Consider the following 72089-nt stretch of genomic DNA (forward strand, 5'->3'; position numbering starts at 1 on the left):
ATGGAGCCCTGCCTTCCTGGGGATGGCTGAACGCCTGCCTGGCCATGTGAAGTGGTGAATGAATTCCTAGTTTCTATTTGTCTGTACATGGCTTCTGCTTTACCTTAAATTTACCTATGGAATTGTGTTCATCTCAACCCATGACTTTTCTCACTCTTGCCTTTCTGATTCTCTCTGCTGCTGGTGGGGAAGTGAGTGGCTGCATGTGGCTTATTTACCAGCTGAGGTTAAACTACAACAGTAGTGGAAAGAACAAGAGTTCCAAATTATATATGACTGTTTTCTGTTCTTTTGTTCCTTACAGTCTATGACTTTAACGTCTGTCAAATGGCTCATTTTTGCTTGATTACCTCCTTGTTCTTTGTTCTCATAAAGTAAATGAAATTTCAGTAACAGAAAGGCACCAGTATCAGTGAGTTAATATCTTTTGCACTCCTTCTTGAAGAGGAACTATACAAGGCAAGAGAGAAATGAGGAGGGGAAATACAAGTGATAAAGAAAAGAAAAAAATATAGTGAGGACAAATCTTTGCAAAGGGCAAGTACAACAGTGATTGATGAGGTAGTTGTCCAAAATGGAAATGTCCTGGAAAACATAAGACGAAGAAACAGAGTTTCTGCATTAGAAATAATGAAAAAACCCCAATCCACAAAAACATACTGAGTTTTTCTTTAGACAGTTTCAAGAACTATGAAATTATAAAAAAGAATAAAAAAGTAGAAGGCAAAATTTTGTAGGGTGAATATGCAAGTGATCTATAATTCTTTAGTTTTTGATGACTATGGGATTACTGTAGACATGATGCACTTTTATATGGTGTTTGTAAGCCTGTGTACAAAAAGTCCACTTCAAATCTACATAAGTTATTACATCTAGAGGCTTCAACAGTTCCTCCAGCTGTACTGCTGAATATTTAGAGCACAGGAAAAATGTGAGAGGGATGAGATATAACTTTGGGAAAATGGGCTTTAGACCTACTTTATAAAATTTATTCCCATATTACATCACCAATAGACAATATTTTTTTTGCAGCAAACTCATAGGAAGTTCCATAACAAAGTAGGGCCTGTTCAGGAATGGGAAAAAGAACTTGAGGAGAAAAAAATCAAATTGGCAGGAACCAATAGGCTACTCAAAGCCCCATCCATCCTGGCCTTGAACGCCTTCAGGGATGGCGCATCCACAGTATCTCTCTGCAACTGGTTCCAGTGCCCCACCACACTTACAGTAAAGAATTTCTTCCTATTATTTAAGCTAAACCTAGACCTCTTCAACTTAAAGTCCTTGTCCTATCTACTATAGGCCTTTATGAAAAGTCCCTCTCCAGCTCTCTTTTAGGACCCTTTTAGGTATTGGAAGGTGCTCTAAGGTCTTCCTGGAGCCTTCTCTTCTCCAGGTTGAATAAACCCTAAATCTCTCAACCTGTCTTCATAGAAGTACTCCAAACCTGTGATCAAATTAGTGACTTTCCACTGGACTCATTCCAACAGGCAAATGTCCTTTTGTTTTGGGGACCCCAAACCTCAGCCAAGTACTCCAGGTGGAGTCTCACAAGTGCAGAGTCGAGAGACAGAATTACCTTCCTTGACCTGCTGTTCACACTTCTTTTGATACAGCCCAGGATGCAGTTGGTTTTCAGACAGAAACCACACATTGTCGAGTCACGTTGCGTTGAGGTTTTCTTCCACAAACTCCCCCAAGTCGCTCTCCCCAGGGCTAGTCTCCAGCTATTCTCTGCCCAGCCTGTACTTGTGCTTGGGATTGCTTCAACTCAGGTGCAGGAAGTTTTACTTGGCCTTGTTGACATTCACGAGGTTTGCAGAGGCCCACCTCTCAAGCCTGTCAGGGTCAACATCTTATCCTTGGTTACAAAGAATAAAGAACTGGAGTCTAGCGCACAAGGAAAGTCACTCCTTTTCCTCTTACTCCTGGATGAGAACAGTTTCCTCCACACAGTGAGGATTACAATCCACAGGGCTATAGCAAGAATCTACAATATCTATACAGAGACAAGAATCTGACATGAGTCAGAGAAGATCCAAAAGGTAAAGACAACAGGATATAGAACGTATGTGAAAATGATATTATTGTTATTATTGTTATTATTATTTTTGTTATTATTATTATCTGGAAAAACATTCTTGTGGCACAGTTCAGAATTTGATAGAGCTCCCCAGTTCAACTCCAGCCAAAAAAGTTTCAGGTAACAGCCTTTATGTAAGGAATTTTAAATTGTGCACAAGAGTCAGATTTTGACAGGTACAAAGATTCCTATACTACATGACATAAACAAAGTGAGCTTTTAATGTCCCTTTCACATATTGTTGACCATTCACTTATAGTCAAACAGAAAATAAAAATTCAGTAAAATAAAAATCAGAGTAGAAAAATCACAGAGATAAAAGAAAGTATCGTGAGCAGAAAGACACAAAACACATGGAGTCTAAAATCAGGCTTTCTGCTGTGTTTGCTCTGCAACTTCACAGATTCCCTAGCAGTCTTATCCCCAGTTCTGCAGATTCATGGCTTCTACATATGTGGAAATTCTAAAGTTCATTGCACTTCCTTCTAATACACTTTTGCATTATTTATGTAACCCATTTTTAATCTAATATTAGCATCTATTATTAATAGACCCAATTACATATCTAGGAGTCAATATACATCTAGTACTGTCATTTATTTTGTTGTAAATCAATGGCCTGCATACTTCTATTATTTATACATGCATTTTCTATTTTGTACTAGGAATCCCTTTAAAGAATTTTTGGATTCAGTGAACAGTCCACTTACTGAAAATTCAAGGAGAATACAGAAAGAGTAAAAAGCATCCTTAGAAATAATAATACTAGTCAGAAATCAACAGCCCCATGGATAGTGAAAAAAAAAGTATTTTATGTTGGGGTTCCTCCCCCCTGCCATGTGGTCCTGGGAGAGGGGCCCTGGTGGGGAGGCACGGGGTTTCCCTGCCCCTGGTCAGCCTCGTTCCCCATTGGTTGTTTTGTGTTCCCCTGCTGTGAAGGACCCTCTGGTCCCGTGATTGCCTCAGTTCCTCTGCAGATCCTCAGCCAGGCGGCTGGAGAAATAAACATCTCTCTGAAAATACCTACCAAGAATCGGTCCATATATTCTTTTCCACCAGCCTCGTTGTCTGATACACATGTTGCAACAATCCCCACTGTAACAATTTAATATAATCTATTAATGTAAATGTATGGTAGATAGAACACAAAAATGACAAATCTGTCTTACTCTATTATGAAATTTAGGAACATTTTTATGTTACATTAGAAAAGAAAATAAAAACTGCTGATTGGTAATTGTACATATTTCCAAAACTAATATCCATCTGGGGTTACACTGCAGTTACCTGCTTTGAGCTTGATCTTGCTTATTTTCACACAGACAGGAGTGAAAGTACCAGAAAATCAGTCAGATTGATCTGGGTTTAGTAACTAAATATTTTGGATTCTTTTGCATTAAAATGCAGTCAGTAGTCTGAAGAAAAATTTTGTATTTTCTTATGAGTCTTTAAAATATTATTTCAAAGTAATTTTCTGGAGGAAAAGGAACACACATCTTTTCTATGCTTATGTTTTTTGAATGTTGCTCTTTGGCTTTAGAACTGTTAATCCTACCTGTCAAAGGAGATGTGAACTCTGTTTTGTTAATTGAAATTTGGATTTTGAATAATTATTGATGTTGACTAATTTTAGGACAATCTTCCAAACACCTGTTATATCCCAAATAGTTGACTTGCTTCCATTCCAGACTGACATTCCTTACATTAAAAGGAAAAAATAGTGACAAAAATTAGATATACAATCCATTTATTTATGCACATATATGCATTAATATTCCCAAAATTAAAATTTCCCAAGTAGTATATGAATAAAAGAAATTAAAGAATTTTCTTGATAATCCCAGTTTCGAATTTTTTTTTTTTTTATGTCAAAATTCTGTACAAACAGCTTATCTGGGGCATTTTATATCTTGTTAATTTTGTGATGCTAAACAGCATGGATGCTAGTGGCCCAGTGCTTGAATGCCTTCTCTAATCCTATTTTATTTACAGATGTCCAGTTAAACTAAAAAAAAAAAAAAAGAATATTCAATTCTTCAGTAATTGTATACACTTCAAAAGAATCACTCTGCCTATCTGAAGTCTTGCTTCAGCCTCATCTTGAAGGTTAGTAATCCTTAAAATGCCTATTCTTAAGCAAAAGCTATAATGTCCGCCAGCCTTGTCCATATTTAACAATATATTCTTGGGCCAGGACTCCTACTAATAAAAACACAAGCTGGATCTGTGTGGAATATGAACCAAGGCAATTAATTAATAGGCGGTTAATCATAAGTTTAGCATTTGTGCCCAACAAAGTCTAAAACTGTGTAAGAGAAATCCAAGACACACTTTAAATACCATTTGGAAAGGTCAACTTGGTATTTGTGTGATAGCACAAATACGTCTCCTAAATGCCATGGAAATGGCAATAATATGGTATATGTGTTACAGGAAAAGGGTTGAATGATCAGTCATTTACCCAAATTTAATAGAGAAAGATGCAGAACTGTTTTATACCATCTGTATTACCCATGAAAATAATTACTGATAAATATAAAACTTCATCTTTTTTTGAGTAGGTAGTGGTATGTGATATAGCAGCCACACTAATACTAGAGGTATTATAAGCCCTCTGGAGTTTGCTATGGTGATATCATAGCGATAATTTGATATTCTCATTTACTCTTTGGAAAAGTCTAATATGGATAGATTAAGAAAGTTCTAAAACAGTCTCACTCCAGCTCCTTCATGTGCTTTCCATTGAATTAGTCACTCGCATTTACTGAAGTAGTTTGTTATTTTTCTAGTTTCTTTGCCAGATCCTTATTACTGGTTATTTGGGAAAGCAAAGATTATCGTGGTACTACAGACTGTGTGTGTCTCTTTAAGGTGAAAAGCACAGTATTTCATTCTACTCCAACAAAGGGGGAAAAAAACCACATGGGAATTTAATAGACAATTCATACTTCAAAACCTTTTCGGTTCACTGACTTTGGTAGTCAATATTATTAATCAAACTCTGTGTGACCAGAAGAGTTTGAAACAAAACCCAAGGCCTCAGAAAGACCATAGAAGGGATAACATCTCTAATTCATATGTGAAACTGATCATGTGTGTAAGACTAAGAGTGTGTGATAGACTCTGGTAATGTAGATCCCCTCATTGTGCATTGGTATCTGAAAAAAAGCAAACTCGGCACAGAGACACTACACAAATTACTTTACCTTAGGTATTGCTGTTTAGTTTGAATTATGAATTTTAATATCTACAGTCAATAGATAAAATATAGCAAATAAATTTGAAAACTAAAAATTATTTAGGAAGTCAAGAAAAATATCAAGATGGTACCATAGGCAATAAAAAAAAAAGATGAATCTCTGATTGTTAATTTTGTGAAAACATTCACTCTTGAAACATATATAATTCTAAAATATTTTTTTAAATTATTTTGGTGCCACAATCATCTTGGGATGGTTATAACTATCATCCAAATCTTACAGAGAAAAAATTGAAGAAATAGGCTGTATCAACGACACAGAGCTATTCAAGATTTTGAATCCCTCACAAGAATTACAATTCACTAAATAAAAAACCCCCAAAACCTACATAGCAATCAAGTATATTACTTAATGTTTTGATGCTTCCAGCAACTTGATTCTTTTCAGAGGAACTTCACCCTCTCTTCTTTTAATCTTGAAAAGCGAAGATTTTGTTTCCCTTTCTTGTTTTTCAGAATGATGGGTTGTCAATCTGCTGTGATGATTGAGAGACTACTGGACATGCCTATCATAGATACACTATGTGATATCTGAATCAACAATTGAAATCTGACAGACATGAATCAAAAAGATAAAATTTTATTTAGCATGAACAGTACAATTAGCCTCGAGTCAGGGGAGGTTAATCTTCAACTACCGCTATTCTGATTTTCACAGTAGTCACGTGTCAGATCTGAAAGCTCTACTGCTGTCTCATCAAATGTAATTTCCTTCCAAGAAATCCTCTGAGAAGAAAATAAATATTATAATGGAATTAAAAATAGTTTTTTAGTTCATAGCATCTTGAGTCAAAAAGAGTAAAGCTTTTTAGTGACAGGATCTTGGTCAGTGTATGTGCTTTGGCCTTCTTAACAAACTCCCAAAAATTTAAAATAATTTTTTTTATATTATTAATTAGAAATGTTAAATTTTAACATAGACAAAATTCAAAGGGTCGTTCTGGAAATGGAAATTATTTTAAATCAAACTTTCTTCTGCCTGCTAAATTCTTCTTGGTGAATCATCCCTTCTGCTCAATTCAATGACCTTCATTTAGTGTATGTTGCTGCACATCCATGCTGTGGCTGCCTCCTCTCTGTTCCTCTGCAGCCTCTTACATGCTCTCCTCCTTAAGAAGCCCAAGAGATGCCCAAGAGAGATCACGTTCTCCTTCCTGTTTCCAGAAGGGTCAAACTTACCTATTGCTTCACTTGTTCATAGAAGCTCAGAACAAACCTAAATACTGTCAGTCAAATGCAGTAAAAAGCTCTAAGACTACTTCAAGAATAGATCTGCACTCTTAATACTGAACAGCTAGGGGCTGCTTAAGTTAATTGCTTAGCATAATGATTTAATAGATCATTGAAAGAGGAAATTAACTTTAAAAAATTATTACTATCAAAATAAAGGCACAAGAACTCTCAGACAGTCCTCGTGATCTATTTAGTGACATATTAGATAAAAATTAAGTACTCTACTTATGACAACAAATTTAGAGATGTGCATTTTTTTTTTGCGTTTAATTTGACACCTGTAATAATATGTTATATCACCCTAATAGAATCTGTGGTAGCAAGAACATAATTATAAAGTTTCTTCAATGCTGATTAAAATGGAATGATTCAAAAGATATGGAATAAGATGAAAACCATAGAAAATTCATAGTAAAAATTTATTTAACATTTAACAAAGAAATAAGACCATCAGGAAAAGACCTTTTCAATCTAATCAATCTAAATCCAATTATCAATAAGTAACACACATTAATATGCAACAGCGCTAACTCTTCTGATAGTTGATTTTTTTTTTTTTTTAATAAAGGTTATTTTAAGGAAACAAAGTACCACGCTGGTCATTTTTATCTTAAATTGCAATCATGCAAGAATTTCATACCACTCTTAAAATTAGAAGTCAGTTCAGGACACTAGAACAGTGACAGTAAGAGAAATTATAAATAGATTAAAAAAGGCAGATAACCTGTGTTGGAAATTAGAAAACAAAATAGAAAGAAGAATTAGAAGGATTTATTTGTCATTTTGGAAAATTGAAGGAGCTCCTTTTGGCCTGTCACAGACACAAATCTAATGCATTATGAAGCAAACCAGGATTTCTCTCAGTGATGTCTTACCTTGGAAAAGGAAAACATGGTATTTTTCATTTATTTATTTTTTAACACTCTTAAATGATGATGATGACTCTCATGGATCCCAAGAATTCCTTGTGTAAAATATTGTATAAATTGTTCAAACTCTGAATTAAGACAACTTAGGTTTGTTAAACCAGAAAAGAACATTTTTAAAGGCCTGAAATATTTCCTAATTCGCAATCATTTACAATATTTTCTTAATTTAAAAAGTGATGTACAGTCAGAAAAAAATATTATTGACTTTACTGTTGAAGTGCTGTAAATACTGGAAATGAAGCTAAAATGCTATGTAAATAGGTGGTTATGTAATGTTGAGCAGCAAGTTTTAAAAAGTATTGTACTTGATAAATGGATCAACACAACACATTGACTGTTGTAAAAGAACACAATCTTCTTGTGCTCTTAACATTGCCAGAAATCTGGCTAGACATACTATTAACCAAAATATTTGGAATTGAAGAACAAAGGACAGTGCATGAAAACACTGTCCAGAATGTGTAAAGAATCCCTTTAGCAGGCCTTCCAAAGTCACATCTGAAATCCTTCATACAGTAAGGTTTAATAATCATTAAAGATGAGGGGCTTACCTATTAGTAATAGTTCTTTAAAATATTCTTTTGAGTTGTTTCTGTATTTATCTGGAATTGATTTTTTTCTCTGAGTCTTTGCTTCTGCAAAGTGATTTGGGCTTGTTAAAAAAGAACCTTTCTATCACATACCAATGACTGATATCTTCTAAACTCTTTGGGGAACTGGGAATTTTAAAATTCATGGCAGTTGGTATTCTCAAAATTGCTATTTCCTGCCTCATTTTGCAGTCTTCGTGATATACCTGCCTCTGTCTCTAGGGCACTTGAAGGTATCATGTATCAGAATAGGTATAATTTCTACTATAATCTAAAAACTTTTCTCTAGTATCATTCTTTTTCTTAACCAACTTGTTGTCTTAACCAAGAAAAAATAATTGTGTATTCATAAAATCATGTACAATATTATCTTTAAAATGCTAAAATAAAGGGGAATCATTTCACTTCATGCATGATAAAACAATCTTCATATTAGAAGATGGTATTGCAAAATATAATACTAGGTAAACAATTTATTTCATGCAAAAAATTAATGAATTTGGAATACTAAAAAATGTAATTCCTGTTAAGAGAAATTTTAAGAAGACTAAATTCCATTGGCTTTTATTGAGAAACACCCAAGGTAGGATGCATCTGTAGACATTGGTGTACAGTGCCAGTACCAGATATCTGAAAAAAAGTGATCAAAGGTGTCAAAGCTACAATTGTTTCACAAGATTGCTATAGAGAAAGAGATTTAGTAGTATGACATTTCCAAAGAGGAAATTGAAATTATTGAGTTCCTTTTTCCTATAGGAAAAAGACCATCAAACAAGCCAAAATCAGAACAACTGTAATTTCTATCAAGGCAAGAATTCCTTACTACCCACATATATGGTGGTAATCAGCTTAACTCAAAAACAAATCCGTGGAGAAGAGTGCACTGTTCTTCAACTTGATAATTACTCCAGCTGTTAATTTACATTCTGTCAAAGAAAGACTTAAAAGTAAACAAACAGAAACAAAAATTGGATCCAAGTAACTGATGAAGACCCTAGCTACTTGGTGCCCAGTGGAGGCACTGTGAATTGAATACATTTTAAACACACACAAAGGAAAAAATACAAAATCAATTTTTTTAAGGAAACCAAGGTAGCAAACAGTTCTGTCCTGAAGAACTGGACTATCCTATCCCATAGATCTTTCCAGAAACTCATGAAACTTAATCTGAAACAACAACTTGTTCTCATTAGCCCATGGAAACCTGTCTTTCAAACAGTGCTTAAGCTCAACTGGAATTTGATGTGTATGAATCAACTCCAAATGAAACATCTCTGTGAGCATCTGGAAATATAACTGACTAAGCTTCACATAGGTCTGGTTGTAACAAACTCACAGGTTGGAGCATACTGTCTTGAAGTTACTTATTCAGTAACTTATTAAGTAAGTTAAAATGTCTAGAAATCATTTTTCTCTAGCTGCAGTTTTCACATATTAAGAAATATATAGGGGACATAGAGCTATAATTTCCAAAGTCTCATTTATATTAGATTTCATATGGAACATGCTAAATATTGATCTTCTCTCTGAAGTATGAAAAGAACTAACTAGAAAAGGGTCAATAGAATAGACTAATAGGCAGACACAGAAATAAAGGATTGTGTCATCTATCATATTAGGGTTTTCAAGTATATGTAGAGGTTATAGTTCTATAACATTGTCTGGCAATTACTCTCACAGACAGTTTCAAAAATATACAAAAAAAAAGCAAAGTTATACCATGGACTAGTAAGCACAGTTACTTTGCAGATGACTAGGATTATACGATCATTAGTCTGTCAGTCATTTATATTTTATGAGACAGTGAGCTAAAGTCTTCTGAAGAGATGCATTTTTATTTTCAAAGTAGATTTTTCCCTCCTAAAAAAAAAAAAACAAACCCAAAAGAATTAGGGAGAAATGTGACAAAAGTAAAAACATGCTGCACAGAAAAATATGTTGCAAAGGACATTGGAAAAACAGATCAGAATGTATTTGATTCAAATAAACAGCAAGGTTTGCATCCTATCTTTGACAACTAATAATTTTTATTTTATAAAAAGGTATTTTCAACTAGATTCAACTTGAATCTGTATATCTGTATATTGTTTCCCAGAAATATTATCCTTAACTCATCCTTATTAAATGGAACATGCCTCAAAAATGCAGAGAAATAAGTCTCCATTTTAGATTGTGTACTAAGCCTAAATTCTCACAAGGCTCTGTCCTCAAGAACATATGCTGGTTTTCCTGAAGGATCCATCTCTTGTTAGTGAAACATCTTGTTATCTTGTTTCAGAAGAATATAAAACCCCCCTTTTGTTATTTAGGTCACATATATGATCATAAATAAGTGAAGAATTAGGGAAGTCAGGTTTTTTGAACCATTTTTAGGTAAAAAATCCTAGCAGTGAAACTTACCTTAAGCTATAAAAATTCATTACGATTTTAGATTACAGTGCATGTACAGTTAAAATGTCATTCTTTTGTTTGGTTTTCAGGGATGTTTAGAGAGAATTTTGTTTTTATTGGCTCAGGTACTACATCAAATGGAAATATCTGTTCTGCTGGCAGGTGTGCAAGGGGTGACTGTTGTGGTGTAACCACAGTCAGAACAAGCCCCATACAGCCAGGATCCATTAGATGTTCACTGAGGAAGACAACTGCCATCACCCCGAACATACCCCCCTTCCTTCTTCTTCCCCCTTCTTTATATACTGACCATGAGACATATGCTCAGAAAGGGATATGAGTATGGAATATCTCTTGGATCAGATGGAGTCAGCTGTCCTAATTGTGTCACCTCCAAAACGCTTGCATAGCCCCAGCCTGCTCACTGCTCACTGGCAGGGTGGCGTGAGGAGCAGAAAAAACCTTGACTCTGCAAGCACTGCTCAGCAGCAGCTATAACATCCATATGCTTTCAACGCTGCTTTCAGCACAAATCCAAGATGCAGCCCCATACAGGCTACTGTGATGAAAATGGACTCTACCCTACCCAAAACCAGCACAGAGCCTGACATAACCAATGTTGGCCAAAAAGAAGACAGATATATACTTAGAAATAATGGACATATATGTCTGGAAGGGAAAGAATACTTCAAAATGTCAGCTAGACAATCCTTTAGTTTTTCAATAGGACTGACCATGCTTGCATAATTCTTTACAGATACATGTATAACCTGCTTTTACGAGGCTCAGATAATGAAAACTAGCAGTTTTATTCTTTCTATTGATAATAAGTTAATTCATGCTCGTCTTTCTGTTAGCAGTGTACACAAAAACAGGTTAGTTTCTTCCTATTTGTAGCTACCTTTTCTTTGACTATGCCCTAATCAGAGGTTCTTTCAGCAGAATAAACTATGTTTCACTCTTTCCTTGTAAATTATGTTTTCCAAAGCTCTATTATTCTCACTGCTTTTCCTGGATTCTGTCCTAGGGCAGGGACTCAAAAGCATTATGTTTTGACTTCAGTTAGTATGTCTATGTTGCGAAAACGGCGTACTTGTATATGCATTAGAGTACACATACTCTGTTACCGTTGCAGCAGCATATTATTAGTCACTGTCATACCAGAGAACCCATATGCCCCCACTTGTTTTTAATGAAACAATTTTCCTGCCAGTTTCAGTATATTATGAATAGCTTCCTCAAGCCTGCTAGAACTACATCTCCTTCATCATGGCTGAACTTCTATAAACTGTCTTCCAAATCCCAAACTTCCTCAGGCAGGAGAAAGACCATTACCTGCTCAATGTACATCAGCATAATATGATCCAGCTATCAAGTTTCCTCCTCTAGCAGAGTTATATTCACAGTAGATGACACTGGGCTGAAACATGCTATTCTGTCCAAGACAGAGCTCCTCTTACACTCAGCACATCCAAGGAGTAAAAAAAAAGAAAGAGTGGGTCCAGAGGAGACCATGAAGATGTTTAGAGGGCTGGAACAGCTCACCGATGAAGACAGGCTAAGAGAGTTCAGCCTGGAGAAGTGAGGGCTTCAGGGAGCAGCCTTCCAGTACTTTAAGGGGACCTACAAGAAATCTTGAGAGGGACTTTTGACAAGGGCATATATTAATAGGACGAGGGGGAATGTCTTTAAGATGAAAAAGAAAAGCTGTGGATCCCCATCCCTGGAAGTGTTCCTGACCAGGTTGGAAGGAGCTTTGAGCAGTATGGTCTAGTGGAAGACGTCCCTGCGCATGCCAGGGGGTTGAAACTAGATGATTTTTAAGGTACTTTCCAACCCAAACCATGCTGTGATTCTACGAAAAAATGTTCAACAAAACAGGTAACTTTCAAAATGTACTTCAATAAGGATGTGTCTGATTTTAATTCATCTAGACATAATTTTCTTTTTACCAGTATTGAGCAAGATTACTTTTATTATATTTGCAGACAGGGAACATATGTTACTCTTCAGTACAAAAATGAAGAAAATTCAGAAGCTTTTGTTCAATTTCCCACCACATAGCCATGTCCTTTTAATCATTCTATTTCATGTATCTTTTAATTCCTTCTATGCAGAAAAGAAAGTAAATGAAAACAAACTACAATGTAAAGAAGTTGGAAATTTTTAATTCCTTTCTTCTCCTACTCTTTCATTATAGTTTGAGCCTATGGGAAACTAAACAGAAAACTCTCACCTCTGTTGCATTCCAGATTTTTTTTTTTTAATAGATTTAATGTCCTCAGGGATTAAGAGAAATAAAGGAAATATATAGCATTGACTATAAAGCTTTGGACCAAGAAACAACAGCCTCTTATGAAATCCATTACAATAAGGTTAAAGCCAGAAGATGTGGTAGAAAAATGAAATATTATGTTATCTTGATTAAATGGACACATAAAATTTAATATCAGGAACAATCAATCACTAGTGAAAAGGTAGTTTAGATAGTTTAGATGATTCCATTTTCATCTGAATTAGATCATCATCATTATGAGGGTTTACTTTTCTTATTTGATATTTAAGTGTCTCCGGTCATATTTGTTTTGCTTAATGCACAGGATCATGAAAATATCAGGATAATTGGCACTGGCAAATTTTTTTGAACCAAAAGTAAAACAAGAAGTCTTTGAGCCCATAAAAACTAGGTTTTATTGCAGTATAAGCTAGAATAATTTTAATATTTTTTTAAATTGATAATTTAACAGGTTCAGAAAATGGCTTAATAAGACCATGGAAGAGAGATTCAATGGTGGTTATTAAATAAGGAAATAATAAAAGGTCAGGAAATTTCTTGACCTGAAAACAACTGGGAGAATATGGGGTGTCAGTGGATGAAATGTGCCATGTGTTCCCATTCATTTTCCTAAGTGTCTCTTGACTGAAAACTCAAAATGGTTAGACAAAGACCAATCCAAAAAGATTAATGACAATTTCCTTTCTTTCTTTTCCTTTTTTTTCCTCCTTCTCTTTCTGGTGAGTTTTGGCATCTAACATTTGTTTTAGTCAAGTTAGCAACTTCTTTATTTGCGATGAACTGCCAAGTTCTTACCAGACTCTTAAACTTTGCTTAAACCAAACCTCTTGCAACATGTCTGTAGAATCCTCTGCCTCACCCTGCAGGATCTCAAATATTCATTCAGTTGGTATATTAGATTGCTTCTCCTCCTACAGGGATTTTCTGCTGGCCCAAGCTTCTTAAGAAGAATATCAAATATGGAGAGTAAGCAGAGCAAACTTACAGTCTGTATCATGCTAGGAAGCTAAAACACAATATTTAGAGTAATGCTCTTATTTCAGAAGTATCTGGGATGGTATTTTGAACCTATCACTAGTGTGAGACTACTTGTTCTCTGTCCTGATCTTTAGACCAACCTACAATGTAGTACTATCTTGTACTTCTTCATTAGATAAACAGGATAAACTTGAAGTGGCTCAGAGAGCTGTATAAGGTTGGAGGTAGTCTTGGTGGAGGTGCATCATCATTCAGAATCAAAGCAGTGTAAAGGATTGATTAAATGTATCAAACCAAACTGCTGGTGGCATTAGTATATCTGAGGAATTCAAATATGGAATTCAAATGCATTTCAGCAGCAAAAAACTTATCGCTAGTGTAGCTTTATGTCCTGTGTTATATAGAAAGTCATAGAGATGATGATAATCTAAAGCAGATGTAGTCAAAAAGCTCTTCATAAATTTTTTAAATACTAGAAAATATCATTGACACATTGACATTTCAGAAGCAGGTAGAAGATGACAGTAAGCCAAAATATTGTAGAATCATGGAAATACAAATCCCTCCAGAGTTTATTCATCTTCATCTTTTCAAACCAGGTTCAATAGACCTCAGCTCCTTTCACAGACACATCTCTAAAAATGTCATTGAAAAATATTTTGCAATTTCTATGTAAATAAAATATTCCAGTGCGTGTCTGTCTTTGGAATGAAAACATTTTGCATGACACCTAAATAATTTTTGCTGAAAATTAAAATGGTATTTTTGTCGCTTTCTTTTGGCTTTCCAATTTGTTTTACGCCTTTCTTAAACTACTTTGCCTCAGAGTGGTTATCAGACACTCCTTACGGCTTTTTCAGTATCAAAAGGAGTAGTATAATTGTCTCATGTCTTATTTATGACATTCTTTTTAATATATTTCAGAATTTTATCTAATATTTTTTATTACCATCACATTGCTTATACATCTTCAATTTGTAGCCCATTTTTTTAACCACAGTATGACTGCTTAGTCATTTAAGCCCTATTTAATAAGCATTTATACCCTGGATCTTTTCTTCAGTAAGTGTAGAACATAAACTTCCCTTTATAGAATTTATTTGTATTGATATCAGACACTTTCCCAGAGTCATTCTAAGTTCTTATGCTGTTTTCCTTCACAAGGCGATGCTGTACCAAGACTGTAGAAATGTCCTGTAAATTCCATCATTCAAGCAATTAACAAAAATATTGAACAGTACTCAGGAAAAGTAACAATGGGATCTTGCTTAAAATATCCTCCCAGTTTGACATCAAGTTGTTTGTAAATAAGTTATAGTACATTTTAAATTTATTTCTAATGCTATCTGTCCATGGCTTCTTAGTTTGGTCTGGAGAACATTTTTCTCTACAGTTATGTCAGAACATATCATGTCTAATTTTAATACATAATAGATCAAATTGTTTCACGTAATTCTTTCAGATCTTCAAGGTGAATTTAAATTAGTCATACTGAATTAGAATATTTACACTAAGTACACAGTCTAGCTTATTACTTTCCTATTTGGACCTGTGTTTTGATTATGTCGCTCTTTTATGCATGACCATGTTAGGCAGCAGTCACAATTGCATCAGTCCTCTCTGTATCATGATTCATTAATTCATCTTCCTCACTAATCAATGGATCTATGTTTTCTCCATATTCTTCTTTGTAATGATTTATAGGAGCTTTAATTATAACTGTATGTTCCTGACTTGACTTAAATAGTCACATAGCTCAGCTCTTATACAGTGACATGGTTAAACTCTGGCTGGATCCTGTTCAGTATGTTCTGTCTTGTGCAATCAAGACTGAAGCTGAGCCAGTGTCCTGGGGCAATGTTATGAAGCCACTTTGGAGCCATGGGACCGAGTGCGGGGCAGTTTAACGGCTGAGCCCAACGGCTCGGGGCTCGGAGGGCTCAGCAGGGCTCGGCAGGGCTCACGAGGGAGTGCGCCAGGAGCGCTGCTCTGATTTTTTATTCTGGCTAGTTTGAAAAAGGTTGTGTTGGTTTTTTTCTTGTTCTTTCTCCTTTCCCTCCCCCTGCCTCACTGCCTCCCTTCCCTCCTTGCCGGTCCAGGGAGCCTGCGGGGGTGGCTGTGGCAGGCCCGTGGGGTGGCCCCGGCTGGCCCAAGCCCAGGTGTCTGTTCCCCCTCCAGGAATTTGTTGTATTTTGAGGGTTTTTTCTTCTGTTCTACCCTGTTTTGTTTGGTGTTAATAAACAGGTTTTTTTTCCCACTCTCACTTGCTGTGATCCACTTCTCTTATTGGTGGAGGAAAAGGGGAGGCCCTTTTCCCTTCGGAGGGGACACTCATTTTGGAGTGTTTCCTCCTGAAGTTTTGTCTCCAAAACCGAGACAGCCAGCGCCTTAAGTTTGTTTGTTCTTTTGAGCAACTGCTTCAGCTTTCTTGGCTGCTGATCCACTTCTTTTCTCTTTCTTCCAAACATGCTAATTCATGAATTAGAATTGCTTGGGGTCTGCTGTCTTATTACATCGCAAGTTGTTTGAAAGTGCAACTTTTAAAAAGGTATATAAATTATAAACATAATCATGCAGTCATGTTCATCAAAAGAAAACCCAAGCTGATCAAGGAATTTCCAATATATCCTTACAAGAGCCTACATTCCAGTCTATAATACCACTACAAAAGTGTCATAGGTTAGCAAGCATAGTCCCAGAAGGGACGTCCTTGCTAAGGGGTGCTTACAGTTTCCTCTGGGAACTGATAGAACCTATCAGCTGGCCAGTTTGAATATGGACAATTCTCTAAGCCACTTAAAGTTGTGACCACCTCTGTTATCCACATTTAAGAATAGGCAAACTCCCCCTCCAAGCTCTCTCTCGTTTCTGGCGCTGGGACAGGTGGCTGCAGGGCCCGAGTGGGGGCCAGCGGGCCCAGCCAGGCCCTGCTTGGGCCAGGCCAGGCCGGGCCACGGCCATCCTGAAGCCATGGACCTGTTCCAGCCATGGAACCCCCCCCCACTGCCTTGCCGTGGGCAGCCGGAGCGGCTCGGCTCTCCCCCCTCTCCACTGCGATAAGAAAAATTCAACATTCCAGCTGCAAAGCTACAAGGCCGAGGTGAAATTAACCCTTTTATTGCTGTGAAGAGCTGAAAACCTGAGGGAAGAGAGAGAGGAGATGCTTAAAGCTGAAATTCTGTTGTAAAGCTATGATATATCAGAGTATCCTGTTGTAATTTCATGAAGATATGGGGGGTGGAGTGTTCAACTCGTAAGCAAAAGCACCTGCGTTGAGATAGGCAGATGCTGACGCAGCTGTAATTTCATGAGAAGTTTGGACAGGGAGAGATGAACCAGATGAGGACTTTTGCTCCAAATGGGAAAGGAGAAAACCTCAGTTCCGAGAGATGCTCCCAGAGATAGTCCTAAAGATGAAGATGATGAAGACCCTTTGCTCCCAGGGAAGGAGAAGGGCCTCTGTTTTTGTTTCTGAACGGCTCAACCTTAAAATTGTACCCCAAAAAACTTCAAGAGTGGACCCTCAAAAGCAGTTGCGGGAAAAGCTGCAAGTCGGGGGAAAGGACTCACATGCGTGCAGAGAGACTCCTCTTCCTAAATGGACTGAACAATATTTAGAAGTGGGCGGCTGTCTCGTTGTGATAATGTTTTCATAGCATGAGCAAGAAGAGACTTCTCTTTCTAAATGGACTGAACAAGGTTATTATGGAAGTGGTAAACAGACTGAACATCTTAAGGGTTGTCTTTTCACATTGTCAGTGGGAGAAGGGAGGAAGGTGGGGGGAGGAGGAGAGTTCTGAAGGTGGTATAATTTTTTTTCCTTCTTCTTTTAGGTCTGTTAATAAACTTCTTTATATTCTTTCAAGTTTGGTGCCTGCTTTGCATTTCTCCTAATTCTTATCTCACAGCAGATAAACAGTAATGAGTATTTTAGACCAAACCACTACACTAAATTGGTGTTTCCGCCCGGTTCAAACCGAACCCGCGCCAAAAAGGAGTAAAATTATTTGAGGGTTTGATTTATAATAATGGCTAATACTGGTAACATTCTGGTAAATTTATAAAATTGTAAAAAAACACTGCTGTGGCAAGGATGTGAGAAGAAAAACACACCAAGGACATCCATTCCTTTGCCTTACCATGATTTCTTGATATAATCTGTGGTTAAGCCAGAGAACTGAGCCTGACCCAACACTTCATAACTCAAGGACTTTTAAAACATGGTCCACCATTGAGCTGATAACAAGATCCTTCCAGTTAGAGATTGACCCTGCTTCAGTGATGTCTTCAGTAAAGATGGCATAATGCTACAGGAAGAACGATCTGGTCTGGGACTTGCAGTACATTCTGGAATAGCAGTGTTTGCCAAATCCTATAATGTTTGGACTACTTGACTAGTTTCCATTTCAACACATTTGGTTTTACCCAGTCTTTTCTTGAATGCTAATTATCACTTTGTGCACTTTTATGAATTTTCAGTCAGACCTCACACACTTTATTTTTACTTCAATGCATATTAACTTGTTAGTATTGTCTATTTTCAATGGGTTGTAAATGTTGGTATTAATTGAATATTAAGCTGATAATGCATTATTCATTGTATCCTGTCAACAACTATCACTTGCATACGCATATTCTTTTATACTATCTAGGGAATGTGTACAAGTTCAAAGTTCAGCAGCATTGTCTCTTTAAATGAAAAATATTAACTAAACATACAATTGTTTACAGCTGACATATCTGAATGGCTTTTCAATGGGTGTTGGACAAAATCTTTTAGATGGCTGTTTTATATACTTTGTTTGTTTGTTTGTTATTGTTACTGCCAATTTATCTGCACTCTAGTAATGAACATTAAAGTTATCTACGTTTAAATGGTACATTTTCTATTATTCTGCAGTTAGTATAAAAACGCATACAGCTTGATGTCCATAACCTTTTGTGGAAATATTACATATTTTTTCCTTTTTTTTAAGGGAATCTTCATTTGGCAAGGATATGAGAAAAAAACCACCAACCATCTCTTGCTTTACCTCATGAGGATTTCTAAACATCATTTATGGTTAAGCCAGTGTGCTGAGCCTGATCCCAAACTTCAAAGCCAAGGACATTAAAACCATAGGCTTTCTTTGATCACCTATTTTTGAGTCAATAGCAAAACCTTGAGTTTTCAAGACAGAAAAATAAATCTGAACCAGCTCAAAAGTCACAGCTGCATCGGTTTCTATTAGTTTTGCCAAATGACATCTGAAGGACTCTTAACAAGACAATAGTCCAGTCTCATCAAAGTTTGGTCTCAGATTTGATATTTCTTTCACTGGATAAAGAGCTGACAATCCAATCAATTATTACATTTTTTCACTAGTCTCCTTCATTTACATATTTTGCCTCCATCAACCCCATTTTTTGATAATGTACACAGTAGCATGCATTATTGTGCCACCATAGGAAGGATAAAGAGGGACAGGTGATAGCTCAAGTACTGCTAGGAAAAAAATGAATGCTAATAAGAACAATATGAATTAATGATTTCCTCAAAGTTCGTACTGAAAGTGTTCTGTAGACTAGGAGAACTATCTTCATCTCTTCCACTAGCCCAGCCAATCCAGCCCCAGAAAGCTATAGAGAGATATATATTTCTTCATCAATCCTGGATGCCCACACTCTGCAACAGTACTGAGGGCTTAACGTGGATGGGAGTTATTATCTTCTCGAACACCATGGGTCCATTCTATTTCTATCCAGTTATCAACAACTCACTCACATTCCCAGAGCTCAGAATATTCATTAATCAAGATACATTGAACCCTTGGAAGATCCACAGCCTAAAAGTTACGAGTCTATCTTCTGGTTATTAGGAGAGAGCCATGCATAACTAGGATGGCTCCTGAGAAGAAAAGGATACAATTTTCTGTTAAATATTTAGCTATAGCTATCCAGCTGAAATGAAAAACACCTGCCTTTGGATATTTCGACTGTAGACAACTACTTCCCATAAGCAAGCTTTTAGTTTCTTATAAGCATGAAAAGTATTAAGCTAGATTTAACATTACATATCTATATAATTAAAGCTAGTATTCCACCCACAATGTGATCTAAATTTGCACTAGGACAAAACATTAAAACCAACTCAGCAACACTTATGGTTATTTTTGTCCGTTCAATGTTTCGCAAGTAGTCCTTATATAGCAAGCTCTCAATCGTATTTCATGTTATTTACCACGCACAATGCTTTGAAAAACTCCATCTGGGCTTTTCTTCAACAACATGGGAGGCAAGAGATTTGTGAAATCTGATGCCAGATCACTTTATGGACCAGAATTTAGTTGAATTCCTTGTCTCAGTTTTATTTTCACTGACTTCAGTGTCTGGGGATCAGATCAAAGGCTCTCTATGGTTTTGAAATAAAGACCAGGGCTGATATTATCATCCTCTGTCATGACAGAAGTTTTCAATAGAAATAATAAAAAATCTAGGAGATAGACTGTTTTCAAGATCTATTCACAATTAAAAACCACCTTACTGCAAGGTATTTCTTTGCTTCTCCAAGCACAAGACTAATTTCATTAATTTTGTCTTACTTAAATTTATAGAAACAGATATAAAAATAACCAATAATAAATCCACCATCAAGAAAAAAAAACCTTTGCTTGTGAGACTGAAAAGCTAAACATGATGGAGATGTTAGCTATAACACTTACTGCAAGACCAGAAAGTCTTAAGTCCTACAACATTGAATGTAATCTAGAGTTAAGATATGTAAAGAGTGTAAGAGACGGTCCGAAGATCCCTCATCTGCCTCACGACCATTGCCGAGGACAGAGACTGAACACAGGAGTCCTGGCCTGGCTGAGGTGGGATGTCTGCCAAGTGTTGCCTGCTGGTGTGCCCACTGGGAACTGGTACACGTTCCTGAGGAAATTAGTGCAGGTCGCAATGGACTGCGCCGTTCTTGCTGCCCAGGCGGGAAGGACTGCGCTGAAGTGGAAAGGAATGACCTGTCCTGTACACCTGTCCTGTACACCTGTCCTGTACACCTGTCCTGTACCTGTTTTCCCAAAGCAACGGGCCCCATAACAGCGACTGTAGATTTCCCAACCTCTTGGCCAGTTGCCCCTCGCTTCTGAAAAGGACTATAAAGGGACTTTCTGAAATAACTGAGCCCAAGATCTCCCCACAGAAAGAAGACGAATCTATTGGCAGAAGACCACCGAGGACTTCGTCTCATCTGTTGGTAGCTATTGCCCTCCCTTTTTTTTCCTCTCTACTTTGGTTTTCTTTATCTCTCTTTCTCTCTTCCATTGCATTACTGTGTTGTGGGCACTTAATAAAGGTGCACTGTTTTGATTAAACCTAAATCTCTTGTGACCTTTTACACTCTGAGATCGATAAACAAACCATCACGACCCCCGCTTGCATATGCGGATCGTGACAAAGAGTTATGTTCTTGTCCAGTTATGCAAATATTTTTAGTAGTTATGAGACAGCAGATTTTTCTTGGAATAGATAGTGCACTGTAATTAATGTATATACTGTTTAGATTTATTTCAACAAATTAAAACTTTACCGTCAGCAATGGTCAACACAATCATCAGTCCAGGCATAGGTCTAATAATAGTTTTTAGAGGGTAGGCAGAAAACCAGGTTAATCCTGTCTTGTTCTTCCACTCCAAAGTTACACAGTTTGCATCCAGTGTATGGTTATTTCATCTAGATGTTTTCCCAGATTGCATATGAAAACTGAACTATGAAAGACTTTTGAAAGTTAAGATATATCTGCTGCTTCTTCTGTATTCACAAGGCAATTAATCTGTCATAAAAGAAACTGTGATTCGTTACTGGTTTGTTGATCTCTCTTGTGAAAAGTGTTTTGTTTTGCACAAGGAAATTGAAGTTAAAATAAAGTTTTTGGTTTGGATGTTTACCTTGGAGGTCAGCTGGAGCACTTGATGCATTAGTTGTTAGAAGAGAAATGTACCAAAAATAATTGGAGAAAAAAATTGAGTCTGGAGTCCTACATCACATCCTAACCACAATATTAAAGATTTCTATTCTTTGTCTTTGGCCCAATGAATTATTAATCATTTTCTCCCAAATGGAACTGCATAAAAAGGAGAAAACTACAAGTCCTGATCCCCTTTTATTCTACTATCTCAGTCTGCTTTTACCCTCAAAGTCTACAGATTTTTGGTTTGGGCAGTCTTTCAAGAATTGTGAAATTCAGTGCAAAACTGTGCATGTGATGAGATAAGGATTGAGAAGGTTGTCTGTCAGAAACAGAACCTGCAAAAGTTGACTTTAAAAATACAAGGATTACTCTTTATGCCCTTTATGCCTTAGGGTAATAATTTAACCACCACTCTCTGCTTTTAACTGCATCAACAGAAGAAAGTGGTGCCTCCTGGCACTTAGCTTGGTATGCAGGAACTAGTTACAGGATGTGAATTAAGATATTTGTATTCATCATCTATTTTTAAAGTCTACTGATCTCTACAGTTGTCAGTTACTGTTTACTGTGAATCTCATTCTGAAGAATGCATCTCTTTATACAAACTGATTGGAAAGTGGGCACTTAATTTACCATGGAAGATGCTGAAATCATAGTCATTAGACAATGTACATTATGTTGCTTAAGCCCTCTACTGGAACTCTACTTAGACCTTTTAGAGTTGCAAGTTGCCTTGGATGAATTAGTTATATGTGCAATAAATATGTGTCAAAGAAAGTTCCTAGAATATGAATATGGTGCCTCATTAAGATACACTCATTTATATACATTTAGAATTAGAATTTGATTTTTCCTCTAAAAATTTAGTTTCTCTTTAAAGAAATAATGCATGTCCTAAAATAAATAACAAATGAGAATTCATTTAAGTGTACTGTTGAGATTCATTGCAGATGGATTAAAGATTATCTGGTTTTGCACTCTGCCTGCACACCTAAATAATCACCCAAGTGTCTTTTGGCCTTTCTTGTTTCTAATGCCTCCCTGACATTGCAAGTTTTTTGCAGAAAATTTGTCTCATTTGTCATGTGTTTAGCAGTTCTTATTATGCTTTTGTAATTCCTAACAAAAAGCTCAGACTACAAAATTATTTGCTTGTCAACAAAATGTTCTTCAAATTACCAGCAGTTTTTCATGTTTCATAATGAACTGCTCAACTCTGTATAGCACCATACACGAATAGGCATTAAAAATTACAGCTGTGATGCAGTGCTTTTTCTATATAAATATATTTGGTGGAACACAGTATAAGGTAACTAAAATTCTTTCATTCTTCCTATTTGCTCTCCATCTACTACCAGTCTATGCCTTACTCTGCCACCTTAGGTAGTTTTAATACATTGTATTTTTTTTGCTTTTTATTCATATTTTAAAATCAATGTACTATTTTTTTTTTAGCAAAATTTAAAATCTTTGAGATTTTAAAGTTTTGTGCCCAGCTAAATGGAAAACACTGTGCAGAACTGAATACAAGATAAGTGCATGCTTCATCTGTTGAAATTTAAAGGTCTCTAATCTGATTGTTTATATTTGAGGTGGTTATCAAAGCTGCTTCTGCACTCTGTAGCTAGAATAAAACCACTTCTGTAAGATTCATTGCACTTTAAAGGACACTTCTCCCATACATCTGAAAATCACATTCTGGAAATGCCTGACTTTCTCCACAAATTACTGAGATGGCCTAGTGCAATTTATGCAGAGTAGATGTCTGATGACAGATGTGCACAAGTGGTCAGATGAATCCTGTCCTATGAATCTGATTTTGCCATAATTGACTCAGAGGTAGAAAAATGTATTCTTTGTAGGTCAAATATGTTTTCTATAGTACTCCTCTCTATTTATAACATTGCAAATAAATACTGTATTAAAAGTAGTCAGAGCACAACTCTGTAAACTAAAATATGGCTTCCTGAAATTCTGATGTCATACAGAATGCAGCAGGAAAAATATGCCCTTCTAGGGGCGAGGTTTTTTTAATATACCTGTTTGTGATAGGGCTATTGGGTAGAAGCAACCAGTTGTTATCATCCTCTGCTTCAATGCATGTCAATATATTGTAAATAGATCACAGTGTAGCAAAATAAATTAGTAGAGATGTTGCAAATGTGTGCCTGGCTAGCATGGAAACTCATGTGTATTGCTTTATCATTGAACACTGTTCCTGTGGTGTTAGATGGAAAAGGAGGAAGATTTTTTTTCAAATATTAAAATAAGATATATTACTATGTGTAGTGGGTTGGTTTGTAATGGGGTGGAAACACCAATTTAGTGTAGTGGTTTGGTCCAAAATACTCATTACTATTTCCCTTCTGTGAGATAAGAATTAGGAGAACCGCAAAGCAGGCATCAAACTTGAAAGAATATAAAGAAATTTATTAACAGACCTAAAAGAGGGAAAAAAAAAGGGAAAAAAAGAAAAAAAATGATACCGCACCTTCAGAACATTTCTCCTCCCCCCCTCCCCGTTTCTCCCTTCTCCCGCTGACAATGTAAAAAGACAACCCTTGAGATGTTCAGCCTGTTTATCACTTCCATAATAACCTTGTTCAGTCCATTTAGGAAGAGTAGTCTCTCTTGCTCATGCTATGGAGGAATTATCACAATGAGACAGCCGCCCGGGTTGGTTCTCTGTTCGCCTTATGTGAGAGTCCCCTCCCACGACTTGCAGCTTTTCCCACAACTGCTTTCAAGGGTCCACTCTTGAAGGTTTTTGGGATACAATTTTAAGGTTGAGCCGTTCAGAAACAAAAGTTCTCTTCACCCATCTCTGGGAGCATTTACTCTCTAAGAACAGAGGCCCTTCTCCTTCCCTGGGAGCAAAGGGTCCTCCTCATCTTTATCTCTAGGACTATCTCTGGGAGCATCTCTCAGAACTGAGGTTTTCTCCTTTCCCATATGGAGCAAAAGTCCTCATCGCTTCCATCTCTCCCTGTTCAAACTTCTCATGAAATTACAGCTGCGTCAGCATCTGCCTATCTCAGTGCAGGTGCTTTTGCTTACGAGTTGAACACTCCACCCCCCATATCTTCATGAAATTACAATGGGTACTCTGATATATTGTAGCTTTACAACAGACTTTCAGCTTTAAGCATCTCCTCTTTCTCCTCTCTCAGGTTTTCAGCTCTTCACAGCGCTAAAAGGGTTAATCTCACCTAGGCCTTGCAGCTGGAATGTCGCTTATCGCTGTTGGTCACATGATCTTTGCTGGACAGCAGTGCAGCTTTAGCTGAATCTTGGCCGCAGTGGAGAGGGGGAGCCGGGCTGCTCCGGCTGCCCACAGCAGGGCTGGGGGGGGGGGGGGGGGGGGGGGGGGGGGGGGGGGATGTTCCGTGGGTGGAACAGGGCCCATTGGCTCCAGGATGGCCGTGGCCCGGCCCGAGCAGGGCCTGGGCCGGGCCTGCCGGCCCCTGCAGGGGGCCCGCAGTCACCTGTCCCAGCGCGGAAACAAGAGAGAGCTCTGCCTGCGGTGTGTGTATTCTTAAGTGTGGATCACAGAGGCGGTCTAGATTTTAAGTGGCTTAAAGAATTGTCCATATTCAAACTGGCCATCTGATAGGTTCTGTCAAGTCACAGAGGAAGCTGTAAGCACCCCTTTGCAAGAACATCACTTCCGGGACTATGCTTACTAACCCATGACACTATGATGTATAGTCAACTGTAAATTATCTTCGAATGAGCTAGAAAAGCCAGAGGTGACAGTCAGTTTGGGTCCAAGCTGAAGTATCACTCAACACAAAGCAGCTAGAAGTGCAGGACTTTAAATATTTCTTTAAGGTAGTACAGACTCACAGAAAAATAATCTTTATGAGATCTTGCTTTTCTTCAAACAAATTAATTTCTTAATCTGCAGAACATATTCAGAGACAAGTTATGCAGATTCCCCAGTGATTTAGTCCCATCCAGCAGTTCCAGAGTTGTCATATAGAAAACACTGTCTCCATATCCATAATTGGATATCAGGTAAATTTTTCAATGCCAAGAAATCCTAAGCACTTTCTCTGGCACAGCATGCCTCTTCATCCATGCTGCTAAAGACTTTCTTACCAAAGGAGAAGAGTTTTGTCTATTTTGATGGCTGGAAGAAGAGTGTGATCTGTATCAAGCTCCTGAACTGCACTAGTAGTTGCCTGGAGAGAGCTCGTTGAAACAGACTGCATATCTAAATGTATGCGTGTTTACCTACTTCTGCAGAAACAGCTTCACATACAAGATCGAGACATATGAGCCCTCGGCAACCAAGTGCTTCTGGGGGTTGCAGCTGGTCAGTACTGAATTAATGCTAATAAGCAATATAAAAAACTATTATGTGACTATTGCAGGGAGTCTTAAAAAGAATGCCAGACCTGAAAGGTATAATTTACTGCTAAACTCCTGTAATGAAAGTGAATTACAACTAGTACAACAAGGGCAGAAGATATAAAAGACTTTCATAAAACAAGATACAAAATAATTCAGAGAACATAATGGAACAGTCTATACTTATACTGAGCAAGATGCATACTTACAGGCCATGTCTGAAAATTTAAAAGGGAATAAAAAAAATATATATAAAAGGGAGAGGTTAGTCTTAAGAAAGTAAAGGACAAATAATTTGTACAGCTCCAAGAAGTGCTATTGAAATTTTGACAATATTTCACTGGTTAGAGACACGGTCTATTTCTAATCATATGTACTTAAAATATTCCTTAAGATAAAGAAAGTGAGTAACAACACTGATTCACCAGATGCTTATATTTTTAAATCAGCCAGTGCAATTGCTGTAGTAAGCACAATGAGCATGGCTTGCCCTTGCACTGACAGCACTCCTTCCTTATCAGCACAGTTCCATTGGGTTTAAACCAAATGGAAATCTAGACTATATGGTATAGTCTATAGTCTATTAGTTATATGTGCAATAAATATGTGTCAAAGAAAGTTCCTAGAATATGAATATGGTGCCTTATTAAGATACACTCATTTATATACAATTAGAATTAAAAGTTTGACTTTTGCCCTAAAAATTTAGTTTCTCATTAAAGAAATAATGTATGTCTTAAAATCAATGCCAAATGAGAATTCATTTAAGTGTACTGTTGAAATTCATAAAGGAGGACAATAAAATATAATACATCATAAAAATATTAATGCAAGTGTTGGAAACATACCTCTCCATTCCTCGCATCTCTTATTCCTTCAGAAAATACTGAGGGAGAAATGTCACACATCATAGTAAAATATTACTGAACAGGAAGTATAGGCCCTGGGCTGCAGTACCATTATATACTTATTTATAAATATCTCCTTATAATAAACCTCTTCATTTTAGACATTTAAAATGTAGTCTGATATCAGTGGTAACAGTAAAATATGACAGATCACACAAAGAATTATGATTTCCAGTCTTAAAAGCAATAAAGAAGAACTCTTAATTACTAATCTTCAGCAGACAAGTTATTCTTTATTTGGCCAATTGTAAATCAAGGGGGTGGGATGGCATAGAACTGTGGAATTGGCAAAACAGAAACTATTCACGCACCATTGACAGAGCAGCTGTGGGGTGAGGAAAATTTCTCTTCTGCAGATTTATATCCTAAAGGCAAAATCCTGAAACAGAAAAGAAGGTCAAATGCTTCAGATTATTACAACAAAATTAAATTAAACTAGTACACCAGAGACATCATCTGCCTAATTACCTTAAATCTGATTTGAGTGATTTATTTCATTTAACTCCCTAAAGGATATGCATATACTTTAGAACTACTACCTGGTCTGGGTTCATTTTATAGTCAATAGAGGGAAACAGATATACTCAGAATTGAATGGGCCTAGTTTAGATGTTAACTGTAGATGAAGATGAAACATAATAGAAAGCAATATCACAGTCGCTGAATGGTTGAGGTTGAAAGGGACCTCAAAAGATCATCTAGTGCACCCCCTCTGATGGTTGCATAGGACCATCTCCAGGCAGACTGCAACCCCTCTGGGCAGCCTTTTCCAGTGCTTGGTCATCCTCACAGTAAAGAAGTTTTCGTTATGTTCAGATGGATATTGCAATGTTCCAGTTCATGCCTTTTTCCCCTTGTCCTGTCACTGGGCACCACTGAAAAAGAATCTGGCCCAGCTCCCTCAGACTCTCCTCAGGAGAGAGATGCTCCTGTCCCATCATCATCTTTGTAGCTCTCCACTGGGGCCCCTCCTGTAATTCCTTGTCTGTCTTGTGCTGAGGAGCCCAAAAGTGACACAGCACTTGAGATGTGGCCTCACCAGGATAGAGCAGAGGGGCAGGTTCACCTCCCTCTATCTTCTGTCAATGCTTTTCCTCAGGATACTGCTTGGCCTTTTTGGTCACAAGGCACACTGCTGCTTCATGGTTAACTTCCTGTCCACCAGGCCCCCAGGTCCTTCTCCTTTCATCTGCAGAATGCAAAGGTTGTCTATACAGACTACTCAGATATAGGAGGGTACATTTAGTCAGATTACTACACACTTTGAAGGAGCCCATCTAAAACAAAATCACTGAAAGGATATTATTCATTCTACAAGAAGGCAAGAAACAAAAGCTGGTGGCATTTTTCTATTATATGTTTGTTAAGCATCTAGAACACTGACATTTTCTCACTTAAGCCTCATTTGAATGTTAGTTTATTGAGAATAAAATTAAACAGTAGTATAATATGCATATGATGTAGATACTTAAATTCCCTAAGAAAATGTTTGACTTTGCTTAGAACATGTATTTACTTTCGATCGTGTATTTACTTTGATGTATACAACTATGCATAATTTCCTACATGAAATTTTCCTTTTTATCTAGGACAAAAATTTTTCAAACTTCACTACAAAAATACCTTTTTCCTCTCTATTTCTTTTGAAAGATTTTATCTAGGAGGCTTAATCATCTGTCACTACAAGGGAGAAGAGCTAGTACTGAAATATTGCTAAATTTAATTCCCACTGAAGCACTTTACTGAAACTTATTGGTCTTACATAGGCGCTAGTTTGAAATCTGAAATTGGATTCTGGAATAAATAATCAAAATACGGTTTTCTTATTATTGTCTGAGTTGTGCTCAGAATCTAAGATAAAGATATCTTTACTAGATTTGGAAGAATAGAGAGTCTTTTGATTAATGCTCAGATGAAAAGAGCATTTGAAAATATGGGAGTGACAAGGTCACTTGTGCTATAGATATTGAATAACCCATCTGGGTAATGGGAGGAAATGTTGTTTCTGTGGGCTATCTACAAAGTATTCCCAGTGCCAAACTACATTAGATGTTATAATGGATAGTAAGGGAGGGTAAAATTTGTCAAGAAAATGAGGCAGTCTGGACAGAAACCAAAAGTCAAGATACAAGCGCTATAATTAAACAACTGATTTATTTTACCAATTCTATTTTTAAGAACCTTTAACAAGGTTTTCAGCAAGAGATGAGACATGCTTGAAACAAGATATTTTCAAACAAGGACATAACCTAAAGAAGGACATAACCTAAACAGCTATGGTTTTTATATGGAGTGGGAAAACTATAAGAAAAATCTAAATTATTCCGTTTCTGCCGTGTTACTCTCTTCTCTGACCTCAAGCACTCCTCTCCTCTCCTCCAGTATATATTAAACATTGTCTTTTGAAAAACCAAAAACACATATCTTGGTTCCCTCCTGTAGAAATCTTACTTAGATAGGAATGACTTACTTTTAAAGGTTTGGGAAGTTTTCTGAATAAGATCAGAATGATAGTAGTGTTTTTCCAGCAAACAGCTGAGATTTTGAGCATTTAATCAACTCAGAGAAATTTTTTTTTCTCTCTGTAGATGGCATTTTTAAAAATATTTTGTTCAAACATTAGTTTCATGGCTGCACTTTTAAAACTTTGCTGTAAAATAACTTTTTCTGGGGTTCTCAACTGTTATGACCTCATAAGAGCATTCCACAATTTCAGAAGATTTACGAAGCACAGTTTGATTTTCAGCTTCTTTTATCTTCTTCTTCTTTTTTTACTGGATCACATCCATAAACTCTCAAGTGAAATGAAAAAAAAAAAAAAGAAGAAAAAGAGAAAAGTGAAAGGCAAATGAAAAAGTCTTCAGAACTCAAAGTTTAATACAATTTCATCAAATTGCGCACAGTTGACTTCTGAAGTTTTTGTGGCATTTACTAGTGAAGTCCTTAAGATATAGTCAGTTGAAGCATAATTGATTAGATAACCCTTCTCCCACTTCCCCAATAATCCAGCTGCCACAGGCCACCCATAGACAAATTATGTACCACAGCAGTAGATCAAACGGTTACTAACAGAAGTTATGTTGGTATGCCAAATCCACAGAATTTAAACATAGTAAGAACCTAAGAAGGATGGCTATTTTGAGGGATTACAGCCACTACTAATAACCATGTAAAAGAGATATTTAACTTTATGTTTTGTGATGTGAAATAAACATAGACCTCTTAGCAGTGAAGGTCCTTGGAAGAAAAGTTAATGGGGAAAATGATCCCTAGACTCTGCTGAACTGCTTCCTTTTGTCTTCCTATGGAGTACATGGGTTCCCAGACGAGAAGCACTAGATGTCTTCTCTTCTGTACGGCACATTAATATTTCAGGAGAATCTTTGCTTCAGCTGCTCTATCTAGACAATATATCAATCCAAATTCATAGCTGACATAAATCTTGAATTTAGTTGAGTTTCACCAGATTTCATTTTGTCTCACAAAATTCCCCTATCCTTTACTACATTCCGAATCATCTTTAGCTATATTAATAAAAATTAAATAGCTGATATTCAAAAGAAAAGAAAATAATAGGGTAATTGGGTAGTATTTAATGAAATACTTTAGTGAAAACTCTTGAATTTATTTTTCTAAATTGGTTTACAGCAAATCTGCTGGCCACCAGAAAGTAATTTCACTCAATTTTTCACCAGAAAAAAAGTGGATGTGAAATGCACATCACCACAAATCACAGGTTTTATAATGACACTAAACTGTTATCAGACTAAAACATTTGTGTAATTCTGGAATTCTGTTGGAAAAAATATGCTGAGTGATACTTAAGCTTACCTTTGAACCTTCTTAGAAGGTTATTGTTAGTATCCTTTTAGGTTATAATATAAAACATATGAGGCTACAAAGTGCAAAAAGACTAATAAGTGCTTATTTATAGGTGTGATTTTGCTAGAGTTATGTCTAATCCACACAAAATAGTTATTCTTTAACTTTTAGTATTAAAATTATTTTTATATTTAAAAAAACCACAGTAACCTCCTGTTTAGTGATTTCAATTACTCTCAAAATATAATTTGTGTAGTGTTTGGGGTTTTTTTTCTTGATTAATAATTACATTTGAGTTATATCAAAAGATTAATCCTACTATTTGGGTGATGATTTTATTCTCCATTATTTGAAGATACAAAAAAGGCAAAGTTTGTACTTGATATGCAACTTCATTTACCTCTGCATGCATTTAAACAGCTAAGTGAAGCTCTATGACTCACTGGAGAACTTTGACCTTACCCACCACCCAAGGAGCCTAGACTAAGAGCAAGACAGAGAAATGGAGTAAAAAACTCACATTACTTGCCAGGGGATAAAAGGCACATGTGGAAATAATTAGAAGACAATCAAAAGCATTTTACTTTCTACTTAGAATATTACTGTATGTAATATAGAGGTCAATTTTTAACTTAGACAGAAAATACCACTAGTCTGATATAATACACATACTCTTTCAAAGTGTTTTCAAATACGTATCAGTTTACTTGTAGATGATTTTCATTACAAATAAAATAGGTATATCTTGTATCTCTTGGATATATATTGTCAGTAACTTTCGTGAAAGGGTAAATGTATGGTACAACTAAATAAGAAGTTATTCTCCTAAGTATAAAAATAACATATTTAGAAATTCCATTGAAAAAATGATTCTTTTGCATTACATTAGATTTCTAACAAGTACTTTCTTATCTCAGAATATTTATCTCAGAAAACTAAAGCTGGTAAGTATATAAGACTGAAGAAGCAATTTATATAATATTTTAAAGACCTTTTGTTAAAATAACCAGATCCAAAAGGGATATTGTTATATTTGAATTGCAAATGTCTTAAAGGTTCCTTGCTGGTTCCAGGGATTATATAAAGAGCTAGACAGTCAAGTTCCTTAAGAAGTGAAAAAGATGACTTAGGCACTTAAACAGGAACTCGGACTCTGAAACATTCTCTTACTATTTTTTTTCTTTAATTTTCATTCTGGTGAAAATGGCAGACTTCCCTTTTCTTTGAAGGGCATGCATGAAAGAGTCTGCATATGCATGCTGTCAAGTCCCTGAGGACTGTAATGGGTATGACTGTCCCTGTCCAGCCTCTTTGGTGTCTTCCTCCACCCACCCACCCACACCCCAGGACCCCATTTCAACCCCCCAGGGCTTTAACTAATATAAGTACTGGGGTGCAAATATCCATCTATCCCAGGTGTCTCAAGATTTCTGTGGGGAGGGTGCATCACTCAGCATAACCATGCTTCTAACGGGGTAACCCAGCCACAACTTCTTCCATCAGTGGAACTTCTCTTTCTCTTCCAATTAAAATTCTGACTTGCAGGAAGCTGGAGGTGTTCATCAGCATTTTTCTGTACTTATATTTCCTGTTTGCCTCAGAAGTGATTTCCATATAAAGGTCACACATCATGATTTCCTGTTTTGGTCCTTTTCGAAAACTACTTCATGGAATTCAATAGAAAAACTAACTAGTTTTGCAGCATATTATGCAATTAGCAGTTCCCTACATCTACTGAGTTTTCAGTACTGACAGCCTCTTATAAAACCTTTTATCCTTCAATCTGAAAAGAGAAATGCTTTTGCAGGGAAATTTAGTGTGAGTCAAATAGATGGCTGAAATAACAAGGAGAAAATAAAATGTACAGTATGCAACACGCTGTCAACCCTTTCTGTGAAATGTTGAATTTTAATTACTATAACTAATTCTAATCCTGCTACATTTCTCTCATTACAGATGTACACTGGGCTAATGTGGATTAAGATAAAGTGCTTCAAGGAAACAGAAGCAAAAATAGGACAAATCTCATGTTTGTAGAGAGAAATAGAGAACTTTTCTCTAACCTTAGCTTTTGACATCCTATTAAATGCCATGTCTTTAACTGAGTGACTTGTTCCATATATAGTGACATACTAGCTCTTCAATGAGTGCAGTAGTCTGACCAACTCTTGTTTTGTGATAAATAACCATTTACTTAATAGCAATCTCTTTGAACTGCACTATGAAACATAGTTTATCATATCATCACATTTTGCTCTCTTCCCTCCCTCAAATCAATACCTTAAAATTACTGCTACATTTTTTACATTCATTTTGTTTTGTTAAGGGTCATTGACTGCTAAATAGTAGCAATCTCTACTAAAACAGATATCTTGTTGCTCTTGATGATCTCTTCAAAAGAGTAAGAAATCACTGTTACAAAAAATAAAGTCTTGCTTTCCATGATTTTTATAAGTATTGTTTTGCTGTGTTTTCTCATTTTCTGCAGCTTTCCTCCATTTGGAAACAAACAAAATTTTGGGTTTAGACATTGTTTACATATTTAGAAATGTCACTCTTTCAGTTGTATACTTTCATCATTTACAAAAACTTGTATGCTCTATGTTAGACTCATTCTAGTAGTATTAATATAAGTTTCTTGAAATTATTTTTTTCATGTACACTAAATTCTTAAAGAATAGTATAGACTACCTATATCTGTGAATTTCCCAGTTTGGAATTTAACCTTCAGGACTTTGCTAATTCAAGATATCACTGCATGCATATTTTTTAGATGATCATAATCTTTTAAAGTAATGAAATAAGATGGATTTTCTAGATTCTGTATCAGTTTAGAACGACCTGGAGGAGAACATATTGCTTTTTAGGCAGTCAAAGAGAAGAGAGACATCAAAACATCTATCTTTGAGACATCAAAACAACAAAACAAAAATTATTTTATATTTTTATTTTTGATCATGACTTTCCTGTACTTTAAATTATAGTTATAAGGAATCTTAAATGCAGAGTGGCCTTATCAGCTTGATGGCTAGATTGTACCCATATTCTTATGATGGTTCAAAATCAGAAGGCAGTAATCCAGCTTTTAAGTTCTCTAGGGAGGCTGTTTCATTAAGTATGGTTAATCTCAAACAGAATATATTCAGAAAAAACATCAAGATTGTGTTTCCTTTCATTAAGAGTAAAACAATTAATTGTTGAAACTGTTAATGGGGAAGTTGTAACTGAACTATAGAATAGCGGAGACTTATTTGGCAAATGCTTTCAAAACAGAACAGTGAATTATGTACCAGGTTAGAATGTGGTGCTATATATATTCTGCTCCTCATTTTCAAGAGCTCTCTACTCTTAAGACTAAAAAAATTTTAAAGTGTATGGCTGCTTTTAAAAGCTTCTTTGCTTTAGAGGGGCTGCTGTACACACAGGAATGAAAACCTATGACACAACAAAAGATACCCCATTATCCTAGCTGTGGTATGAGAAGTTCTGTATTCAAAGGACTGCTTAAGAAGTCCTGGACAACACACATGGCAGTTCTGGGAGATGGGATGATCTAGATCAAGTATCTGACTGCCTGGGCAAGAAAGCTGCAACAGCCTAATGTCTAACACCACAATGCAGGGAAACAAATACAACCCAAGGTAAGAGTTGGAGTCTGGCCTTCACAAATCTGGGAACATAAGACCAAGGGAATTTTTAAACTCAGCTTCCCCAGACTTTGTACAAAACAACCAGGTTTGTTTTCTACCACTGAAAGTCTATTTCTATTGAAGGGAAGCAAACCTTTCCAGCTCTTGTAGAGACTAGAAAGTTTATTTAAACGAATCAATGAAGTACTGCAAATCACTTTGGAGGAGGACAGAAAAATGGTGGAACATGAAACATCTGGGATATAACTATATCTTCAGAGTGACTCTTGTATATACATATGTCTTACTACTGGCAAAAAACACTTCTGTATAATTTCTTCCTCCATAGTTATGGATAATCATTTTCTAAAGATCTCTGGGTCATCATCTGATAGCTGAATCTGGACAGGCTTTAGAATTTATCATTTTCCTCTTTATGTATGATCCTTTGACAAAAAAATTAATGAGATCAAAAAAAGTCTGTCACCATGTTGTGGTCTCAACAGCATAACAATTTTAATTTGATTGTGGAGCAGAGAAAGAAAAAGTCACTGCCTTGTCATGAATTGATATCAGAGCTAGCTGCAGAACCTTTTTTCCAAGTGCTTGTGCAGTGCACCTACCATTACAGCACAGTCCTTTGGACGTTTGATAGCAATTAATAGAAGACATCTTTTTTTTTAAGACCTTCAGTACTACTTTTCAGTACTAAAAATTGTTCAGGGCGTGATCTGGACCTAATTTATGTATTTAGAGCTCTCAACAATGTACTCCTAACAAGAACATGATAACACGAGGAAATATTCATGATGGTAGATGTGCACAATTCTAGAGGTTTTTCTTTTCTCTGCAAGTTTGTTTTAAACTCATTATGGGGCTTTTTTAAGGATAGAATGTATCCTTAAAAATACTTAAGTATCCTTAAGGATACAAAGTATCCACAAGCATTGGGCTAGATTTTGTGCCATTTAAAGCACACTGCCATGGTCCTTCAAAAGCCCAGGTTTGCTGAACACAGTGTGCATAGACTAATACTTTGCCAATCTCACAGCCCTTTCTCTGCAGGATTTAGGGACTTTTGATGTTGTAGATAGCTTAACTTGCAAGAAATCTACCTGGAACAAGTCCACAATTCTACAATCTTCATTTTTCATCCTGTATCATTACTACTATCTGTTCCCCACTACTAGATATGAGAGAGTCTCTCCCTGAAAAACAAAAATTGTAATATGGATGACTGTGTTGCAGTCTGCAATGCATGAGAGGAGTGAAGGAAGGTCATTCCCTTAGCCTAAGGTAAGTGAAACAGACATTCCCTGAGAGTGACTTCAAGGGTTCAATCAAAAAATATTCTGAATGTCATTGGTTGGATTTACAATTTATTATGACTTCCCCCTACTAAAAATGTAGGCTTCTTTTTTTCCTAACTGTCATTTCAGCAAACATAGCCTGGGGTCAGGTTTTCTTCTTCTCATTCCATCTGTCAAGTACACAGGGCCATAATCTCTGCTTACTGAAGTCTTCCAGCGGTGCATTGATATTTGATAATTTCTGATTTATGCTATTAGAGTGTTACACTGAAGTTTGAGGTCCTTTAAGTTAAATGGTGATCACATGTGCATTTTTTCCACTGCTAGTGTTTAACTGTGCTCAGGAAAAACCTCATGTGGTCTCTAGAATCAAAAGGACAATTCAGTTCTTGCAATTGGCATTCACAAGGGAAAGGGGAAAAAAATGAAGGGAAAGGAAAAAGATGGCTCAGAAAACAAGATTGTGAAAGACTGAAGTCACTGAGAGAGAATCCCAAGATGTAGGTTTTATAGTCAAATTCCAGACCAGAACACTGTCTTAAGGGAACAGTCAATAACCAAGATGTCTTATAGAAATGAGAAAAAATATTTTTCTTTCTGCCTTTGATTTTCTGTGATTAGCCTAAAGTTTCTTTTCTACAGTTCTCATCCTACTGTAACTTCTATTTCTTAATCAAACTGGGAAAATAAATCTGTAAGAAAGAACATTGAATCAAGAAGGTTTCCACAAAGCTTAAATGATATTTAATTACTGGCATTCTATCTATATTATGGTGCTTTCAAAGAACTGGCTTTTGATGTATTTCATAGGAGAGTGGGGCTAGAAGTAATGCAAACTGTAATATTCATGGAGATGGGGAGGAAGCAGTTTTATGTCCTACTCTCTCCCATGAGAGTGTTTGTGTCTCAAAGGGTTCCTGAGCTGTATCAGATGAAGTTACATCTCTACAGTCCTTTAATCAAAAGTAAGGCAAATTACTGTGACTTGACCTCATCTCTTCCTTGACATATCAAAGCAGCAAAAGGATGCTTGAAACTGTGCTAACCAAGCAGCATTTGCATCCATTAAAAACTATCATAAGCAGCTGAGAGTATCCATCAGCACTCAGATCAAAGGGTTATTATTGAGAAATGTCTGCGTGCTCCATCTACTGATCTGATCAGGGGGCCTCAACAAGAACAAACTTCTATTTTGCAAATCACTAGTTGAAACCTCTAATACAAGAATTCAAAAAGTCCAGATTGCTAAAAAAAAAAAAAAAAAAAAAAAGAGAGAAGAAAACTGCAGGTGGAAAAAAGTGGTGAGTCCTCTGATAGTGGATTTGGCTGTGTGTAATGCTGTTCAGAAAATGCTGTGCCTGCTGTTTTTATAATAAGATGACCTTTTCCACTGCAAAGACACCGCCATCACAACCATTAGTAAAACACTAATGAATAGTCTCCTATTCAAACAGCAGCAGCAAAGCAGGAATCTCATATCTCCTACGTCCCTTTCACTTCACTGAACTGTGAACTCTAAAACCCCATTGAAACCAGAACATTTTGATGAGAGGAATTGCAGGAATGTTACTCAGAATCATTCCTGCTACAAAATTTTCAATTTTCTGGCTTCTAATGTTGTTTGTTGGCTTTTTTGTTTGTTTGTTTGTTTGTTTTTTAAACTATGAATATGCTTAACACATCTGAGAACAAGTTACTATTTCTGCTCTTATTGTGCCTAGGAGCCATCATCTAGGTTAGGGACTTAGCAACTTAATATGCAGCTGTGAAGATAAATGACCCTGATTGATCTTGTGCTGCCATTTCTAATGTCATGACTCTTTTCTGCCAGACTTTGCCATTCCTGAGGGGTATGAACCCTCAATAGGTGATACAAGATATCTACTCAAAAGTGGTAATAACTTGAAATGCTACATTATTCAGACTTTTTTTATGACAGGGGACAGAAGACTCTCTGTAGCCCAGATTTTAGAAATGTATATCATATTCTAACTTCAGCTGATAAAAGTAGGGTAGAATATTTAGTTTGTGTAAAGTCTTGTCAGCCAGAAATTGCTTTTGATTTAGCTGAGTATAGAAAAAGCTTTTCCATAATACCCAGATACTGTGTAAAACAGGCTACGGAAAAACTCTCCTTTTTGAATTTTCACTGTTGGTAAAGAAGAGTCTATAGTAAAACATCTGTGTTATATGAGCTGATTGTTTGTAGGCTCTGTGGTTTTCTTCAAAAACACTTATTCTCTTAATGAGAAAATTCTTAAATTGAAAAATTACCCATCAGAGTAAGTCTGTATAGGTTTACAAAGAAAATAAGAGAATGAAAAGTATTTCTTCCAGGGCCATGAAATGATTTCAGAACATAAGATATGCTCTCACTGTAGTTAGATAATTACTTTAGGAAACCCACAACTTGCAGCAGCCTGTTGCTCACCTCTGCCCAAAATGTTGGGCTGCTCCCAAAAGGAACACAGCTGAACATGCAGGAGCAGCCATTCCTGTGTTTCAAATATGGAAATTTTTCAGAGCATGGTCTATAGCCTGGTTTCTTGGATGTAAACCATTTATTCCTGCTAAAAAATTCAGACATAATTAGTGTAAGAAAGTGCACCTACTGGTTTTTAACCTGTTAGAAAAGTTCTGTACACTTAATGATGCAAACAAGCATTTCATTAAAATTTCAGAAGCATCAATCCAGATGAGATCACAGGTTTTCATAGGTGTCACTGAAAAATCTGAACCCTTTTGTTTATTGCTGAGCATTTATATATATATTCAGCCCAAATGTTCATATATGTTTTAGCACTAAATCCCTAATAATTTGAATGAGAATCAAGAGCCTAATTACTTGTGAGAGAACGAAATTTCTGATCTGCTTTTGAAAATAAATCCGAAACATTTTCAGCTTAATATAATATAATATAATGATATATTTGTCATGGGTTAGCAAGCATAGTCCCGGAAGTGATGTTCTTGCAAAGGGGTGCTTACAGCTTCCTCTGTGACCTGACAGAACCTATCAGCTGGCCAGTTTGAATATGGACCATTCTTTAAGCCACTTAAAGTTGTGACCACCTCTGTGATCCACACTTAAGAATAGAAACCCTGAGGCAGAGCCTCTCTGTCTTGTTTCCGGTGCTGGGACAGGTGGCTGCAGGGGCCAGCGGGCCCGGCCCAGGCCCTGCTCGGGTCAGGCCGGGCCGGGCCACGGCCATCCTGGAGCCAATGGGCCCTGTTTCATCTGCGGACCACCCCCCCAGCAGGGCTGTGGGCAGCCAGAGCGGCTTGGCTTCCCCCCCCTCCACTGTGATAAGCGACATTCCAGCTGCAAAGCCTAGATGAAATTAACCCTTTTAGTGCTGTGAAGAGCTGAAAACCTGAGGGAGAAGAAAGAGGAGATGCTTAAAGCTGAAATTCTGTTGTGAAGCTATGATATATCAGAGTATCCCATTGTAATTTCATGAAGATATGGGGGGTTGAGTGTTCAACTTCTTAGCAAAAGCACCTGCACTGAGATAGGCAGATGCTGACGCAGCTGTAATTTCATGAGAAGTTTGAACAGGGAGAGATGGAAGCGATGAGGACTTTTGCTCCATATGGGAAAGGAGAAAACCTCAGTTCTGAGAGATGCTCCCAGAGATAGTCCTAGAGATGAAGATGAGGAGGACCCTTTGCTCCCAGGGAAGGAGAAGGGCCTCTGTTCTTAGAGATGAAATGCTCCCAGAGATGGGTGAAGGGAACTTCTGTTTCTGAACGGCTCAACCTTAAAATTGTACCCCAAAAAACTTCAAGAGTGGACCCTCAAAAGCAGCTGTGGAAAAAGCTGCAAGTTCGGGGATCAGACTCGCATGCAGAGAGACTCCTCTTCCAAAATGGACTGAACAAAGTTATTTGGAAGTGGGCGGCTGTCTCGTTGTGATAATGTTTTCATAGCATGGGCAAGAGAGACTCCTCTTCCTAAATGGACTGAACAAGGTTATTATGGAAGTGATAAACAGACTGAACATCTGAAGGGTTGTCTTTTTTACACTGTCAGTGGGAGAAGGGAGAAAGGTGGGGGGAGGAGGAGAGTTCTGAAGGTGTCCTATGATTTTTTTTCTTCTTTTAGGTCTGTTAATAAACTTCTTTATATTCTTTCAAGTTTGGTGCCTGCTTTGCGTTTCTCCTAATTCTTATCTCACAGAAGGTAAACAGTAATGAGTATTTTGGACCAAACCACTACACTATTATATATATTAGTAGGTTCTCTTGATATTGTTACACAAACAGGTTGGTGTGCTATAATGTACATGAAGATTTGAAAGTATTTTGAACTTCAGAGGAAGTTATTCAACTTTTAACAGCTCAGTTACATCAATTCCTTCATTTTATTGATGCTATGTTCTTCTTCACTCCATCAGCTTTTTTATCTCATTTCTAACACAACTGATATTAGAAGTCACTACTCTAGTCTACTGTTTTTTAATTTGCCTACAAATTAAGCTGTGAAATGGATTTTAAAATTTTTGATTAAAAGCACTAAAAAATGTTTCCAGAAGGAAACAACTGTGCTAAGCTTCCTTCCATAAAGAAGTTTTATAAGTAGGTCATAAACCCCTGAAATTAAGTCGGAAATGCTGACAGACCCCAAACTTTTAGAAGCTCTGTAAGCTCCAGTCTAATCATCTTTTCCCAGAGGGGGAAAATCTTTTTCTTGAGACTAAATTGTAGACTGTAAAATTGTTGTTTTGTCACATAGAGCTCTGAGTATACAGTAAAGAAATGTACAGCAAAAAAAAGCCATATGTTGTTACTATAGCAACTACAAGTCAAAAAGATATCGTAAAATGTCTTTTTCTTCTAAATTTATCCTATGTAACATTTCCCAGTCTTGCTTAATTATGTTACACAATATAGCTTTCATTTGTTAGCATGGGTCAGAAGAACTCTGAAACTACACCAGAATTACTGGAGGTAAATAGTTATGAACTAATGAGAGATTTGTCCCCAGTGGACCTTAGATATACTAGGGTATGGAAAAAACTACATACAATTACACGTCTAAAACTTCTATCTAAGAAGCCATATCTATTTGTGTATGTATGTGAACAAATCATTTTATATAATCCTCTTCCTAGAAAGGACAAATTGTTTTATAGTTTGGGGTTTTTTAATGTTTCAAAATGATAACGTGATTGTTATGGCCTTTATATGAAATGTTTATATTTAGCAGAAGGCTTTTACAGAAGAAATTTGTGGGGCTTTCAAATCATTTGTATACCTGGTATGGAATTTCTCAGTTATGGAATTTCACTTTCAGGTGTTTTCATTTCATAAGGAAAAACAGTATGAAATAGATGACTGTTAAACATTATTTTTGCCCATTTCATACTATGAACTACACATTATTAGAAAACCAAGGTCTTTAAACTTTTGTTTCACTTTGTTTTATGTGCAATAAAGCCTGAATAGAGAATCCTGTTGTAGTAGTGGAGAGTAACTAGAAAGTAAAAAAGGCATACAAAAGGCCATTGAGGCTGCTTTGCAGTAGAAGTGAAAATTTGTCTCTGATATACTGATTGTTGCTCTAGTACAGGTGCAGTACCATGGAAGTTTATTCTGTGCTACACTGGGAAAAGGTACACTTGGAAAAAAAAAGAAAACCACCAAAAATCTTTCAGCTGTACTGTGGATCTTCTTGAAGGCATGCTAACTAGCCATAACTTTGAGATTTTATTGTGTATCCTCCGTTATGTTGAAGTTACATGGATTTTCGAACTTGCTTGCATGTGTGGATGTATATTGTTCTGTTTTCCTTGTACTTTACTATTTTCAGTTCACTAAATTTTATACCATAAGTATTTCGTGTTATAATGAAAAATATTACTCTGCATTTTCTAATTTATTGGCCAAATAGACCATATGTGTGGTTGATGCCCACCTCTTTGATGAGGTACCTGTAATAAAATGGAGATTCTGTGGTCTAAGCTTGCATTAACAACAAAGGATGGCCTAGCAGAGGCATCTTTTAGCAAAAGAGTGAGGATGCAATCAGTATTTTAAAAATGTAGTTAACAGGTTCAGATTGCTTCAGCCAAAGAATCAATGTAGTACACTAAAATCCATTGCATATTTTCAATGCAAACAAGTGTCTTTTATTTCTTTCAAAAACTTTTGTGAAACAGATATGTTGCCTTTAAAAAAGTTTGTTAATCAGAATTATTTGGTGTCCCTCTTAGGCTAAGTCGTCCCTAGCAGCAAATCAACAAGGAGGGCTTTTGTTTCTTTGTAGAACCTAAAAAAATCAGAACATCAGAAATATCAGAAATCCTGCTTTCCTCTCCATGGCCTCTGAGAAATTTAGCCCTTGAATTACTGTCCTGGTTTCAGCAGCTTTTACATACTGTTTTCCCTTCTCCACCCCTGTATATGCCTGTAAGAAGCCTTTCTGATTTAAGTTATCCTGCTATTCCAAGTAACATGATTTTTACTGTGGTTTTTATCACCTTAAAGCAATTGTTTAAATTCTTTTGTGTGACATATTTACAGAAATTTCCCCTGGAAAAAACAAAGAAAACAAAACAAACACAGCCAAACACATATAGACATACACATACATACACCATACACACATCCATGCACCAAACAAGCAAACAAAATATCTCAAAAACCAGTTTTCTTTCCTCCTGCAGAACTACATGAAGTCGGAAGGTCAGGTAGTAGCAACGTGTGGCTGTGTTCCTAAAGCTGTGTAAGTGAACTTCAGTGTCCATCTTGCAACAACCCCCACTAATATTAGAGAAAAATTTCATTACTTACAGTCAATGCAGATTTCTGCAATGCTCATTCTGGAATATTCAAGACAGAAAACAAGACTAACTGTCATAGAGCATAGGAACAACTAACTCAGTGTGCAGTTTGGCCCCACACAATCAAAACTTGTGAATTCCCAATCTTCCTAGCACCTCCCTTAATCCTGTTTATTCATTTCTTTAAGAATTTAATTCTGCTCTCATTCTCTTATATTCATATTATCCAGTTTATTTACTTACTTTTCTCCCTTTAGGCACATTAGTCTACCTAAAAAACCCTGACTATAAAAGTATGATTAATATGCTATTAGATAAGATAGATGCCCAGAACATCAAGGAATAATTGCAGATATATAGTAAACCAAATATATTCCTAGTGCTATTTTGCGATTTGCAGAGATAAGTATTAAAGATAATCCTGATTATTGTCTGTGTGTTGCAAACACTTTAAAGAGCCTTGAGCAAAGTATCTCATAGAAAAAAAAAGGCTTAAATGCAGAAACTATACAAACACTAAGGAATGTCCTAGCATTAACAAGGTAGGTATTTTTGCAAATAAGAATGAAAAATGTAAAAATTTAAAGCAAGTAGTCATTTAGGATAAAAAAACTGAGGGAAGTAAGCCCATATAATATTAATTATAATTTATCTTCAGACTATTTTTAAAAGTTATGTCATCTATAGAACATCTTCTACACAAATAATTTATTCATCAAATTAAATATTTTTAATTTCTAGATACCATAAATAATAATAATAAAACATAACAGTTATATGTTAAATGCTAGCAGAACATTTTCTGAAATTTGGGTGTAGCAAGCTTGCCATCTACTGATCAACAGAAAAAATCTTTGTTTACAAGATCTTTTTGTATACCATACTGTTTAGTTTGAAACTCTCTTTATATGATGAATCAGTACTTGTGTATTTAAATAAATCTGTTTCCAGTGCCTCTGAAGGACAATATAAGGCCTCAAAGGTATGGTGCTAGTGGATCAAAGATGAGTTCCTGAAGTACTTCCTATAGCCATTGAGGAATTTTTCACTGAAAGACATAATCTTATTGAGTGTTTGGGGAATTTACTTGGCTTCTCTTAAAGCGTATATTCCTAATTCACAGATGTTCTCATGAAGTTAAAACATTATTTTATGAATAATATGGCAGAAGCAAATAAATATACTTTTTTATTTCAATTCTTTCCATTTCACAAAGAGAAATTCACTTGTCCCATGTCATCTGCCAGCTTTGCCCTCATTCAAACCTTGTCAGTGCATAGTGGAAAATTGCAGAAAATCCATATGTCCAGAGTATTTGGTGTTGTACACCCTCACGTTCCACTCAGATGGGTTTAGACATGAAGGTTAAAATCCACAGTTATGTCATATGTACAACAAAGAAAAGTCTGTACTCTTTTGTAAGAGTCTGTCTTATGGGTTAGCTTAATAATCATCATTATTGCTGTATAATTTTTCCCTTTGCCATTATCAATTAATTTCATTCAATGTAGAATTATAACAGTATGGATAATAGAGCATGAAAATGGACAACCTGTGACTAAGACAGTGATTGTATTTTAAACAGTGATTTAAAAAGAAAAAAATCTCTTTTAAATTATTTGAAATTTTGCTGACCTTTATTTAGCAGAAAATGCCTTCAGAATGCGTGGAAACATAAAAATTCTGAAATTTATGGACCAGAGCAAGATTGAGAGGAAAGAATATGCTCTTTCCAAGAACATGAGAAAGTTTGTCTTTCAATCTAATTCAATCTATACTATTTAGACTCAGTGACAGGTTATTTTTTCACAGAGTTGCCATGTAGATCACGTCTGGAACTTTTCTCTTTTTGATATCTGCCTTCCCTGCTGGATAATATTCTCCTGTAACATCATTATTTAAAGTTTTATTATAATTTCAATTGTACTGGCATAAATCAGGAATTATTTCAACTCAGTTAAAGAATTTTAAATTACCTCTGTTAACTCCAAATAGAGTTAAGGTGTTTTGCTGCAGAACCTCCTCTAAACAGGACTATGATTTTAGAGTGCATGGGAGTATAACCTAAAGGCAGAAAGTCCCAGAGACAGAATGATTTGTAGAGACTAAGGTATTTCAAGAGATTTGTCTGCAGAAATCAATAAGCTTTGTCAAAATAAATTTCCTAGCTGGCATTCAAAATCTCTGCCACAACTACTGTACATGGCTTGGTTCATCTAGCAGGTTAAAAATCTGTTCTTTGGGAAGGAGTAGGAGGAACTCTGCAAGGTTTGGGATTTTGTTTTTCTTTTCCCTTGGAGACTACTTTCTATACCTTTCAGAAGGTGACCTGAAAGTACTCTGCGTTTCTGGGGCCAAATAAGTCAATCTCTATTCAGGGAAAGCTCCAAGTCTGTTGGGGCAGATGAGTCACAGCCATCCTGCATATCAGCAGGAATACATCACAGCATGACAGCTATCGCAGATCGCTTTGCACTTCACCTCTTTACAAACACTGGCTCATCTACCTCCTCCAAACTTCAGCAAATGCCAGAGAAGAGGCACCCATGACACAGCTCTTCAGCCTCTACTTTACTCTCCCCAGAATCCAACTGGCCTCGTGGTCCTGCTGCCACCCTTGGTAAAGCTGCCTCCAAAACATCCAGAAAGGATCCACAAGACGGGCAGGTTGCGAGGGAGGTGATCATGTGTGATGAAACAATAGCACTATTTTGTACGCTGTCACTTATTCCACACCTTGTGGAGTTTTTTAAGGAATTGTTTAGTTCACTACAAAAGTACATTTAATATGAATATTTGGTGTTGATGATCTTCACATAAAAGGAGATTAAACTAGTAGAGAGTCCTATAAAAAAATCTAAGATTATATCTACTTTTCTGTGCCACCAGAATCAAAAGGAAATTCCTAAAGGAATATAGCCGTGTTGGTTTTTTTCTCTTCTTCTAAGCAAACTGAAAAAAAGGATTTACATATTAGTTAGGATGTATCTAAACTCAATGGCATGATCGGTCAGAAAATATTGTACCATCAAAATAATAAGGCTGCATATATTGGGAGAAACATAAATAACCCCAGCTTTCTGCATATTTTAAACTACAGAAAGGTGGTGTTCTTTGTGTCAAAGTAAATTTAAAATAAATAGAACTTTATATTCATATGTATTTAAGCACAGGTATCAGAATCAGAGAAATTGAGAAAATATTACAGATGTATTTGATCTTTGAAAAGAAGCTTATTAAAAAGGGTCAACTTCATTTTTGTAAGAAAATATTAAGGCTTTAAAATAGGACAGCTAAGATGGAATATAGCACAACAGTAATTAAGTAGTAGAGTCTAGTTATTTCTGCAAAGTTTAAATAGAAAATTAGGTAAATATGGGATTTGGTACTTTAGCAAAATTGCTCTAAAGCAAACTTTTACATTGATTAGCACTAAAATTCCAAATATGACATATCAGTAATACTTGTGAGAGCATATTTAATTACACTACTTATGTAGATATAGCTTCTTTAAGCTCTCCTTATGGTATAACGCTACATACAGGTCTGAAAAATCAAATCTGTACAGACTATTGCTTTTTCTCCAAGTTCAAGTCCAACTTCAATTAAGAAAAAAACAGGAGTATCTTATTGAATTAGTCCTTTGTCTCAACTGAATTTGATGAAGCATCTCCTTATTGTTGCAGAACTTCTCCAAGATCAAGTTACTTGGAATTTGAGGGGAAGAGGGGGCTCAGGCACAACAATTCATTTTGCTGGATTTTGTTAAGAGTCATTGCACCACAAATCTTAATGTAAAATGCATTAAAATACATCTTCAAATAGACTCGTCCTATCTGATTATAACCCTTTTTTCCCCTCCTATAAATTTGTTTCCTAAACTTTCACAACTGATATATTAAGAATAATTGTAGCTTAACTGGAGTAGTTAGAGTGAAAAAGTTGATATCACTCTTTTAAACATGATTTTTGAGGCAATTAACATTCTGCATGGTTTTATTTTTCCACATATAATTTAATCTCAGGCAGCTGCTGGTATTATTCCTGGGAAATACTTCTTCCCTGCTGCTCAGTTAGAAAGATGAATATGTGGTTCTCTCCTTGCCTGTACAGTCTTATTCCCGGTGCCAAGTCTAGAAATTTACATCAGAACTACTCTGTTTTTTTTCAAACATAAGATGTGTTCATTTATTCAATAGAGTGGACTAAATCCAGCACTATGTTTTCCTGGCTTTACCTATCTGTAATTCATACAGGAATTACTTTGAGGAAAGACACAGAGTAAACAAGCAGTAACTCAAAATCATGTTATTTTTAAAAAGAATAGCAGTAAGAAAGCATTTCATGAATCACTGCAAGAGGTAGTTAAAACTGATGGTTCTTATGAAAAACATAAATTTTAGGACTGGCTTAAGACCTATCTCTAAATAAAACAAGGGTGAGTGACAGATGTTAACCCATTCCCAAGGTGTTCTGCTGCTTATATTGGTACAGCAATTGAAAATAACTCACACCATTTCTAGAGCATGAAGTATAGACCATGAGTTTTTTACAGCTCCTTTAAGTTATATCTGCTACTTCTAATCCAAAATATACACTATATTAGTTTTCCTTTTCTCTTCTGTATTTTACCAAGCTTTCTATTATAAAAGAACTTATACATGAATTACTGAATTATTTACAGCTACAGGTTCCTTAATTAAACCTGTTAATTAATTAATGCATTAAGACATGCAATATACTGGCATATACCTAAATAAAATAACACTAAAAAGTGTTTGTTAGACATCAGATACTCAATAAATGTGATGCCAACAGCTGAGCAAAGATGGGCCTGCATTGTTTTATTTTCTGAGATTGTAAATTTATATTTTTAAAAATCCTCGGGAAATTCAGCACAAGGCTTTGCCTTACTGCAAAATTGAAGCTAAATATGTTTTTGAATTATCAAAAGCTCTAAAATTTTGATATTTTGTTACCACTAAATTGTCTACCACACAAAGGAAAAATGAAAAGGTAAATCTGTACACTGTGTCCCCAATTTTGGTGTGTTTAGTCCAAATGTGTTTTTCTGTTAAATCAGAAGTGCATTATTTTAATCATATTGTAGAACATGTATGATATGTTTTCTCAACTACATTTGATTTTATCTAAAGTTGTAGTATAATATTGGAGCACAGCAATTCCTAAGTGATGATGTCTGCATAAACCATTGGGATTAGAAATTGGTTCCTCAGTCTTTAACTGAGGCCAGTGCAATCAGGTGTTGCCCCTTCACAAATCACTTAGGAGTGTACTTGATGTCCTGTTGCTTAACTGTGAGGAGAACTAGTAAAAAACATAGACTGTAAGAGCACTTTCTCACTAAAGACTGATACTTCTGTCCTTCCTATGAAGCTGTTACATACTAAAAGCCAGGTTTTCTTCATTATCGAATAGTATATAAACGGTATTCTCAGTCTTTACGTAATTTGTTCAATATATACAAAAATAGGCTTTTGTTCCTTTTGGATACAAAATAATAAATGCTTCACAGGGTGCAATACAGTATAAAATTCTACAACTGAAGCCGAGAAGGTTTCTGATTAACATTAGGTAACTGTGCTGTCTATTTTATAGACATAGTCTGTATGTTTGGGTGTCCAAGCAAATTTGTATGCTGGTTTTGGTGGAAAAAGCACTGGGTGAATATTGACCCAGAGAGTGAGTGTCTCTGGAGAGCCATTTTACTTTTTCCTCATGAACGGAAGTGGGGTGAAAACAGGATCAATGACAGAGGGTAATCATATTCCTAATCACTGAAGTTTGTTGAGTTTTAATTTATAGTGGATAGGGAAACATCGAAGGACCAGCATCACAGGAAATCATTTATACTGCAAATGACTCCAGAAATTAATTCCCAAAGACATTAAATATTGTCCTTTTTCCGTCTTCTAAAATTACGTTGTAGAAGCCTATTTGTCCTGCAGTTGAGCACCTGTTTCAGAGTATATGGTTCAAATAATATGTGTGCTTTTATGTAATGAACAGAGAAATGAAAGGCTAAGACTTCATGAGATTAGAATTTTGCCCCTGACCCCTTATGGTCTGGAAGAATTACCAACTCTTCTGTCCCATGAGAATAATCTCTGCTATTTTCCTTCCCACGTTCTTGTAAGTGAGCCAAACATTCCTGCCCCAGAAAATCTCTGCATGATTCTGTGTGTGTAGGCACATGCACGTGCTTAGAGGAATATTTGCATGCTTCATTTATCAAGCCCAAACTTTAGGGTTGGATATATCCCTCACCAATACCAAGCTAGTTTCTGTTTGGTAGAGACAAGATTATATTATGCTATTTGAAATTTTAATCTTTCCCACATCTGAGTTTTCATCTTCTGCCTAAAGAAGTTTCTTCCAGTTTTTCTTCAAATCTTCCCCAAAACATTTCAGTTTTATAACCAATAAGTAAAAATCCAAGTGTGACCATATTTGCAGTCATCTCATTTCCAACCCAGTTTTTCAGTGCAATTTTCTTGTCTCAGTAATTATTTCTAGTTAGACATGATGCAGCTGTAGAATGTCATGGGAAAAGCCCGACTAGAAGAAAATACTTACATAATCAGCAGACAGAAAAAAAAAGCAGGGACTTAAGTTCAACTCTTCTGAGATGCTCCCAGAACTTTTGTATTAACTTTGACACTGTGTTTATCAAGCTAAAATAATTCAACTTGATAAGGCAGACAATTTATGAGACAAGTTTATTTTTTTCAGTGCTGATTTTGGTACCAGTCACAATTTTTTCTCTAAAAGAGAATGGAAATTGATAAATATAGATATGGTTAATGTCTATGAGCTCATGAAAAATTCTACATTGAAGTAGTACTAAGTCATACAGTAAATGCATTCATTGAATCCAAATATAATTCAAATCCTTAAAACAAACAGCATGAAACATCAGACAGAAAGCATCCTGAGGTAGTGTAACCACTATGAATTATCTTTATTATTACAGTAGAGAATGTAAATTTAATCTGAAATATTTTACTGACATTAAATATGATTTTATTTCTTCTCTGATTTACGTCATTCTTCGCATCTAGTTCAACTCTTAAGTGAATGTCCCATACAGGGACCAAACACATGATCTTGGCATTATTAGCAGCAGCTGATCTAATCTCAGGCTGTTGTACATAGAGACTGATTGTGGCGATACTGTGAGGCTGGTAACAGTGGTGAACATACTAGTACGTTTACACTGCAAGCTGGCTTTGCCAACACTAGTGACACTGTGTCAGAGACTGAAATATTATATTTTATGACTTAAACATTTTCTTAACGGACTTTTAAAAAAGCTGCAGAGAAGACTACTGCACCCTGAATGGGGCCCTGACTGAGGCCTTACACTGCTCGCTGATGAAGATAAAATAAAGTAACAACTCAGGGCTGGGGACAGTCACAAAGCACAGGCTTAACACCTCCAAGATGAGGACCACAGCCCCAGGGCTATCAGCTGCCAGGTTCGAACAGACCCTCCACCAAAGGAGAGGGGAGGAGAGGCCTTGGGTGTGTGTTGGAAAAGCCTCTGGTCAGAGGCACAGTGACTGCCCATCCTCCAACTGTGCAGAGCCCAGCTGAGGGGTCCTCACCCGGGGAGGGAAAAGCTTATCCACAGCAGAAGGGGGTGACATGGTCCATCAAAGGGACCCCTCTCAAAGGGGTCCCCAGACCCTGCACCAGAGCACCAGAGATGATGCAACAGACCCTCAGTGTTGCAAGGGACAGTGTCAAGCCAGCCCCTGCAAGAGAGACACATGGGCGTTCCCACCTGGCTCAAAGTGTGTATTAATCCACGGGATTCTGTACTCTTCGGCGTGTGGTGTGGTGGCGTGTGGCAACGTGGCGTGTGGCAGCATGTAGCAGCATGGCCATAGCAGCGGGGGACCCTCACCACCAGCAGACCGGATGGAGGGGAGCAACGAGACGTCATTGGTACCCTTGGATGGGTGATATGCTTCTACCTAATCCCTGTTACCTCTCCCTGTTCCCCCACCCCCCACGCACACTTCTTTCTTTCTTTCTTTTCTCTTTCCTTCTCTTTGCCTCTCTACTATTAAATAAAATACATCAATTTTTTGGCAACAACATCTAACCTCATTTGGTTTTAATCTTGTTTCTGGGGATATTTTGAACCTTCTAAGTTCTTTCTGGTTTATGCTCAGATATTTAGCTTTCTTTGCTTTTCTGGGTTTAAACCAGATCGCAACACAGTGCAAGCTCAACTTCTTCCATTTTAACAAAGAAAGGATCTTCAAAACATTGATTGACATAGATATTGTCCGTAAATGTAATTTTCAAAAGAGAAACTTTTCATTGAATTTTAGCCCTTAGAAGGATTGTTAAATGGTCGATGGCGAGAACTACTGAAATGAGAGTTCAAGTTCCCAGCCTTGGAACTCACAGACTCACAGACAAAAGTCCTCAATTCTTAGCAAAAAAGTACATCACAGCACTTACTACCCAGAGACATCTAAGTTACAGTTGAAAGAAATTAGCTTGGAAAAAATTGTATGAGCAAGATAATTTTATAACACTTCAGCTTTTTATTACTTCATGTGTACGTATTTTCAGAGTTGTACGGGGATTCATATGTAAGCAAAAGAAGATGGGATATGTTGTTGAGGATTCTTTGTGGTGTCCCTCCACTGCCTTCACCCCCCCTGCCCTAGTGAGTTTTGCATATAAATGGATTGTTCATCATTACATGGGAACATATTTTTGGTCTTGTTTCATCTTTCTTGCTCTCCTCCTGGCCAGAATATTCTTGTATCCATGTGCACAGCTTCAATAAAAATAATAGAAATTATTCTCCTCCCAAAATAAATTACAGCCTTGTTGTTTGGAATCACAACAAGCACATCAAAATTTCTTCAGCCAATTTGGAGAGTGCATTTTGCTTCCTAGACGAACGCTGTATGCACTAAAAAATCTGCATTCAAGCGACTCAAGTTTTATGCAATTAGCTTATGCTAAAATTACAGTTTACTGTAATTTAAGTTTTTCTATGTTCCATTTGAGCTGTCATTTAATTTGCATCTTATCCACAGTGTCTCCCAAAATTTTTAAAGGCAGCATCCCAGGATTCATGAAGTCTTATCTGCATAGGTCCTGTCCTTTCATCAGAGATCCTACTGCCTCCTTCTCAGTCTATCAGCTCTGCTACAGATGCTGGTACTCAGACAGCAAGTCAGGCTAGACTTGCCTGTCTCTGTCTCAAGATATTCAACTGTTTGCCCTGTCTTTCCATGCTGGTTGATCCAGGGACAGTGCAGAGACATCTGAGTTAGCCATGTAGGGAATTAACATGGGCCTGGCAGGGCAGTGGCTGGGCATACCCTACATGGCAGAACCAGTTTTTGGAAGGACTTGCAGGTGTTGGTTGACAAGGAGCTCAACATGGCCCAGCAATGTGCACTTGCAGCCCAAAAAGCAGATCAAATCCTGGGCTGCATCCAAAGCAGTGTGGCCAGCAGGGAGAGAAAGGGCATTGTTCCCCTCTATTCCGGTCTTGTGAGACCCCACCTGGAATACTGCATTGAGCTCTGGGGTCTGCAACATAAGAAAGACATGGATCTCTTGGATCAAGTCCAGAGAAGAGCCATAAAGATGATCACGGGGCTGGAGCACCTCTCTATGAAGACAGGCTGAGAACTGGTGCTGTTCAGCCTGGAGAAGAGAAGGTCCTGGGGAGACCTTAGAGCACCTTGCAACACATAAAAGGGTCCTACAAGAGAGCTGGAGAGGGATTTTTTGCAAGACCATGCTTGTAATAGGACAAGGGGTAATGGCCTTAAGCTGAAAGGGGAGAGTTTTAGATGAGGTATAAAGCAGAAATTCTTCCCTATGGTGAGACACTCAAACAGGTTTCCCAGAGAAGCTGTGGATGTTCCATCCCTGGAACAATGGAACAATTCAAGGGCAGGTTGGATTTACAACCTGATCTGGTGGATGGCATCCCAGCTCATGGCAGAGATGTTGGAACTAGATGATCTTTAAGGTACGTTCTAACCCAAACCATTCTATGACTGCTTGAATCTTGTTTATAGCTTCATTCCTAATGTGCTTTTACCTCACAAAGTAGACACTTCTTAATAATTGGAACCAAAGTTTGTATGTAATGCAAATATACATTGAAGGGAAACTACACAGCATCTTTTTTTTATAATCTGAAAAATTAAAGTGTTAAATAAACTTCATAATAACTTTTATTAGATTTTGATTACATTTTCTAGAGACGATCAAGAAGTATGTTAAGGATTTTCCCAAGATTATAAAAAAAAGCAAAAAAGTATCATACAAAAATAAAAGAGAGTTTTAGCTAAGGGCAGTTCTGGAAATGATTTAATTATTTTTAATATATTGATAACATGTCAACTCTTAGCTTATTGACGCTTAAAAATATTTTTTTTACTGCTTTCTGCCTTTGTAAATAACGCATTTGAGACACTTGATTTTGTAATTTCACCTTCAAAACATGGGCTGACTTTCATCTTGTTGTGTATTTGCTCTGACTGAGATGGAGATTTTTGTTATTTGCAATATTTTTATTCCAGAGCAAATGCTGCGTGTACTGAGGCCTTATTTCCCAGTGAGTGGCTGGACATCACCTGCTTGATGGGAAGTAGAGACATAGTGGGGAACTTCTGTTGTTGTAATTGTGAAGGGACAAGGGGTGGATTGTGTGTAAATTGTCCACTTTTGTTGACTCTGGGGTCAGTGAAGGAGAACAAGGTGCTCCATGTGTTGGAGCAGACATTCCCCTGCAGCCCATGGGGAAGACCATGGTGAGCCAGGCTCCTTCCTGTGGCTCATGGAGATTCACAGTGGAGAAGATATCCACCTGTAGGCCCTGGAGGACCCACATTAGAACAGGAGGATGCCTGAAGGGGACTCTGACCCAATGGAGCAGGTTTTCTGGCAGCACTTGTGACCCTGTGGAGAATCCACACTGCAGCACTCTGTTCCTGAAGGACTGCAGACTGTGGAAGGGACCCATACTGGAGCAGTTCATGAAGGACTGCAGCCTGTTGGGAGGACCCATGTTGGAGAAGTTCCTGGAAGACTGCCTTGCATGGAGGTGACCCCACACTGGAGCAGGGGAGAGTGCAGGGAATCATCCTCCTGAGGAAGAAAGAGTGGCAGAAACAGCGTGTATGATGAACTGGCCAGAACCCTTATTCCACACCCCCTGCACTGCTGGGAGGGAGAAGATAGAGAAAACTCAGAGTAAAGTTAAGCCCAGGAAGAAGGCAGGGGAGGGGTTGGGGGGTAGGGAAGGTGTTTTTGAGATCTGACAGTATTTCTCATTATCCTGCTCAGATTTGATAGGCAATAAATTCAGTTGATTTTCCCAAGATGAGTCTGTTTTGCCCATGACGGTCACGGGTGAGTGACCTATACCTGCCCTCATCTTAACTCACAAGCCTTTCCATATACTTTCTCTCCTGTGTCCAGCTGAGTAGGGGAGTGATAGAGCAGGTTTGATTAGCACCTGGAGTCCAGCCAGGGTCAACACACTACACCTGTAGTAATAAAATCATGTTAAGAGTAAGGATGTTAGTTGAAAGATAGAGAGGTTTGAGATTTTCTTCAAAGCCAACGAAAGACTTTGGGCATTTGAACTTTTTTATTTATAAGTTGGAACTGCTATGTGTATGTGTGTGTATGTGTGCTTTAAATTAATCTGTTAGCTAAAAGTCTTCAACTCTTTTTTTCTGATCTTGTTACTTGGAGATCAAAGTGAGCTCTTGAGTGATACAGAATCATAATTTATGTAGAAATTCTTAATGTTTTGAAAGTGCAAAATGGACTATAAATGTTTTTCTCTCACTTAGCTTTGGATATTAATATTTTATAAAATTTAATTATAATCTAGTATGAAAGACATTTTGACCTCTGTGTGACACTAGTTATTTTCAGCGCAAGTTGCATTGAAATGCAATGAGAATAAGAATGTGGTTTTGAGCAATACCATTATGAAGATAAATGGTTTTGATTATACTGTGTTGTGCTAAAATTTGCAGTATCTAAGATTCTGTTGAGAGCAGTTTCCATCAGATAACTGAAGAAAAATCTGTGAAAGTTTTAAAACCTTTGGAACTGTTACAGTGAAAAAGTGTATATTGAGACTGGACGAAATAATCGTAATTTGGGATAAGAGGTGAATGATAAAGGCGGATGCATTTAATGCAGATCTGTGTACCATACTGAGCATCTGTTTCCATTCCATCTTCTCCACCCAATTTTAACTCTGTTAAATTGAAGACTTTTTTTGTATCTTCTCTATTCAATATATATCGTATAAGTTCTGGTTAGAAAAAGAAAAACTCTTACTCCTAATCAAATAATCATGAGAAAATAATGACCAATATTATCAATTTTTGTTCCATGGCTCAGCAGAAGACTGGGGGCAAGTATGTCAGGTATGAGTGATTATTAGGCTATTCTATGCAGGAGAAGCAGATTTAATTCACTAGAAGGACTGTGGACAATGTGCTACTTAAAGAGAAGTGATTAAGCTTTGTTTGATATTTTTTCCAATTATTTTATTAGTTGCATAAACCAATTTAACCTGCTTTTTAAAATGGCTGTTTTCCTTCAGAAAAAAAAAAAAGAAAATATCTCAAAGTTTTCTTTCTCATGTATTTTATTTCTTCAACTTCCCTTTTTTGAATATAATATTTCTTATGTATCTAGTTTTGTCAAGGTAGACAGTTCTAAAAACTGCTTACTAAAATTTTAAATCTGAAGCTTGGAAGAGAATTGTCCCTTGGAAGATTCACAGCTCAGCCCTGTGTTTAGATACTCAGAACATGACATATCTGGGTCACTAGAAGAATGATGACAACTAAAACGAGGATACTCTAATCCTGACATTTCACATCCATTGCAAAGATTTCATGCTATTGGATATTTTTTATTTTAAAATAAAAGAAAATAAAAATGTTCTACCCCAAATCCACAAAATTACGTATTTACAATATTGTTAGACTGGGTTGCATACTTGTAAATTATCTCTTTTTTTTTTTTTTTTAATAATTTGGTTTGTGGGACACTGGACAAATACGAAGTTGATTCTCAATCCATTTTGACAAAATCATGCAGTAATGTATTCAGTAATGCATACTGGAAAATAGTAAACTTTATTGTAGTAGGCAAACATGGAACTGTGTGAACATGTACGCTCGTTAGTCGGGTTGCTTATTCAAACAGATACTTCTCAGATTTTGTAAAGGAGGTACTATTTTGGATTTTCTGAACTGACATATTATTGACGTGCTGTTATTCAAGTCACTGAGCAAAGGTTGATATGTTGTTCACAAATTTAAGACAGATTTCTGAAACTTACTGAAAAACAAGGTTGTTCTATTCTGATGGTTCAATTGAATCTGATTTTTCTATGTAGTACAAGTACATACGGAGTATTTTTATTAGTCTTTCAAATATAGATCTGGGTTGATGGACTTTGAATTGCAGAACAGTAACAAAATTGAAAACATTATTAAGGAAAAAACAGAAAAAAATAAGTTTATTGGAACTGAAAGGTCATCAGTTTTCTTAAGCTGATATTTTAAGCAATGAAGATTTTCATGAAACAGGTGAGTTCTTCTGATATTCCACAAATAGAACATGCTGTTCCCAGGAAGTTAAAAAGACCTTTCTCACTGGAAAGGACAGTAAATGACAGGCTTCATCTTTTCATCCAAGAAGAAAATTGCACAGGAAGTTCCAATGAATGGTCACCTAACATCTCTCTCATGTAGAATTGGAGGGATGGAGTGGATACCACAGGTTATTGTCTTAACCAATGTCTTGAGTTTACCAAAACCTACTGTGTCAGGGTTTGATTAGGTTACATTTGCTTAATAATGAACAGACAACAAGATCATTAGACCATTAGAGAAACGCCAAAAATTTGACATTAAACTGCTCCAGTCCTGTGGTCTTACCCAATGGGAATACTACGCATAAAATCTTTGAAATGTAGAATCTCAAAGTCAAAAAAGTAACAAAAGGATAACATTTCACATAGGAGCAAAGGACAGCATGAATTAGACACTCAACACCTTATTACAAGCTGACTCTTTCAGTTGTTGCAGAACTTTGACATACTCCAAGCAGATCAATAGCTGTTACAAATAACATAAAAAAATGTCATGGTCTGTAAACAATTTTGTAAGATGATGCTTGAATTCTAACCTTCTTAGAAAAATTTACAATCAAGAGACATTTTTGTCCGAGGTTAGCTAGGAAAATTCTGAATCAGGAACATAATTGTTTCATGGCATTTACTCTAGTGCAGACAAGCACAATTAAAATTATCAGAACTGAGTAAAATCCCTCCTACATAGTCTATGGGAAATATCTTTAGAATATTTTAAATTATCCTTAATATGCATTAACTTGATAATAAAACACTTCATGAGTTAATCTCTTTCCAGATACATATTTTTACCTTTCAATCACCTATGATTTTCTATCAAAGATTTTAGCTCGCTTTATACATATCAAGGTAGTTTTGTGAGGCATATATTATTCCAAGCTTTTTTGTGACTGAAATGAGATACAGAATACAATATCTATATTGTATTGTATTATTTCAGAACTATATCTGAAATAAGATATTTGTGTCTCTGTGTATGCACATTACAAAAAGTCAATTGTGTATTATTTTTCAGCATGTCACAATAGCTATATTTACTAGAAAAAGAGGAAGGACAGTGTTTTTATGTCCAGCACTAGACTGTAACAGCAAACAGTTCCTCACGTTCAACTTGTTTTTTGTATTTTTGTTTTCTTGTGAGCATCTGCCTCTTTTTATTCTTCTCTAAAATACTAAACTGATTCAAGATCTTTGCCATTTTTATATTAAGAACAAAGATTTTACAAAAATGCTGTCTTCACTGATTTTTTTGTTTTTCTTTCACGCTCAGTCTTGATGACAGTTTAAGTCATAGACTTGAAGATAAAAATTTTAGTCATGAAACAGAAGATTAAAGGTAAATTGGAAGAATCATTCTGATTGTATCCGGGTATGGGATTCTGTGAACATTTTCTCCTAATAAAGGAAGAAAAGCTGATATAGAGAACACATTAAATATTAATATTTTGTCTTTCTGCACATACTAGTAGAAGAAACCACACAATAAACAGGTGAAGAAAGTCAAACAGCCTGCCTACTAAACTAAAGCTTACAAGTATTTACTAGCCTGGCTCTGATTCTTTAGTAGGAATTTTTGCAACCTGGTTATGATTCCACTAGAAAATTGTATTCATTTCTCTGTGAAGAGAAAAAAATTTCTGATTACAAAAATAACCCTATAACTTTTGACCTTTCATTTCATGAAAGAAAATACTTTGGTTTTTAATCATCTCTTTTAAAAAAACCTCCCTGTGCCCTGGTCAACATCTTTGTAAAAATCAGAGTTTAAAATCATTCTCTTAGGGAACATTTTGTTCCCTAATCTCATGCAGGATACCACTTCAACTTCTTTAAGAGAAAAACAACATCAAAATATTTGGCAAGTTTCAGAACTGTATTGCAATATAAAAGATTTATACATGTAAATCAGAAGCACTTCTTAAGGATGGCAGGCATCTATTATCTGTTCCCAGAGGTGTCATTTTATTTTCAGAAGTTTTCAGGCCTCATGAAGTTCTGCACTGAAACATCTCTCTTCAGAAATCAATGGCAGTGCTGATGGTAGCTGGTGAGTGATCTCTTGCTGTCCTTATCTCAACCCACAAGCCTTTCATTATATTGTCTCTCTCCTGTCCTGCTGAGGAAGTGTGATAGGACAGCTTTGATGGGCACCTTGCATTCAACCAGGGTCAACCTATCACACCTCAAGCGTCTGCATTGGGACTAATATTATTCAGTACTTTTATTAATGACATAGCGCTTTCTCAGTAAATCTGCAGATCATACCAAGCTGAGTGGTGCAGTTGCGTCAGTAGAGGGAATGGATGCCATCCAGAGGGACCTGGACAGAATATGGGGCCATGTGAAACTCATGCAATTCAACAGGGCCAAGTGCAATGTCCTGCACTTGAGCTGGAGCAATCCCCAATATCAGTACAGAGTGAAGGATGATTAATCAAGAAGAGACCTGCAGAAAAGGACATGGGTATACTGAAGGATAAAAAATTGAACACAACCCAGTATCATGTGCTTCCAGTGCAGAAAGCCAATCATCTCCGTATGTCAAAACAAGCGTGGCACAGAGGTTGAGGGAAGCAGGATTCTGCTGCTCTACACTACTCTCATTTGATCTGTAGTGCTGCATCCAGCTCTGAGGTACCCAGCACAAGAAAGACGTGGACCCAGTAGAGCAGGTCCAGAGGAGGGTCACAGAAATTATTACAGACCTGGAACACCTCTCGTCTGAGGAAAGGCTAAGAGAGAGTTGGTTGTTCAATATGGAGAAGAGAAGGCTGTGGCAAAACCTTATTGTGATCTCTCAATACTTAAAGTGGGCTTATAAGAAGGAATAGGAAAGTCTTTTTGCCATGGCTGTAGTAAAAGATCAAGGAGCAATATTTTTAAACTGTAGAGTTAGGCTGGACGCAAGAAGGAAATTTTTTATGATGAGGTTGGTGAGACACCTGAATAGGTTGATCAGAAAAATTGTGGATGCCACATCATTGGCAGTGCTCAAAGTCAGGCTGGATGGGGTGAAAGCTGTCCTTGCCCATGCCAGGGGGTTGGACTAGATTATATGGATGAATATCCCTACCAATCGAAACCATTCTATAAACCTGGCCCAGAAAATGGCTGCTCGTATGTATGTTCTTTGAAAAGCAAGAGTTTAGTTCTTAAGACAGTCACAAAAACAACCTTTAAATAGCTGAAACAGTCTTTTTTTTTTTTAACTATAAAATAAGAAGGAGAGGATGGTTTGCACTGAATACCAGAAATCCCAAAGTTTGAAATATCTGGCTTTTGATAATGGTCCATGTAACTTTGTTGATGTCTGTGAGCCTTGTAAATTCCTTGAGAGTTTACAGCTAGGCAGCTCTAGCAGGTACAGTACTAAGAGTTTCCCCTAACAATCCTTTAAGCAAAATGTCCATATATAACTGAAAAGTGTGCTGATGATTTTTGGTGATGGGTTTGAAACAGTATTATCTACAATATTAACACAAACAGAATAGTTCTAAATAAAGCTTGTGACAATGATTAGGGCCAAATACAACTAGATGTTTTCCCAGAATGGAATTTTGATGCAAATGAAAGCACAGTCAAGGCTTTACTGGGTGATGTTAAAAGGGCATATAAAGGTAAGCATTATTTTTTATTATTATTATTTTTAATTCTATATATTTTGCATATTTTAAAAAATAGGTTTTTTTATCTATTCTTTTCTATTGCCCATTAAGTCATTACATTGTTATTCACAAAGCACTGCGATAATCAAAGGCTAATCATAGTGGAATTTTTAACTCTAATTGTAATTAGTAAGGAATAAAAGAATATGCTTCATTAAGGTGAACCTTTAAAGAGGGAACTGATCATTGTGCAAAACATCAATTGTAGTTTAGATCTAATTATATTCAAAACTAAACCTTGGGATTTTCACATTAATAGAACTACAAATGACAAATTAAAATTACAGTCTTGTGAAAATATGTTCTCTTTATAATTTTACACTCTCATTTACAGTATTTTTCTGAGTAGAAAGGAATGTAGTCCACAGATTGGAACCAGCATTTAATACAAATATATAATAAATAAGCAAATATATGTAAATAGACAAATTATGTATATTTTAAGAAATGTGGAAATAATTTTAAAATGCAAAATACTCTAATCTCTACTTTTATAAAGAAGTCAAAGTCAAGAGTTTTTTAATTTACTAGAACATCCAACCTTTTCAGTAATAAAATACTACATTCTCCAAACATCTGTCTCCCTGTCTTGTTATTCCTACTAAGGCCCTTATCCTGAAAGGATGAGTTTAGTAAATTAGTTCCCATAGTCAACAAGGCTGTGAATGAGTTTTGTTGTTGTTGTTGCTATTCCTATCATTATTGTTGTTGTGGGTATTATTATTATTATTATTATTATTATTATTATTATTATCTTCTTCATCATCATCATAGAATCATGGAATCATTAAGATTATAAATTAAAAGATCTTGAAGATCATCAAGTCTGTCTGTTGACTCAGCACTCCCATGTTCACCACGTGCCACATCCACACACTTTTTAAACACTTCCAGAGACAGTGATTCCACAACTTCTCTGGGCAGCTTGTTCCAATATCTGAATGCCCTTCCAGTGAAGAAAGTTTTCCTAATATCCAATCTAACCCTCCCCTGGCACAACCTGAGGCCATTTCCTTTTGTCCAGTCACTTGTTACCTGATAGAAGAGATTGACTTCCACCTCACTATACCCTCTTTTCAGGCAGTTGTAAAGAGTGATAAGGTCACATTTGAGCCTCCTTTTCTCCAGACTAAATAACCCCAGCTCCCTCAGCTGCTAAAAAACCCCCCCTGTAAACTGTAAATTAAGTAAACTTTAGTAGTCCTCAGGAAGAATTTCCTAAATTGAGGAGCAGGGGAGAAAAACTTGAAGATAAGTCCTTGTCAGCCAGCAGCTGAACTGACTCTACACATTTTGGTTAAACCAATCAACATTTTATTTCTATATAGCAATGCTTCAGGTCTATGTTTTTTTCCCTTTGTTGTGGTGTTTTCACATGCTGAGAGTTGCATCAGGACTACTACTTCAAGGTCTGCCTGTGTCTGCAATAGTGTCTGTTTCAGTAGCCAGCAACCTTGGGGCAAATGGGAAACCGGACTGTATTCTTTTATCCCTGATAAAAAATTAAGTATATCCATAGAAATTTAGTGGCAGCTTAGTCTCACTGATGAGCCTCCTAATATCACTGTGTTTTGTTGAGATAAGCAGAAGCTTTTCAGTATTGCAGCTGTGGTGAACTCTGAGACAGGTGTCTTCTCTGGAAGGTCCCAGAGTCCTGTATGCTGAATGTGTGCCATCCCTTAGTGTACTTTGACATTCTTTGGCTACAAGGCACAATTTTAGGGAAGAAAGGCCAGGATAAGTATTAGTAAGTGCCTTGATCCAGACGGGACCTTGATTTAATTGTTGCCTCCCAGCATGACAGGGAGGAATTCATCATAAGAATGATACCTTTTGGAGGTTTACCATGGCACTGTCTGTCTGCCATTGCAGTTATTGACAATCTGATCAATAAAAAGAAGGATGCCTTCAACACAATTCAGTTCACCAGGTGTAGGAGCATCTACTTTGAAGTAAGCTGGAATCTCTCCCTGGGCTCAATTGACTGTTTTGACTACATTGTCATTAAACAGAATGAGACTTCAGCCTTTTGCCTCAGTATTTGTAGACTGAACAGCAACTTACTGTAATCTGAGTTACAGTTTTTGTATTGTGCCTGTAAAATGTACCAGATCTGAAGGTGTGTCCTCCTTCCTATCCGCGACTGCCTCATCCCTTGGCACTTCTTCAGTCTAAGTTGTTTTTGCTGTCTCCTTGAATTTAACTTCATAATACTAACTTCTTTCCTGAAATACTCTATATGTTGAGTTTCTACTTAAGAAATTATTGTCATGATTTGGTCAGGAACATGCAAAAATGTTTTGTGTATGGAGTACAGCACGTAGGATAAATATTTCCTGAAGTGGTCACTGATGTCTGCTATAAGCTAGAGCAATGAAACTTATAGGTAAGTCTGTAGAATTTAAATATATGCTCTCCATTCCATAGAGCTCTTTCTCATATGTATTAAGCAATAATGGCTTTGTATTGTTTTTTTTTCCATGAGAAGGGTAGTATTTTTTAATCAAATTCTGCTGTATATTCTATTTTGGAATACTTAATATCCTTTCTCACAGCTCACCAAACAATAAAGACTATCCCTCTTATAACTCATTTTCTGAGGCCTTAGATGTGCAATGGAGTTACAGCAGTTTAAAAATTTATCGTGCATCCATAGAGCTGCAGTTACTTAACTGTGTCTCTTTCTTACTGCAGAAAGCCCATAGAAAACCAAGCTGGTTAAAGCATTTTACTGTGACTGAAGTACTTAATTTTGTCCTATGTTTGGCATGAGCTGTGTTCACATATGCTGTCACTATGGTTATGTTCACATGTGGTAACGCCTCAAGTATCAGTAACAGAATCAGGAGTCTGAGCTGTAATAATATTCAGTTTCCAGTAGATATAGCAAAAGTGTACCAGAAAATGGAATGGACCTAGTCTTCTAGCTGGTCACAATCCACCCTGCAGTCCTTTCTTGTGATCCCAGTCTCACCGTAGATCAACTGATGTGGCTTTTTAATTTTTTCAATTAATTATAGAATTAATTTTAATTATAATAATTATTAACAATATTAGTAGTAGTAGTATTACTATTATTACTATCATTACTATTATTATTGTTATTAATTTTCTCCAGAGCAGATTAGGTTGCATGGCAGAGAAGGATCTGGGGTGTGCTCCAGTAAATTCCATTTTCCAAGATTGTGGGTGCACTGCATAACGCCATAACTGATGATGTGAACTCCACCTATCACGGAATCATAGAATCATATAGTATTTTAGGTCAGAAGAGACTTTTAAGGGCAATTTACTACCATGCTTCCAGTACATATCTAGGTGAGTAATATTATTTGGAAAATTCTGTTTCAATTCATAATCATGAATGCACTTTTAAAGATTTTTAGACTGAGTATCTCAAAGAACTGAATTTATTTTTCCCCTGCCTTTCCTGGTAGGGTGTATGAGCTGATTTGCCTAAAGTCAGAAACTAAATCTATTGTTGATGAATCTCAATGTGGTCCCCTGTGTACTAGAACATTTTGTGTGTTTCACTGGACTGACTTTTCCCTCATTATCAGCAGAATATACACACCTGTATGGATAACAAATCATAGTCGCTATGTTACAAAATCCTCAGAAATAATTCTGAAGACATATAAAATATAGTTGTGGGAAAATCAGATAAAGCAGATTCCATAGTTCAAGTGTTTATGTAAATGAGACAAACCAAGGAAAGGTAATAGCATTTGCTAGATCAGCTGTTACAACTGTGTAAAACAGAAAAGCTTGATGAAAGCACCCTGCTGAAAGACATGCCAACTTTTAGTATATTTATAAGATGGAGAAATAAATTTTCTTAACTCCCCAAATATCTTACTACAATGCTTTCTTTAACATGGGTCCAGTTACACGCCTTGAAAGCATGAGCTAAATACCTTTTTCAAAAAACTGTACCAGGCAAGCACTTAGCTCCTTTCACTGTCAGAACAATGCCCTCTATTGTTCAAAGTACTCTGTCAATCACATCTTGTTGCCCAGACTCCTTAGGGGAAATTAATTTCACTCACCTTTAGATATCTGCCACTATCTATTTATCCTGTATGAAGATCTTCTCCATGGACATTAGGGACATTTAAGCACTTCCAGGAAGTCTGATTTTACTTGGTTTTAGCAGTCACTTGAGGACAAAATGACTCATGGTCTAAAAATTCCTTTTTTTTTTCCCCTCCCTCATTTCAGTTTTTTTACAGGGAATTTAGATGATTGGTATGAATATTTAGCTGCAGACATCTAGCGGGAGGTGGGATGAAACACCCATTCTTACACAGTAAACTTAAGGTATCAGCAATAATGATTGATAACTGTAAGAAAATGGCACCCAAAACCTGAGTTATCCCTTGAGTATTTTGGTTGGTTAGTTTCTATTTGTCTTCATGTTAATAAGACAGTTTTGCTAACTGGATGCACAACACACATTTAGAGATGCAGATCCACTCATTACTTGCTGTAACACCTTTCAGCCAGAGATCTTCCTATCTTATCTTGCATTTACTCATGCAGACAAGATTGGGTAGGCAGGCAAAATGTGGACAGAATCTTATCTGACAGTATAGTGACATCTGCCACTGGTTCCTTTGGCTATATTTATACTTGTAGTTAAAGCTAGAAGCCATGATGGATGCTGGATTTAAACTGATTAATCTAAAATTATTCAGAATTTTCTTTGGCCAATTAGAAATTCCCAAAACAGTTCTAGGCCAGGGATAACTCCTGATAAATATTTTCTGTATGTTTCCTATTGACTTAGGAGGCTAAGAATTTAAATGAAAGCCCTCTGTGTCAGCTGGCCTTAGTGTACCACATTTTTTTTTAATTTGCTGGCAAAGTCAGATTTGCTAGAAAGAAGTGTTTGTTAGAGGTAGCAAGGTAATAAAAATATTCTGGAAGTGCATGATAAAGAGTAGGATATTTCACCTTCTCTTTGATCTGTGTACTATTAGTATGATGACACATTAAAATTTTTATGTGTTTACCCAGATTTCTACGGATCTACATCACCCTGTCCCTAGATATCATTGTCGCACCAGCTTGAGGTTTAGCAGCTGCCATTCAGCTTGCAGTGCTGATTTTTGAATAACATGCTAAAATACTAAGAATTCTATTGTTTTCCTGCATTTAATATGTGCCAAACTGCATGTATTACATCTTGCCATAGGCAAATGCTGCATAGCACAAAAGTAATTGAATGATAACTCCTAAAAAGGATTAATCAGACAGAGATTAAAATAACTTCTCACTTTTCCTAAATAATAAATGGGCTTTATGCTGTATTGCTTTTTCCTTCAATGGCAAAAGGAAGGAACTGGAAAATATAACTGTAAGAGAGGAAAACTGTTATGTCATGTCATGTCTTCATAGCCTCCTGGAGGAGATCAGATGCAGTGGATAAATTATACCCTTTTGAATCCAGTATATTTGGGGATTATCTGTGGTTCTGTAAGAGAAACACTAAAATGTGTTTATTATTAGTTAGTTTAGGCCATTAGACTGGCCACAGAATTAGGAGCTAGAGACTCTTTAACTCTCTGATATTCTACAAAATCCTTAATAACCCTCTGCTGACGTCAATAGAATTTAGTCTTTGGTGTTTACTGTCTCATCTATAAGAGAAGGATCATACTTATCAACCACACAGGGATCATGTAGGATTAATTATTTAATAGTTAGACAGTGATGTAAAAGGAAAAGTATTCTATTGCCTTCATAAATACTGAAATATGACACTGTCATCTTGCAGTATCCAGTTGAAGGTGAAAAGAGACAGTGTCTGTTGTGTCAGCAGTAACACACATGAAAAACTGCAGCATTTTGTTTTTGCTGAAGAAAAACTAGGTTTCCACAGCAGTAGCTTAGCTTCACTTCTAAGCAAATTTTCTATCCTATGTGCAGTTTGAGTAAGCTGGCCAAGGGAAAAAGACTGAAGAATGCTAAACAGAAGTTAGGGAAAAAATACAGGTCATACAAAAGAAAAAAAATTGAGATTCACACATTTGTTCTCAGAGACATTTTTGTGCTACATAATAAAGCAAGGATACGTTGGTTGGTTGGATCATGGTATAATTTTTCTCTTCTTCTGAATATTGAAAAAAATCTGCAAATAAAGCTAGTCCATTAATAATTTTTTTATACTGAAATCTTTTTGTAGTGAAATCTTTCATGAACTGGACAGATGCCATAATGCACAAAATAGGTATTTAAGTTCAAAAACTTTACGTTTCACTATAGCTCGAAATATATTTTTACCATTCCTCTTCAACCAGTTAGGTATTCACCACTTTTGAAAAGTAGCTAGGGAAGAAACTGGTAATTTCTGGGACATTGAATTGCTGGACAGCAGAAGAAATCTGATCAAAGGGGTATTAGTGAAGGTACAAGCACACTTGTGGTATAGCAATGGGGCTTTCCAGCACAGAGAAGAAGGCCAAGATTTTTGTCATTTTAAAAATGAAGAAATAGTAAAGTCTTGGACTAAGAATGAAGTGTAGCCTCCCTACAGGTGACAAGCAAGGCATATGGCATTATTCTCTGTATGTAACGTGCTTTGTCCACTAGCCATTAGCATGGTGTAATTCTCCCCGCTTGAGTGAATAATCGACAGCCAATAATTGCCTTCCACATAGGTTCATTTTGCTTTACTTTGGTAATGAGAACGATTTATTCATATTTTCTAATATCAAAATGCTCAAAGTAAGATCAACAAGGAATTACAATCCTGACCCTGAATCTTCTAATACGTATGGATAAATTTACATATTTGAGTAGCTGCATTGACTTCATTATGCCTATTCACGAGTAATGCAAAATAGAGATGCTTTCAGATCAACCCTAAGGCAGCATTTTCTGCATTATGCATTTCACTTCACTGAGTGACTAAAGGCGTAGTGCAAGTCAACAGTCCCACAGCTGTATGCAAACAGAAAAAGAGCATTATTACTCTTGTTTTTTACTTTCCTTTCAAAGCTATATGAATATATTTTCAAAGTAGTAGTTGACAGAACTGTTTCACGCAGTTTTGTGCTGTTTTACGTATTTATCCAGTACCAAATTCATTACCATCTCACCCTATACCCATAAATTACATATTGCTCTGATCAGATTTGCACTAAGCTGCATAAACAGTTTAAAACTACAAAAAGATACAGTATCACTAATACTAGTAATTTCTCACCAGTAGTGTGCTGCTGCACTGTTTCATGAGGCAATAGTGTAATTCTGATCTTGGAATAAAGTGTTCATTTTTCATCCTCATAGTTTGGGAACAGAATCATAACCTCATAAAATAGCAGAATACTGCTATTATCACTCGATTATTACACCAGACATTCTAGTGTACCTGTTTATTGTAGTTTTATTAGAGTTCTGTAGCTATTAGCCTTCCAGCATCAAAAAAGTGTCCACACTCACTATAACAGTGCTTCCAAAACTTGATATTTTTAATTTGTTTCATACCAGGGAGAAATCAGCTTTTAAACACAAAGACGTCTACGCATACAACACAGATGAGAAATCTACTGGAAGCAATATAAGGGTCATTCACTCAAGAGTTGGACTTGATGATCCTTGTGGGTCTATTCCAACTCAGAATATTCTGTGATTCTCAAAATCTTATGCAATTATACTATCCATAATCATTTCACCTGCACTGTCTAGTGGCATGTGGTATTAAAGCCGCATGGCTCCAACTGAATTTAATGGAAATCAGATGGCTAAAACCATTTGAAATGGAGACTGAGAAAAATCTATAAAATACAGAACATTATGATAATCCCATTACAAACTCACTCACCACTTCTACCCTTCTCATAAAGATGATTGTCATGACAATTCACAGTCCTGTCCATTCTCTAGTGATTTACTCCTGAGCAAACAGTGCATTAATCAGAACCTAATAAAATTACATTCAGTTTGCATTCACATTGCACAGGTATAAAAGGCTACTCAAAATGCCATGCTACACAGAATTAGGGTAGTGGCTTTTAAAAGGTATATAAAGACAGAAAAAGATAATTCACCAACAGTGTGAACAATATTACGGAGACTAAATCTAATGTTGAAGGGGTAAGTTTTTTATCTTGACTTTCATTCATACAATTGTATTGTCAATTTTTTTTTAAAAATAGTGTAAGATATGCAGGGAAAAGGGCATTCTAAAGATGTCTTTGACATCTGAGAGCTCAAGCTTTGGGAAGGGCCTTTTATAATCTTACTGAACAGGTTTGAAATGTACAGTTTTGAAAGCCTCTGTACAGTGAAAATGCTCCCTTCTTTGGTACTTCTAGATATGCCAGTACTAGCCAAGATGAAGACACAGTTATATATCAGTGGACCACAGGTGTTTAAAGGTGAGTACAAATTCCCTAAATGTTTTACTTACAATTTTCTCTGCCAGATTTTCTTTGTCTCCAGATTTGTTCTTAAGTTTCAATGCTTCTGACATCATCTGTTTCACCACTAACCTGAATCTAACTGATTATAATAATGTTTATTCACAAAAGAAGAGTTCTTAATGAGAATCAAAATTTTTCCACATTTTTTACTTAGACTGATATAAGGGAACACTCATTTTTTTCATAAATTTACATGTCCTCACTTGCAGAAGAAATCACCAGTGTTTGGAGAATCTGGAGAAAAGCTCACAGACCTAAGCTCAAGTAAGATTTGAAGCTATGGTTAAGCAATGTCCACCTTTTTTTATATTCTTTATGTTGGATTTCATGGTCTTCCATTGCGTTTACTCTTGTGAATGAAAAAAAAAAGGAAGCTGTTTCTTCTGGTTTCTTTCTTTGTATTTTGAACTTTGAGATCGATACGTTGGATTTTCTTCAGGACTGCAAATAATCATAAGATTATAAAACAAATTCTACTCATTGAGTCATTTTTCAAATTTATTGCACTTCAAAGCAAGCCAGTAAATCTAGATTAAAGTTTTATATGCACGAACCAACACGAGAGTCTCAAAGAAGCTGATATTTAGATAGCAATATGAATGGTGGATAATATTGACTAGTAAGGTATTTGTACCACTTCATATATATCAGTTTTCAATTCTGATTCAAGTATTTTCTTGTTACTGCATTGTGGATAACATCAAGGTTTTGTGGGGGTTTTTAAAGGATTAATTTCAAGAATTCCTGTGAGTAATTCAGAATACTTGAACATGTCTATAAAGAACTTAAATCTTTTCTTTTATACTGATTACATTTGGTATGTAAGTTACGAAAAATACTTAAGGTCCACTGTATAGATTTTAAGAGGCAAATGCTAGTAAAGTCTGAAGAGCAGGTAAATTGGCTTTGTAAGGTTGTTCAATACTTTAAGATTTCTGGATAAAAGGTTATATCTTGCAATCACTATTGTCTGACTTATCATAAATCCATGTTAGAAATATTTCAGTTATTTTAAGAGAAGTCCTAAAAGAGTAGAAATCTTTAGGGAAAAGAAAAGTTGTGTTGGGTTTTATTAGAGTTTCCATTTTAAGAAACATATGTCTGCATTTTATAACAAGTTATTTCTTGTCCAATGTTATGCTGCTTACATATTTTTCACCTTCCCAAATTCATCAGCAAGTTTATTTTTTAGAAAGAAAAGAGGATTATAATTCTGCTTAAAATGACTCATAGTAAACTAGCTGATGGAAATAAAAAGTACAAATATAGAATGGTTTTTGTATCAACTGAGAAATGTCTCATAGAATTGAATTTGCTGCATGAATTCCCTTTAGATAACTGGAGTCCTTGCATAAATCTTCTGAAATTGAGTAGTTTTAGTGTCTGCTTATATACCTAGTAAAATATACATAGGTTGTGGTTGTGTAGGTCACTGTGGGAAATCACTGCATGAAAATCAGGCTCACCAGTGAACAGAAAAAGAGTTTTGGGAGCCAAATACTGGGGAGGCCATAAGACTGGGTTGGGTACTAGAGAGATTAACGTTTGAGAGTTCACTGCCGGAGAGACCAAGGCAGGAATGGTGGGTTAACCTTGACTGGATAACAGACTCACCCAGCCACTCTCTCACTCTCACCTCAGAAAGATGGAGGGAAAAATAAGCCAGAAAATTCCATGGGGCCAGACACTCTTCAATTACTGTCTTGAGCTAAACAAACTCAATTTGGGGAAGATTAATTTCATATACTTCAAGAAAAACAGAGCAGGATAGCAAGAAACAAGGACAAAACTAAAAGTACCTTCCCCCTGCTGCCCACTTTCCCCCCAAGTCACTCTTCACTTTTCACTCCTTCACTCTTAAATTTTCTATCTCCTCCCTCCCTCCTTGACAAATGGCTCAGGGGGATAGGTTATGGGAGTTGAGATAAGTCAATAACTTCAACTCTGCTACACTTTCTTCCTCATGCTGTTTTCCTACTCCAGTGTGGGATCCCTCCCAAGGGACAGAGACCTTCATGAACTTTTTCCAATGCCATATATAATTTGGTTTTCCCCTTCGTATATTTCTTGAAGAAAAAAAAACAGATTTAAAGAAAAAAAACCCAAACTATTAGGGACTTTATTTGTTGGCCAAATTTACTAATTTTTTTCTTTTTGAAGCAGTGTATGGATGGCTTTATCTAGCTGTAAATACATTGACTAACATAAAATTGTTGTTCCAGACAACACTGTGAATTTTGTCATCAATAACAGCATCATATTCATAAATATTTAAGAATGAAACTCTGGATATGCACTTCCCAAAGCAACAACAAAAGCCAGAAACAAACCCCACTGTTTATGGCACGCTGAAGAAATCAGATTCTTAGAAATTTAAACAAGCTTATAGCATAGTCTTTAGCAAGGACCCCAAAACTGCAGTATTATATCGTTAGAACATTAGGTGGATTTCAATTATACTAATACCTACTTGTAGAGAACAAAACAATATAGTGAGATACACTATTTTGGATGTGATATAACTTTCATTTTTGAATTAGGGAAGTAGTACACTAAAAATATAGGCAATTTCTCCCCTATTAAAGAAAGTCTCAAGTTGCTGTATTTTATTTTATAGTCTTGGCTGCAATGACTCTTCCTACACTTATTACTCTTGTTTAATTTTTCTTGACATTTCTTCAAATCATGGCATGGAAAGATACTGGTAGTGGTGCCTTTCTTGTACTTCTAGATATTAAGGTGCAGTATGAACTTATGTGTGATTTTTTCATTTACAATTAAATTCATCCTGGATGTTCTTCAAGCCATATACTTCAGATGATTTGAAACAGAATTATATTTTTTACCTTTGTGCATTAGTAGCCTTCATTCATGTTCTACTTTACTCTAGCTGAGTTAAGTTTCACTGGCAATCTAGTCCTTGGCTTCTCTGGCTATTAGTTCCACCCTACAGATACTAGGACAGCTTGTAAACAGAGATAAGTTTTGAAAATATCATCTTTTTCTATAGTTTGGGATTTAGCAAAGAAGGCATCAGCCACGGAAGTGATTCTCTTCCAAAGAGGTGCTTGCAGCTTCCTCTATGACCTGACAGAACCAATCAATTGGCTAGTTTGAATATTGGCAACTTTTTAAGCCACTTAAGAAGTTTGACATGCCTCTGTGATCCACATTTAAGAACGAACAAACCCTGGGAAAGCTCTCAAGCCTTCTGGCTTTCTGACAGGTAACAGGGGAGGCCTGCAGGCGGCCCAGCGGGGCCGGGCTGGGCCTTGCGTGGCATGGCCCTGTTCCATCCGCGGCCCCCTGCCCCCAGCCCTGCTCCGTGCAGGCAGCCCCTGGTGCAGCCAAAACTCATCTGAGGCCACTGCCCCACTGCCCGGCAAAGATCATGTCACCAACATCGATAAGCAAATTCCAGCTGCAAGGCCTGGGTGAGATTAACCCTTTTAGTGCTGTAAGTTTCCTCCAGAACAGATGATGCCTGCAGACATCAATCCTCTCCAGAGTCGGAGGAAGAGGAAAGGTGGAGGCAAGTGAAGAAAACACCATAGAGACACCAAAGTCAGTAAAAAAGGAAGAGCTGAAACCCTCAGGGAGGAGAAAGAAGAGATTCTTCAAGCCTAGAAGCTGAAATCCTGTTGTAAGGCTATGGTGATGGACTACGATACCTCAGAGTACCCGTTGTAATTTCATGAAAGCATAGGGGGGTGGAGCATTCAAATTGCAATTGTGAGCAAAAGTACCTGTGCTGAAATAAGCAAATGACAGTAGCTGTA

The sequence above is a fragment of the Corvus cornix genome, chromosome 3 (assembly GCF_000738735.6).
Source record: "Corvus cornix cornix isolate S_Up_H32 chromosome 3, ASM73873v5, whole genome shotgun sequence".
In the NCBI taxonomy this organism is placed as follows: domain Eukaryota; kingdom Metazoa; phylum Chordata; class Aves; order Passeriformes; family Corvidae; genus Corvus; species Corvus cornix.